Genomic DNA, 72,089 nt, shown 5'->3' on the forward strand with positions numbered 1-72,089 from the left:
ACTTATAAGTCTTGTTTTGACTTAAGGTACTTTAGCATTAATCATTGATGTCTTGGATAAATACAATATTTTCGGTATAATAGGACAGACTGAGTCAGGAACCATACAGTAATTATTCATGTTTCTGTTTATACATAAAGGACAACATAATTTCACGAACAATCAGAAAATAGTATAAAAAACTTTAATAAGAAATGGACAAGATCATAAAATATTACATATGATTTTAACGCAACTACCTCAATATTTCAATACTTGTTTGCTAAACAAATCACAAACACAAAATGCTAAATAATTCTATTAATATTTGACTAGGACATCTAAATAAATTAATGAAAATTCAAATTGTCTAGTAAGGTATGTTTAACCTTATTTATTAATACTATGTAAAGATGATCATGGTGAATACAACTTAAGCATTTACAGAATACTATTTATGTCCAATATTGACATATTAAATCAAAGCATCCCAGAGAACTCAGTATCAGGTTATAAAGAAGCTTTATTTAGCTCGGTGTGGTGGCACATGCCTGTAATTTCAGCGACTCAGAAGGCTGAGGCATGAGGATTGCAAGTTCAAAGCCAGCCTCAGAGATTTAGCAAGGCTCTGATCAACTTATCAAGACCTTATATCAAAAGTTAAAAAAAAAAAAAAGGTGGAAGGGAGCTGGGGATGTGTCTTGACAGTTAACTGCCCCTGGATTCAATCCTTAGTATCAAAAAAGAAAACAAAAACAGCTTTATTTATCACTCTATTAACAAATGCTTTAGTAATTAAGTAGAATATTAAGGCCATAGATCAAGTTTCATATAAAAGGACTATTACTGTTCACTTAGTGAGAAAATTCATTTTCATGCTGTGTCTTAGGAGGCTGAAGGTACCTTATAGACACAAAATAGGTAAATAAAAAAACTGCTTTTTTCCTCGTCAGGTTTCATTTTTTTACTGGAACGAGATTTGGGGATGGAGTACTGAATTTGGTTGGAGTTAACATATTTACACTAAAATTAAAAAATTTTGAAGAACAAAATGAGGCATATAATTTTACTCTATAGCACAAATCTTTGCTAAACTAAAAATAATGCTTTAAACAAAAATTTTGAAATACATCAACGACCAATAAGTTTCAAACAAAATGTAGTTATCAAAATATTTAACTGTCCTTTATCAAGCTTCAACAAATACATTCAGTTTTCACTGTCTGAGCAAATCAATTTTAGTTTCTTCATAGTCCTCCATCTGTCTTTTAACATGACACTTGTTCGGTTGTTGAATTTATAATGTGATAGTATTTTAGACCAGTTTCCCTCTCCATACTTCCTCACACCAGATCTCAAATTCTTGTCTTCTTCCCAAAGCCATGCCTTTTAAAAAAAGTAGAAGAGTTATTTCTAAATGATTCTGTAAGAACAGCATACTGTTTAAAAAAGAACAACTGTTTTTTGTTAAAATAATACTTACAGTCTCTTAAAGATGGAAGAATTTCTCTATATATTTCTTACAAAACTTATCTTCATCATTAAACATTTTAAGGGTAATTATTATTGTTGCTCATTCTATATAAGCTCTAGGACAGCTAGAAAGCAACAGAGCTACTTGGTTTCTAGCCAAACCAATCTGTCCAACTTAAGGTACATTATTTCTTATGATGTTTTTATATATTATTCCACAGCTCTAAACAGAGTTTATAAATGTTTAGTAATTCATTAACAAACTCAGTAAAAATCCTATTCTTCCAACATTGAGGGAAGTATATGTGTGTGTATGTGTGTGTATATAATAAATTTTCAAAGATACAATTTAGGGCTGGGGTTGTGGTTCAGTGGTAGAGCACTTGCCTAGCACGTGTGAGGCCCTGGGTTCGATTCTCAGCACTGTATATAAATAAGCAAAATAAAGGTCTATTGAAGAAAAAAAAAATTAAAAAAAAAATACAGTTTACCTGGGCACAATGGCACATAGCTATAATCCAAGCAATATGGAGGCTGGGGTAGAAGGATCCCAAATTGGGGGGCCAGCTTCAGAAAATGAAGGAGGCCCACAGCAATTTAGTAAGACCCTGTCTCAAAAAATAAAAAGGGCTGGGGATGTTGTTCAGTAGTAAAGTGCTCTTGGGTTCAACAACTGCCATAAACCCAAGACAAAACAAAATTTAAAACATTTAGGGCATTTTGGAAGAAAATGATAACATTTTAAAAACAAAACTGAATACCATACATACAAAAATCACTGACATTTGGCATTTGCTACAGGTGACTAATTAATTACTCCTTGTGGTGGCAAGGAGAGTTTGATCATCTGTTATTATTTAATTTTACCAGACTATGTGGGAAATGTCCAAGAAGACTTCTGCATTTTTAGACTTACTTTTTGGGGGAAGGGGAGTGGCGTGGGGGTATGGGGCTAACTGGGGATTGAACCCAGGGGCGCTTAAACCCTGTGTTACATTTCCAGCCCTTTTATTATTTATTTTGAGACAGGGCCTAGTTGCTAAGGCTGACCCTGAATTTGTAATCCTCCTGCCTCAGCCTCCAGAGCCACTGGGATTACAGGTGTGTACACTACACCTGGTTAGACTTCCACATTTTTAAAGAAAATCTAGTTTATCATCTTGACTTACTTGGATGAGGAAAAAAAAAGTGAACTCATGTGCATTATTGATTGGAATATAAAATGATGCAGCCACTGTAAAAAACAATATGGTAGTTCCTAAAAAAATTTACAAATAGATCTACCATATGATCCAATGAATGATTCTAATTCTAGGCATATACTCAAAAGAAACGAAAGGAAGGACTCAGAAGAGATATTCATGGATTCATGTTCATAGAAGCATTATTCATAACAAGTAAAATGTGGAAGCAACTTAAGTGCCTATCAATGGACAAATGGATAAAAGATGTGGTGTATAGATATAATAGAATATTACTCATTCTTAAAAAGGAAGGAAATTCTAATGTATGCTACAACATGAATGAACATGGAACAACATACCAAGTGAAGTAATTTAGACACAAAAGGCTGAGTATTACATGATTCCACTGATATGAGGTGCCTAGAACAGTCAAATTCAAATATAGTTGAATGATAGTCGCTGGCAGAGGATTAATGGAGAGTTACTATTTAATGAGTAGTACAGTTTTAGTACACTTTGAAAGTCACAGCCTAGGACATAGGCTCACTAAAGAATGAGACCTATACACAGAACTTTTGAATGCTTCTCCCTGTCTCACAACATTTAATCAGGAGCCTATATAACACAGGATTTCAACTAAAAGAGGTGCCTTAGATCTCTATTAAGGAGCCTCAAGAGAAATCCAAAAATAAGGACACTGGAGGAAAATTTAGCCTCCACACCAATAGCTACAGCAAACTTAGTAAAGCACAGCTTAGCTCCAAGCCAGACAAACATAAAACCTCATAATAAGCTAGGCGTGGTGGCACACACCTGTAATCCCAGCATCTCAGGAGGCCAAGACAGGAGGAGGATCAGGAGTTCAAAGCCAACTTCAGCAAAAACAAGGTGCTAAGTAAATCAGTAAGACCCTGTCCCTAAATAAAATACAAAATAGAACTGGGAATGTGGCTCAGTGGTGTGGAGTGCCCCTGAGCTCAATCCCCAGTACCAAAAAAATAAAAAAAAACCAAAACCTCACACCAAAGGCAACATGCAATAAATATCCAGCTATCAACAAAAATTGCAAGCATGTTAAAAGGCAAAACAGTTTCTGAAGAGATGAAGCAAGCATCAGAACACTCTCAAGCAGATAATCACAGAAATTGTCAGGCTTGGAATTTATAATGATTATGATTAATACATCAAGGCCTCTGAGAGAAAACCAGACCACATGGAAGTACAGAGGGGCAAATGTAAGCAGAGATAGGACACCTATGAAAGAATCAAAGGAAAATGCTAAAACCAACAACACAGTAACAAAATGAATTGTCTTTTGTGAATTCTTTAATAGACTAGACAGAGCTGAGGAATCAGTGAAGAGAAACTTCTCAAATCAAAAAGCAAAGAGGGAAAAAAAGAAAGAATAAAAAAACGGGAAAAATTTTCCAAGAACTTCAGAAAAATCACAAAAGATGTAACATATTTATAACGAGAACATCAGAAAAAAAGAGGAATAGGAGATTTGATGTAAAAGTGGCTGAGATTTCTCAAAAACTAATGACAAAGAACAAAATACAGACTGAGGAATCTTAGAGAACACCAAGCAGGGTGAAGGACAAAATATCGATATCTATATACATCAATTTCAAAATATCAAAATATCAATATTTATATACATTAATTTTTTTCTTACTGCAAAAAGAAAATCAAGCATTAAATTACTTATGACTTGTGGTCATATACAGTGGTATAAAGTCCGTATTTCTCCCTTTGAAAATTCACCCAAAGTAACAAGGAAATAAACAAAATCCCAAATTCTGAAGAACAGAATCTAAAACAAAGTGTGTATGTGTGTGTGGGGGGGGGGGTGATTTTTTTTTTTTACAACAAACCTTAACAGGGATATGAGGAAGTAGGGCACAGTTACTTTGCCTTCAGATCTCAGAAGGTCTGTGGTGTATAATTTCCCAAAGTAAGGAACACACCATGAAGTGCACACCCTATATCCCTGGTGTGCAAACAGCAGAAGCTTCCCTCAACCAAATATCACTCCAAATGGTAAAGAGAGCAGGTTAAAAAAAAAAAAAAAAGGAATCAAAGAGAAGTAGTATGAGTAGCAAACAAGCTGAAATAAAGTAAAAAGTTCCAGAAACAATAGAGTAACAAGCACCAGATTTATTTACCTGCTGTAAAAAAAACAATAGAAAAATTAGATAAAATAAATAAAAAATAGTCTGATATTGGACAGATGGTACAGGACTATACCAAGTGAGGAAACAAATAAGTTAAACCCTAAAATTGACTTGCCTTAATAAAATTTTCTGATCAAACAATATAATTCTTTGTTTTTACACATAGAAAAATCTTACACTGAATCTGTTGGAAGAATGAAATATAAAAGCTTTTAATGTGGATATAAGTCTCATCTTACCTGTAATAAACTGGCTTTATGTTATAGCTTTGTTTTTTTTTTTTTTTAAATATTTATTTATTTATTTAGTTCTTGGCAGACACAACATCTTTGTTGGTATGTGGTGCGGAGGATAGAACCTGGGCCACACGCATGCCAGGCGAACGCACTACCGCTTGAGCCACATCCCCAGCCCTAGCTTTGTTCATAAGTATTATAATTTAAGATACCTGTTTTTTCCTAGGTCGCTGTTTTTTAGGAGTTTGGGGTTGTTTGTTTGAAACATATACTCTCTTGCTTTCAGTGACTCTTCTCTTTTCTTCTTTTTCCTTTCCACCTAAAATTAAAAATATTGCCATCAAAAATTATTTTCACATAAATGCAAATCAAAACTACACTGAAATTATTTAATCTCATGCCAGTCAGAATGGCAGTTATTAAGAATACAAACCATAGTAAATGCTGGAGAGGATATGGAACAAAGAAACACTTTTACACTTCTGGTGGGATTATAATCTATATCACCACTATGGAAATCAGTACAGAGGTTTCTCAAAAGACTAGGCATAGAGGCACATGCCTGTAATCCCAGTGGCTCAGGAGGCTGAGGCAGGAGGTTTGTGAATTCAAAGCCAGCCTTAGCAACTTAGCGAGGCTCTAAGCAACTCAGAGAGACCCTGTCTCCAAATAAAATATTTAAAAAGGGCTGGGTTAAGTGCCCCTAGGTTCATCTCTGGTACCAAAAAAAAAAAAAAAAGAGAGAGAGAGAGAGAAAGAAAATCATCATGCATACACACTTGCATACCCATGTTTACAGCAGCATAGCCAAACTATGGTATCAGCTTAGGTGTCTATCAGTGGATGAATGGATAAAGAAAATGTGGTATATATACATAACAGTTTTTTTATTCAGCCATAAAGAAAAATGACATTATGTTATTTGCAGGAAAATGGATAGAACTTGAGACCATTATGTTAAGCAAAATAAGCCAAGCTCAGAAGGTCAAGAGTCATAATTTCTCTCACATGTGGAAACTAGAGAGCAAAAAGGAAAAGAAAGGTGATGGTAGTGGGGGTTCCCATGAAAATCAAAGGGAGATCAGTAGAATAGGGGAAAGGAATCAGGGGGAGGGGAGAGGAGAGAAATGGAAAATACTAGGGAACATTATTAGTCAAATAATATTGTTATATCGTGTGCATGTATAAATATGTATCAACAAATCGCACCATTGTGTACAACTGTAATACACCAATTTAAAAAAAATGTTGGAAAACTGTTCACATTAGAGGAAAAAGAGGAATTACAATTTTTAAAGCTATTACAAAGTTTCATCTCTTCTTAGCTATTTAAAAAAAGAACTCTGCATGTTTAATTTTTTCTTTCAAATCTGGAAGCAGTAAGGTACAAGAATCACAGTTGTTTAAGGTCAGAGGGAAGGGTGTTTTGAGTTAGGGTTAGGGTTAGTGCACTTGACTGGCATGTGTGAGGCACTGAGTTTGATTCTCAGCACCATGTATGAATAAATAAAATAAAGATCTATCAACAACTAAGGAAAAAAATTAAAAACAAAACAAAACAACAACAACAACAACAAAAAAAAAAAAACAAAGAAAGTCTTCTTTCCCTGAGCCTGTCTGTTCATCATCTGTTAAAGAAAGGAAACATATTTATCACAAGCGATCTTTGAAATTTTCTTATGATAATGTTTAGGGGTACTTGACATATGAAGTATATATAACCTTTCCCTCAGTCAGTACAGTAAAACAAGAAATAAATGTATACATATTACAGAAAAGAAACAGAACTGTAAATATTGAAAGATGATTATTTAGATAGAAAACCTAAAAGAATCTACAAATAAGTAAAAGGAATTAGCAGGATGGTAGGCTATAAAATCAATACATAAAAAACAATGGGATTTCTATACACTAATAATTAGCAAACAGTTAAAAAACAGGAGTCAGGTGAGTGGAGCATGCCTAGAATCTTAGCATCTTGGGAGGTTGAGGCAGGAGGATTTCGAGTTCAAGACGTGCCTCATCAACTTAAACAAGACCCCTAAAGGGTCTATCAGTGGATGAATGGATAAAGAAAATGTGGTATATACATAATAGTTTTTTAAAAACAGCAATAACAACAAAAAACCCACAGGCTGGCACAGGCTAGGGATTTGCTAAATGGTTAAGTACCCCTAAGTTCAATCCTCAGTACCAAAACCAAAATCAAAACCAAACAAACAAAAAACACACCAAGAAAAAAAATCAAGACCATTTACATTAGCAAGAAATGAATTCTTAGACACCGGGTGCGGTGGAACATGCCTGTAATCCCAGCATCTCAGGAGGCCGAAGCAGAAGGATCACAAGTTCAAAACCAGCCTCAGTAATGGTGAGGCACTAAGCAACTCAGTGAGACCCTGCCTCTAAATAAAATAGAAAAAATGGCTGGGGATGTGGCTCAGTGCCCAATTCAATCTCTGGTACCAAAAAAAAAAAAAAAAAAAGAAAAAGAAAGTGAATTCTTAGAAATAACTCTATCAAAGTGGTACAAAAACAGTGTGTGTAATAAGTTATAAAGCATATACACACATAATACACACTTATGTATATATAAGTAAATATAGTTCTCCAACATGATTTTATTTTTCGTACTAGGAATCAAACCAGGAGTCTGCATCCATACTGCAGAGTCACATCCCCAGCCTCCCCTTTTTAAAAAATATTTATTTTTTAGTTATAGTGGACACAGTATCTTTATTTTTATGTGATGCTGAGGATAGAACCCAGTGCCTCACGCATAGTAGGCGAGCGGTCTACCTCTGAGCCACAACCCCAGCCCTTTTTATTTTTGATTTTGAAACAGGGTCTCCCTATGTTGCCTAAGCTGACCTTGAACTTGGGATCCTCCTGCCTCAGACTTCCAAGCTGCTAGTAGGATTGTAGGCATGCACCACTGCACTTGGCTAAAGAAACTTATTTATACATAGGAAGAAATAATATAATTGTTAGATCTCACTAAAATGATCTGTTTTTCAATGTAATTTCAAATAAAAATTTTAAAAAGGTTCTTTGAGAGGTAGTCCACCATAGTCCCTGAGCATCCCTGTAGTTCTGCTAAAAGTACACCGTTATTCATACCCTGGTACCATGTAGTTTCTAAAGCTAGGCAGATAAGTCATGGAAATCACTATGCAACTGTTCTCTCCTGAAGGAGGATACTGGCTTGTTTGCTATTCACAACAATGTCATGTGGCGTACTCAAAAAGTGCTAAGCATTTGACACTGAGTTCCTCAGGTGAAATACAACCTGCTGCTTTCATATCATCAATCTGGGTTCACTGCATTGCCCATAAGACTTAGGGTTAGTGAATAAACACAACTATAGTGATTATCATGCAATTATACTGTAATAGACTGTCTTACTCTTGAATTGGCACACCTATGGAGTGAAAGGTTTATTGCTTATAATCTCTATGGTTGGGATTGTTTTTTTTTTTTTTTTTTTTAACTGACAATATGGAAGACCAAATTACTTTAGAATAGAAAAACAATCCTGAAGAAGAATACTATCTACCACATATTTGGTTATTACAAAACTACAGTAATTGAAACAATAGTGACCAAGAAGGTCCTGGGTTCAATTCCAAACACTGCAAAAATAAATAAAATAAAATAATGAGACTAGTATAGCATCGTTGCAAGAATGGACCAAGGTACTGGAAATGTGATGTATGTATTCATTTATTTATTTTGGTACCAGGGATTGAACCCATGGGTGCTTAACCACTAAACTGTATCCCTAGCCCTTTTCATGTTTTACTTTGAGACAGGTTCTTGCTAAGTTGCTGAGGCTGGCTTTGAACTTTTGCTTCCTCCTGCCTTGGTCTCTGGAGACACTGGAATTATAGGTGTGTGCCACTATGCCTGGTTGGAAAAATTGTTTAAGCAGATACTAGAAGGCTAAAAAAAGTAAAAAAGGAATTAAAAGTTAACAGATAAATATGTATTAACAGACAAATTCAGGATTATACTTCTTGTGCTTTAAGAGACTTGAAGAATTCAGTTCCTACACTGACAAGAGAGATTTGGGCCTACATTTTCTTCTAGTAAATGTAGGCAAATCTTTTAAGCAAAAAAGAGTAGACGTTCTTGGGCATGCATGAATTTAGAAATTATACTGTCTATAAGCCATTTTTTAAAAATCCTGCCCAAAAATAAATAAAACGAAGAGCTGAGGATTAAGGGAATCTTGGTAGAAGGATTTCGTAAATAGATCAATTTAAATACGATCAAACTTTTACAGGATGGGCTGGGGATGTGGCTCAAGCGGTAGCGCGCTCGACTGGCATGCGTGCAGCCTGGGTTCGAGCCTCAGCACCACATACCAACAAAGATGTTGTGTCCGCCGAGAACTAAAAAATAAATATTAAAAATTCCCCCCCCCCCCTCTCCTCTCTCACTCTCTCTTAAAAAAAAAAAAACTTTTACAGGAATTATGGCTACAAAACAGGTTACAAATCTTGATTACATAAAATGTTAAGAAAAATGGGCATTGGTGGGACAGATTTTTGCTAAAAACCAATCAACAGCCAAGGCTTAAATTTATATTTGTAGATGCAACTGGACCCAGCCTTTCAAAGCATTTCATATTTATTCTTGATTTTGGAGAGCTCATATAGTGATGCTTCTTGTGAAACAATATTTGAAATTCAATGAATCCTTCAGATCTACTTAAAAAAATTATATATAAACATATTTGTAGATAACATGTAACCTGGTAATATTTTTCTAACCTTTAAGGACATGGGTCTGCCTAAAGTCTGAAAGACTAATTTCAGACTCTGGTTAGGGTAGGTTCTGCTCACATACGATATAGCCAAGGGAATTTTAATTAACCTCTTTTTATCTCAACTTCTACCTTGATAAAAAAGGTAGATTTAAATATTAAATGAATTCTACACAAAGAACTTTTAACACAAATAGTAATGATTACTTGCCAAATGCTGGTGAAGTTTTTCTGCATAGAAGGTATTTGGATGATTCTTTTCTTTCAACTTTTCTGAAATATTTGTTTTTATATCTGTGCTATCAAAGACGGCACCCAAAATTCATTTAAAAAAAATGAAAACCTTTTCACAACCAAACTAATATCCTCTAATTGAGAGGACACTTGGTACTATTTAAGTAAACTAGATTTTTAAAATGTTAAAAATCACAAGACCTTATAGATTCAATATCCACAGTCACTGTAAACCCCTCTGAAACGAGATTATAGTCTTCAGAGTTTAACTACTGATGAGCTATGTTGAGCATCAACAAGTGTATGTTTACTGTTACTTGAATTTTGTATTATGATATTAAAAGCCCAAGAAAAGGCTCACATTATTCTAGTATATAATTATAATTTTGAGACATTCTGTAGTAATAGATGAAGAAACTCGATTTTGGAATTTACCAACATTAGGAAAATAATGGAGTTTCAGTTTTTTCATCTTTAAAATGAGAGTGATGACAGTACTTACAAATGTGTTTTAGCACTATATTCACAAATATTAGCTAATAATGGCCATGTCACCAGGTATCAGATCTGAATACATTTATTTAATAATATTTATTGCAGGCCTACTTACTGTGCCGAGTACTCAGTTGGTAACTTATGAGCATGGAAAAGAAGCCTAATTTTCTTAAATCTCTTATTTTTTATTCTGATCAATAAAGGTGTAGACCTAATATTTAGGTTTACACCTAAATAATTTACATTAATTTCTCCATTAATACAGTGCCTAGAATAAAATATTGGTCAATGCATTTTTGTTAAATGAATACATACCAAGAAGGAACTGATAATCAAATTACAATTGAAAATAATTTCAGACCGGTTTTCAGAAGCTATCCAAGCCAGGTATGACAGCACACACCTGTAATTCCATCAACTCAGGAGGCTGAGAGGAGGATTGCAAGTTCAAGATCAACCTCAACAACTTACCAAGACCCTGTTTCAAAATAAAAAAGAGCTGGGGAAGTAGCTCAGTGGTAAAGTTCCCCTGGGTTTAATCCTTGGCATCAAAAAAAAAAAAAAAAAAAAGTAGTAGTAAGGAAAGTATATGGGATATATAGGTTCTTCATATGGTCAATCCTCAGATTCTATTTCTAAATTTATCTATTCTCTAAAATTTGTCTAACTCCAAAATCAATACTCATGGAAGTTTCCAGATCCATTGGTAGACGTGTCTTTTTTGTGGTTGATTTAGTGACATATTTTTAAATCTGTAAATGCTGTCTAGTGTTTCTCAGAGCAAGAAGGCTGTGATGCACCTTATAGAAAAATAGATGTTACACAAAGTTCATCAAGGCTTGCATTGTAGTGCTGGTGGCGGTAACTCAATGTTAATCAACAATAAAGTACCTTTCTTAACAGCTAATAGTGTTTAATAGTGTTTTCTAACAACTGATCAATACATAAAACAAGGTTATGTATTAATCAGTTGGTTAAAAAAAAAAAGTTGTGGTGAAAGGCTCAGAGGAATCTAACTTTGTATTTCTCCTAGGGATAATGATTCAGTATCTGCTAATTCAGTGCTCTAAAGACTTATAATTATCTGTGAATAATGAAATCTGAGTGTATTTGTGTCTCAAGAAAGTAATTACTTGAAGGTGAAGATGATGAATACACTGAAGGTAGAAAACAAGTTTTACTATGTTACTATGTTACAAGCAAAAGAACTTTAAGCATTCAGAACTTTCTAAATTAAGTATCATCTCAAGTAACCATCATATTCTTTGTTCTCTTGTTTTCTGAAGTGTTTTGTATATTGCAGGGTCACCTCAACTTTGAGGATCATTTCTGAGAACACAGCATCTTTCCAAATCTAAAACTACAGTAATAGTACTTACTTTGAAGAGTTCCTACTCTCTCCTCTTTCTCATTAAAGTTTTGCTGCCAGCTTCCTTGTTTCAATTTGGATATGAAGAGATTCTTGTGAGACCTAAACAAAAAGTGAAAGCATGTAATTCCTAGTAAAGATAGGGAGGAAAAGGTACATGATTTATCACTATGTCTGTTCTAGGATCTTCTACTTTGGCCTGCTTCCTTCCATTCTCTCCTTGTTTAGTGCTCCATGTTAACTTTTGGTTTCTTAAGACTTCTGTTGTCAGACTTCCCTCTTTCATCTCTTTTCTCGGAAATCAAGATTCTACTGGCAAAGGCATCGGGCTCCGTTGCCAAAAAATTGACAGGGGGCCCCAAACCACAAATATACGGAGCACTGGAGGAACCCAGCAACCCCATCAGGCTAGTGCCCAGGACATCAGAACCCTCATCAGACAAACCAGAGGGAGCGCAGGGTTGGACATCTGCGCCTCCGCCAGATCAGTACTAACTCCAGAGATGGGAGTTCAAATCATTCCCACAAGTGTGAAAGGACCTCTTCCCAAAGGAACAGTAGGCTTATTATTGGGACACAGCTCTTCTACTATAAAAGGACTTTTGATAAGTCCTGGGGTAATTGATCCCGATTATGAAGGTGAAATAAAAATTATAGCCAGTTCTCCAAAGGGTATATCAGTAATTTCACCAGGAGATAGAATAGCACAGTTATTAATAATACCAAGCCTACATGATAAATTTTCCAGTCATGCTGTAGAAAGAGGTTCCAAGGGATTAGGCTCCACAGGTGTAGATTGCGCTATGCTTTCTTTAAATTTAGATTCTCGCCCCATGCTAAAACTAAATATTCAAGGACATGAATTTAATGGGCTACTAGATACAGGTGCATACCTTAGCATCATCTCTAGTCAAGAATGGCCAAAACATTGGCCATTACAACAAGCCACTCAAACGCTTCGAGGCCTAGGAGTGGCGACTAATCCCGATAGAAGTGCAATGGTATTAGATTGGAAGGATCCTGAAGGATGTGAAGGAACTATACAGCCATATGTATTGGATCATCTTCCTGTAAGTTTATGGGGACGAGATGTCTTAGATCAATTAGGTTTGACATTAACAAATAACATCAATCCAAATGTGTCCACTATTAGGGCTAGACAAGGTTTTAGGAAAGGAAAAAGATTAGAAAAACAAGAACAAGGTATAGCAGCACCAATACAAATAAATCAAGGAACAGACAGACATGGGTTGGATTTTCACAAAGGCCCACTGAGACAATAAAAATTACATGGAAATCAGAAAGACCAGTATGGGTTCCTCAGTGGCCCTTGACTAAAGAAAAGATACAAGTAGCCCATGATCTGGTCAAACAACAATTAGCGGAAGGACATATACAACCTTCTGTATCTCCCCATAATACTCCCATTTTTGTCATCAAAAAGAAATCTGGTAAATGGAGATTATTGCAAGATTTAAGAGCCATTAATAATGAAATGGTCATTATGGGACCTGCTCAATCGGGGATTCCTCAATTGTCTGCTTTGCCAAAAACTTGGTATGTTTTAGTTATAGATATTAAAGATTGTTTTTTTTCAATTCCAATTCATCCTGAGGATAGTCCACATTTTGCATTTACTATCCCTGCACTAAATCATGAAGGTCCTGATCAGAGATATGAATGGAAAGTACTCCCTCAAGGGATGGCTAACAGCCCAACTATGTGTCAAATTTATGTTAACAAAGTAATCCAGCCACTTAGAAATCAAAATCCTGAGCTACAAATATTTTACTATATGGATGATATATTATTAGCACACAAAGCTAAAAACACATTGCTAGAATGTTATGCCACACTTACAAACTTATTAAAAAATTATAATCTAGAGATAGCAATAGATAAAGTACAATTAAATTTTCCAATTAATTATTTGGGAGTTCTATTATCCTCAACCATGGTCCGTCCACCAAAAATTCAAATACGAGTAGATCAACTCAAAACACTTAACGACTTTCAAAAGTTATTAGGAGACATAAATTGGATAAGGCCTTATCTAGGTATTCCAACAGGAGAATTGGGACCTTTATTTGATATCCTAAAAGGTCCATCAGATCCAAATTCACCCCGAATGTTAACGCCTGAAGCAAGAAAGGCATTAAAAATCATTGAAACGTATATGGAAAATATGCATTTGGATAGAATTGATATAAGTTTGCCTTTATTATTTATTGTACTACCAACAAAAAATATTCCTACAGGAGTATTTTGGCAAGAAGGTCCATTACAGAACTTGCCTAAACTATGTGTCACTTGTATGCATTGTGAACTATCTGTTGGTGCAGTGACTTGTGGTAGTGTTGGGGTATTTTTGCTGATGATGTCATCAGTGCTACAATTTTCCCAAAAGGAGCCGTCAATTGGCTTGGTATATCTTCCTCCCTTCTGCTTGTCATGATCGTTCAGCTAAAATTTGGGGGCCAACAGAGGTGAGGCAAAGAACCTCACCCCCCCTGCTGGTACCTCTCCACAGGTGTGGCTGTATACTGGACCGGTAGTCAATGACGGGTAAGATCTAATTACAATGGTACCAACCTAAGACAGGAGGCTGACACCCTGAGGTCAGCTCATCCAAAGACAGGTAAGGACCATATGTAGTACTGGACAACCTAAGGCAGGCACGGTCCCTAAGCCACATGCTTGTTGTTTAAACAGAGACGGGGAGATGTTGAGAGCCACAGCCAAAGGGGCCCCAGCAAACTTCCAGCTGCTGGCTGATGATTGGCTCACAGTGGCCCCAGCAACATCTAGCTGATTGGCTCCTCTGCGATGATGTTCATTGGGCTGTTTCCCTGCCCTTCAGACTGCCAGCTGATGATTGGCTCACAGCGGCCCCAGCAACATCTAGCTGATTGGCTCCTCCACGGAGCTGCTCATTGGGCTGTTTCCCTGCCCTTTCAGACCACGGAGCTGCTCATTGGGGGACTTCTTTGGCTCCGCCCACACGACCCAGCCAATTGGCCTCAAGAGCAGGAGGATTGTGGGAGGTGGTGAGGTTTGTGTGGAAGGTTTGTGAGGTTTGAGGTAGGTGTGGAAGCCGGTGGTGGCAGTTGGGCTCTGAGGGTTTTTTTTCCTGAGCGTTTGTAGTTCTAAAAATAAAGTTAGTTTCTTTTGACAAGTGGCTCCTGAATTGTGCCCAGCCAGACTGCGGCAAGACGTACGCTGTCTGAAATTATAGGATGTGATTGATATATATATATAAATATTTACATGTTTATATATTTATATATATTTTTAACAACCCTGCAAAGTTGGTATTACTCATTTAATAAAGGATTTAAAAAGCAGAGTGCCTGAGCTTAGACAGCTATATTATCTACACCTAACTAAAACGTAGGCTCTGCTACATTGCTATCCCTACAAATACTCTATTCCAGTTAATGATACTTCCCCTCTTTCTCTCTCCCAAAAGTTTTTCTTGTGCTCTCTGGAATGCCATTCTCAATGGCTTCACTAGTTTCTCTATCTCTGCCTTATCTAAAATCTAGCTCTTCTTTTGGGACATTTCTCTTCTTTGTGGCTTTCTCAAGTGGAGACTGGCTTAATCTTCCACTCTCTATAAGCCACAGGTTCCTAGAGGTGGATCTTCATAGTATTTTAGTATTTTTATTGTTCTTTTGTTTCCTGTGCTGGGGATCAAACTCAAAGCATCACACATGCTAGACAAGCAATTCCTCACTGAATTACATCCATAACCCCAATACAGTTTTCATTTACCAATGGGTACCATGTTCAGGAGCCTGTTTCCCCAGAAGTCTCAGTTCTTGAGGAATCAAGCTCCTGATATATATCACCTTTTATCAATTCTCTATAGCCACTCACTATCCCTCAAAGAACTTCCTATCATTCATGGACCATTTTCTACACCTAAGTGCTGCCATTATGAATAATTTCAGTGTTTGTGGACAAATCATAGAACATCCTGGCTTCTCAAATCCTCATCTTCAACAATCTCTTCCACACCATATTAGCCACCCTCTCCCATGGTTTCATCATGCATCCCAACTACTTTATTCTGAAACCGTTCATGCAGACTCTCATATTTATCGTCTGTCACAGCATTTCTAGATCAAAACCAGTTTTTCAAGTAACTTCGTTAAATTGGAATATGGGACATTTATCAGATATGTTTCCCCTATTCCCTTCCTGCCCCAGTATCACATCTTTGTTTCTATGACAAAATAAGTTTACTGAACACCTGATTTAAGCTCAAGTACTCCCTATATATTATTCCAATAATGGCCTTGTTGAAACAATGTAAAACAACCCAGATTCCAGAAGTAGGTCTCTAATTTGAAATTTTAAGACATATCAGGGTCTTGAGGATTTGTTGAGGTAAGCAGAACCCCGAGATACTTTTAATCATACCATTTACATGGCAGTTATAATAACATATTTAAGTCTGCATGAATTGTTTCAAAGACTTTTAAAGACAGAGAAGAAAAACATCAATTTACTTCACCTCAATAAGGATATTGTACCCTCTGAGGATTCAGTTACCGCAGACTGTTTGTCACTAACACTTTAAAAGAAGAAAATATTTGTAAGAATGTAAATAAAAGCAATTTTGCCTAAAGATAGCACTTTCCACAGAGTAAAGTCACATTTCAAATTATAGAAATATCTTTGGAAAGAAAGCCTGGTAACATTAAGACATACATAGTCCGTTACAAAATGGTTAATTTTTGCCCAGATGTGGTTATCCAGATGTGCTTATAAGAGGCATAAGGCATATATCAAGCTTCAAACATTAAGCATTTAATGCTTTCATCAAATATTCATAATATCATTCTTAAAAAATTTTCCATGGCCCTTATTTCCATGAATTCAAGTTTTTAAAAAAAGTTTTATTGAGGTATGATCAATTTACAAAAAATACCGCTTTGTGTTTAATGTATACAATTCGAATAATTCAATTTTAATTTCTGATCCTGCCAAGTCTCCAATTGAACTTTTAAATAAATACCCCTTTGTTATAGTTGAAATAGCTTCCAAAATATAGCATGACCATTTTCTTCTCCATGCCTTCACTGCTTCTACTCCTCTTTTCTGAGGTAACATTTCCATCTACTCATGAAAAATCTCAACCGTCCTTCAAGTCCTGCTCAAAACTAATACCTCTTCAAAGCAGTCTATCTCAATTCCTTCAGCACTGAGGTCTATATAAAGACTTTAGCAACAAATTATAGATTTTCTGCTGTTTCCTGCCAATAACTGTTGATGCCTCAAATAAAAGCTTTACCATAGCAAAACATTTATTCCATCTAGTCTTAAGGAGAGTTTTTTTTTCTTTTTAGAATTAATCTTTTATTAACAGTGTACATTTTAAATGTAAAGCACTCAGTTCTTTCAAATATAAGAGTTACTAATAAGTTATAAAATGTCACAAGGCACTTCTGGGTCTTCAAGGAAGGTAGTTAAGAATATTCATTTGATTTTATTTTTAAGAACATTTATTTGATTTTTCTAACATTTGTCTGACCTCACAATCATACTTCTGATGCTATGCTTATTTCATTTGCATCCCGTTGACTGCTGTTCTGAAACTTGTGGTTTAATGCTTTATTTGTCCTGTTTCTGCTTACAAGATAATATTGATGTTTGCTTGGTTACTGATCTTTATCCTGTCTCTAATTTTTATTTTAATCCCTATAACTAGTGGACTAATAGTTCTAATATAACCTTGGTAACCAAGGTTACCAAGCCAATTAAGATGCTTCAAGACATTAATAAGAACCTTCAGAAGGGGAGCAACGGATTTAACTCGGTTGGTTCAATCCCAAGCATTTCCCAGAATTAGCCTCAATCTTAGCACACTGCCTAGAACCAGCCTCCATCCTAGCCTCTGCCACAAAAGAACCTTCAAAGAATTCTAAAGACTAATGAGAGATGCAAACAGGTAAACAAATAAGTTACAATCTAAGGTAAGTGCTTTTTATAGATGTGACTTGGTACCATTGGAGCCCAGAAGTAATAACTCTGATCAGAGCTAGGCAAGACTTTGTATAGGTGATCTGTAAAGTAGACTTTGAACAACAAATAACAGCCTGCCTTAGAGAGAATAAAAAGAAGGGAATCCAAAATGGAAGAAACTAAGCAAGGAAACAGGGTAGCATTTTAAGATCAGTGATAAGTTCTGTGCTTCTAGAAAGTTTCAAGCATGTGGGCACAAAGGGGGATAACACTTAAGAATGAGATTATGTAGTGGCCCCCTTTTTTCCATCTAAGGTATATTCCAAGGTCTCCAATGAATATTTGAAACCATATACCATAGTTGAGCCATTAGTTCTCTCTTATCCGATACTACCGGTGTACAGCAGTCCAAAAATATTAAGTAGAAAACTGCTGAATGTATATTAAGATTTCAATTACATGCCTTTCTGAGTAGTATGTTGAAATCTCACATTCTCCCTGCTGTTCTGCATGGGACATGAACTAGCCTATTGCCCAGTATATCCATGCTATATATGCTACTTACCCGTCAGTCACTTATCAAAGCAGTATATAAATACCCCCTGCCAACCCCCACCTTTTTTGGTGTGTGTTATTGGGGATTGAGCCCAGGGGAGCTCTACTGCTGAGTTACATCCCCCGTTCCTTTTTATTTTTTGAGACAGGGTCTTGATAAGTTGCCAAAGCTGGTCTCAAACTTGTGATCCTCCTTCCTCAGCCTCCCAAGTAGCTGGGAGTTTAGGTATGCATCATCACACCCATTTCTTTTAAATGCAGCTTTATTTTATTTGTGGTGTTAAAGATCTAAACCAGGGCCTTGTAGATGCTAGGCAGGAACTCCACAACTGAGCTACACCCACAGCCCCTCAAGTAACCCTTTTTCCTTAATAATGAACCTGAAGCACAAAACGTAGTGATTTGGCATTTTGAATGTGCCAAAGAGAAGCCATACAGCATCTAGCCTTTCAATAAAAAAAGCAAAAGCTCTCAACTTGGCAAGAAAAACATCATATGCCAACACTATTGAGTTCTAATGTAAAAACAAATATTCTAGCTGTCAAATTGTACAGCAAGACCAAAACATTCATGTTAGTCTTTCTATTGTACCTCAAACTGCTCATGACGACCTTTAAGGTAAGAACAAATCTATCCATGAAATAGTGCAAGAAAAAAAAAAAAAAAGAACTTTATGCTAGTTTTGCTGTCTTACCTCAAACTTTAAATTTGTGGGCAAAGAAATATGATTTGTTTGAAGGTTAACATGTTGTAAGCCAAAGTACAGTACACAGCACATCCCCCCTTTCTTTACCCACCAGGGTTAATTTTAAGTTCCAAGGCCTCCAAGCAGATGACTGAAAGTAGACAGTACTGAACCTTATAAAGTAAGAATCTACCAGGCACTGTAGCAGTAACGTTTATAGTCTGAGGTAAGACAGCAAAACTAGTATAACATTCTTTTTTTTCCTGCACTATTTCATGGATAGATTTGTTCTTACTTTAAAGCTTAGTAAGGTCAACATACAGTGTTTCTTTTCCTTATTAGGTCAATAGCTTTCATTTAAGCTGACATTTAAAGAAAGCACTTAATGGGTTCTTTGTGGGATATCTAAATTGGGACATCATTATTTTTGCCCTTTGGGGCTATTATTAAGTAAAATAAGGGTTACCTGAATACAAATACTGCAATATTACAAATGTCAATTGATAATTGAGATGGCTACTAAATGAGTGATGGGTAGGTAGTGAATATAGCATGGATACATTGGACAAAAGGATGATTCATGTCCTGCCTGGGAGAGAGGAGAAGGGTGCAGTAGGAAGATGCAAGATCTCATCATGCTACTCATTATTTCATTTCTAAACAAAATGAAATAATGTATCCAATAAAAATACAATCTCTACTTTTCAAAAAAGACACACAATTTAAGACTTCTGAATTGTTCCTGGAATTTTCCATTTAATATTTATAGATCATGGTTGACAACCTGTAAGTGAAACTATGGATAGAAGGGGACTTCTGAAAAACAAAACAAAACAAAAGCAAAAAACAAGGCCATATAAAGCTTTGTAAGCCATGCCAATAAATTCTGACACATTTAGTAGGAAACACGAGCCCAAAGGTTTTTAACCTGGGAAATGATTTAAACATCTGATTTTGTGAAAGCTAATTCTGGGAATTATGTCAAGGTTGGATTTATGTGATAGAATTCTATGTAATAATCTATGATAAAAATGATGAAGGCTGGGGTTGTGGCTCAGCAGTAGAGTGCTTGCCTAACATGTGCCAGGCCCTGGGTTCAATCCTCAGTACTACATGAAAATAAAATAAAATAAAGGTATTGTGTCCAACTTCAACTAAAAAATAAATATTAAAAAAAAAAAAAAAAAGGGGAGATGAGAGGCCGGACACTGTGGCGCACGCCTGTAATCCCAGCAGCTCAAGGAAGGAGGATCACAAGTTCAAAGCCAGCCTCAGCAAAAAGCAAGGCGCTAAGCACTTAGTGAGACCCTGTCTCTAAATAAAGTACAAAAAGGGCTGGGATTGTGACTCAGTGGTTGAGTGTTGAGTGCCCCTGAGTTCAATCCCCAGTACAAAAAAAAAAGAGAAAGAACACATTAGAGAAATATTTCTGAGATGAGATTCTTAATACAAGAGACACCTGGATTTATGAGGTGGAGGACAGGATGCAGCAGAAAGGTAGATGAGAACATGCATTCAGTCTAGGAGAACATCAGAAATAAGTGAATGGTACTATATAAGGAAAGAATATAGGAAATGTGCTCATTATCTGCAAGAACCATGGAATAAGTTTTTATTTTATTTTGTGATAGTATTATATCATACAATAAGGAAGGCCTGGCTTCAAGGATGTTTGGGGTTTTAGAATCATTAAACCTTGATTTTTCTAAACAAAATGAAATAATGTATCCAATAAAAATACAATCTCTACTTTTCAAAATGGATCACAGAAAAAAGTCAAATGATAAATAAGACCTCGAGATGAACCAATGAGGGATAGGCCATTCTCTGATGGGCAGGAACAATAAAAGGAAACACTATAAGAAGACTAAGCCTCAGTCCTGAGGTGTTACCAATGCAGTATATATCCAACTAGAATCCCAATACCTATCTCTAATAATTAAACACTCAAGTTGTGGTCCCAAGAAGAAATAATATTATTTCTGTTGCCAAATATATTCATCCAGAAATCACAGAGACTCTGAATGAGACTATCTGGCCTTGAATTAAGGTTGGAAGCACAAAGGGAACAAACACTGAGTGCTTGTTTATTTTGTGGTATTGGAACACAACCCAGGGGTGCTTCACTGATGAATCTCATTCTTAGCTCTTTATAAAAATGTTTATTTTGTGGGTCTTCTAAGTTGCCTAGGCTGGCCCCAAACTCATCATCACCTGCCCTAGCCTCAGCCTCCTGAGTTTCTGGGATTAAATGGAGTGCATCATTGTGCCAGGTAGACTATAGATTTAACAGAAAAGATCTTTTTAATGATTTGAGTTGCATTTTCTTCAATAGGGTTAGCTTATAATGCAAAAAGTAAAAATTTACCTTTGGACTGGGGATGTAATTCAGTGGTGGTAAAGCACTTGCCTAGCATGTATAAGGCCCTGGTTTTGATCCATGGCACCACAAAAAACAAAAGCTAAAAGAAAAACCCACCCTTAAAAATTCCCAATTTTGCAGACGAAATCGAACTACTGTCTCTCAATACTTAGGACTAATACAACCTATTTCTCTTCAGTGAGAGAGCAAATTACTCGCTCTTTAGCTGAACATCATCTGAACTATCAGCTTACCCTTGAGAATATGAACAATATTTAAAAATACTAGAATAATTCTTAGTGCATAATTGAGTCACATAATGAAGGTATGTGGGTTATGAATAGAACTAAGGGGCACAAATGATTCAACTTTCCAACCTCAATCTAGTTTTCTCAGCACATCTTTGCTGAGAATAATAAATGAAATTACCTACATTATTTAAGCCATAGTATTTTCTCATTCCCTATTTTTGCTTAGAATATATAATCTGTGTATGTCATGCTATAACTCTATGGTACTTCAAAAAGCCAATGTTAATCATTAGTAAGATTACACACTTAGAACTTATTATTCTTAATAATAATGGCTCAATGGCATCACTTTTACATAAAGAAGGATCGTTTATAAGACAAAAAAAATCAGTGACTTTACAAACCTTTTTACTTTATCCAAATTGACTTCAGTTTGCATTTCAATATCATTACCATTAAGTTTATCTTGAGAAGTTATTTTTCTCGATTTTTCACTTTCCACTACTTTTGCTGCTGCCTTAGAGGGTTGTGTAGAAGAAAGGAAGAGGAAAGAACACATTAGGTTATTTAAAACAAATAACATATTTTTAAATAACTCTGTTAATTCTTTGCCAATAATCATGGGCAAATACCTGTTCACAGAACAATAAAGGGTATCATGTTACTATTTTCACCAATAGGGTTTTTTTTTTTGTGGGGGGAGGGTACTGGGAATTGAGCTGGAGCACTTTACCACTGAGCTATATCCCCTGAGTTGCTGGAATTACAGGCCATGCCCCACTGTGCAAGGCTCTCACCAATAATTATAGTAATGCTGGCAGCTATTTTAGCTACCTGCTTGGTAAAGCATTATGGAGGGGATCTTTCATTGTAAATATATTTGACAGACATACTGATCTCTAGGCAATTTTTTTTTTAAAGGAGAGAGAGAGAGAGAGAGAGGGAGGGAGAGAGGGAATTTTAATATTTATTTTTTAGTTTTCAGCGGACATAACATCTTTGTTTGTATGTGGTGCTGAGGATCGAACCCGGGCTGCACACATGCCAGGAGGGCACGCTACCGCTTGAGCCACATCCCCAGCCCTCTCTAGGCAATTTTAAGACCAAAAGCTACTAAAAAAAAAAAAAAAAAAAAAAAAAAAAAAAATCCGTTATTTTGAAATAAAATTCCCTCAAATTAATCCAGCAACAAATTAATGCTGGATGCACAATAAATAACTTAAAATGTTTTGTGGCCAAAATAGAATAAAACTGTTACTTAATATTTTTTAAAAATGTTACTTAATATTTTTTTAAAAATGTTACTTTATATTTTTTAAAAATGTTACTTAATATTTTAAAGGCAAAATGCTTGCTAGCATGTGTGAGGCCCTGATTGATCCCCATCACTGGGGGAGTGGGGTAGGAAGGGTGGGGGCTGGGAATCCCTATTCAATCCAATTTTGCTTTTCCCAAAATGTTTAAAATTTACTGGCAATAAAACTAAATATGTGCTTTCACTTTTCTTAATTCATTTTAAGTTTTCCTCTTAATAACACAGTTTTAAAATTTCCCCCAACTCTTATTCTGATCTTTCAAAATTTTTTTATTTTAAAGATCTCACTACGTTTCCCAGGCTGGCCATGAACTTGTGTTCCTCCTGCCTCACAGAGCAACTGGTATTACAGGCATAAGTTATAATGCCTGGATGCAACTCTGATTTTGAAAAGTTGCAAAAATACTACAAAGACCACCTATAAAACCCTTTTAGTAGGTTCATAAATTATAACACTTTACCACATTCTTCTACAAAACCACTACACAAAATTCTGATTCAATTTTTAGGTACTGGGGATTGAAATCAGGGCTACTTAATCACTGAGCCACACCCCCTCAACCCCTTTTATATTTTATTTAGAGACAGGGTCTTGCTATGTTGCTTTGGCCCTGCTAAATTGCTGAGGCTATCCTTGAACATCCAAAACTCCAGCCTCAGGCTCTTGAGTTGCTGGTATTACAGACATATACCACCATGCCCAGCAAAATTCTGATTGTTTTTTTAAGGCTATTTCAACTATTCTTTATCTTAAGAATTTCTCTTAAGTCTATTGTTAAGACTCTCTGAGTACGCATACCTTCATTAGAAAAGTTGATGATTTTTCATTAAGCACATAATTCACATAACTCTTAATTTTCTTCATCATGTGGTTGTAGCTGAACTGTTGAAAAATAGAATGGAATGTATTTTTCTGAGAGATTATCATAAGCAATTTCCTTTCTAAAGGCTAAAGGAAATAGAAAAAAAATGTATTAATAATATGCCACACAAATTCCAAATACAAAAGAATTCATCATATTATTTAATTGGAAACAAGCACTTTATAATAATATATAATTCAAAGAACAATTAAAAGTTAAATAATGTTTATGTGTCTAAAACATCAAATACTGAAAAACTGAGAAGGAAAGGGGATGGTAAAAAGGAAAAAATATATCAGTGTTTTATCTAAAACGGGATTTTTCAACTTTTATTGTCTCTTTTAATTTCTAATGATTAGAATTTTAGCGCATCTCATTCTCATTGCTTCCATGTCTTTAGCAACATGATTTTACAATTTATCAAACTTTTTTCCTAGTTGTAATGGGAATGTTTGATGTTTGTAGAACTACTTATTTCACAGTTGTATAGTACTATTTGATCAAAAATATCAATTGTTCACCCACTCTTCCAGCATGTTGAGGATTTAGGCTATTGGCCATTATTGCAATGCTTCTAAACATTTTTCTTCATATCTTCTTGAGGATATTACAAGTTTTTCTTCAGTAGTAATTCTTTCAATGCTGGATGCACCATAAAAAACTCCAGAACTTTTTCCAAGCGCTGTGGTGCATGCCTGAAATCCCAGTGACCCATAGCTGAGATGGGAAGATCTCAAGTTCAAGGCCAGCCTCAGCAACTTAGTGAGGCCCTAAGCAACTTAGTGAGACCCTATCTCAAAAATTTTTTAACAATTAAAAATTGCTGAGAATGTAACTCAGCAGTAAAGCACTCCTGGGTTTAATTCCCAGTACTTAAAAAAAAAAAAAAACCCAAAAAGTATGCTACAACCAAAAATTGGAAATAATTTAAATGTTCAACAGTAGAATGAATAAATTATAGCATATTTATATGATGAAACAATGAGAGTGAACAAACTATTATTATAAGCAACAACATGGATCAATCTTGCAAATATAAACTTGCTATATAATTCCATCATAAGTTCAGAAAAAGTAAAGCCAATCTTTGGTGGTACAAGCCAGGGTAGTAGTTATACCCGAGAAGGTAACTACTTCGTCAAGTGACTGGAAGATGCTGTTAAGGTTCTGTTTTTTGATCTAGAGGCTCCTCACATAAACATATTCCTTTTGTAAAATCACAGCTGCTTATATACATGTACTCTTCTAGAGATATGCCCTGTTCAGGAAAAATTTTACTAAAAACATATAAAACCATTTTTCTTTGAATGTTAATTCACTCCAAAAATACTATGCTTTTAATATTTAAAAAAAATTCTATTGACTTTAACATTACCCACAGGCAAATTACTAATAATCACAAAAATAACTGTGGAAAAATAAGCAAGTTAAAATGCATTCTTTATGGGGCAGGGGATGTGGCTCAAGCGGTATCGCGCTCTCCTGGCATGCGTGCGGCCCGGGTTCGATCCTCAGCACCACATACAAAGAAAGATGTTGTGTCTGCCGAAAACTGAAAAATAAATATTGGAATTCTCTCTCTCTCTCTTAAAAAAAAAAAAAAAAAAAAAAAAAAAAAAAAAAATGCATTCTTTATACCTGGGTTGCCTAATATGGTAGCTACTAGCCACACATAAATGCTGATTCCCTGAAATGTGACTAGTTTGAATTTAGACATATTAAACATATAAAGTACACAACAGATTTAGAAGACTTGATTTTTAAAAAGGGGAATATAAAATATCAATACTTCGATTTAACGTGAAAATGACAATTTTTTTCTAAAATTCTATGATTTCAGTTTAGACAATTACCGTGTGAGAATTTGCGTCAAATATTCTTTCAAAGACTTCTTTTGCTTCCTTAAAACTGCCATTTTCCATACAAACAGCTATAGCCTAGAGATAAAATGACAAATACACACCTTAAACTACTATATATCCAGAATTTTTTCTAATTACTGAAATCTATCAAGTGAATCTGAAATACATTTAAAACTTTTATGCAGTTCAATAAGTTTTATTTGACAAATAACAGAACAATTTACAATAGGGTATGAAAAAATGAAAAAAAAAATTTTCATTGGTCCTGCACATATTCAAAAACAAATACTCAACATTCTATCCCATACTTAAGCCAAATGTAAAGCAGGCATTAATAGATAAGAAGCTAAATGATGTACATTTAGGACCTATCTAAATATTAATTTTGAGCTACAGGAAAATGAGACAGGAGGTAGATGTTATTTTTGATAATTAAAATATAAAAAAATTGGCTAGTAGTCAGGATCCCTGGAAGATCTCTACTAGAAACCTAGCAAGTCAGCTGCTTTTGAATGATCATTTACACATTAGCCTTTCTGATACAACATGTGAGAAGATATTAGACCACCATTATCATCTGGGTAACTATAAACTTGGCAGGATACTTCTTATTGCCTTATAAATATGTAAAATGATGAAAAGAACAATATACAAATGTGAAACAACAATAAACAAATGTGAAAGGGTTTAGAATGTCTGGCAAGTATTATATTAAATGTTTACTATGTACTTATTGTCAACCCCTCAATCTTACAGTGTAGTAACAAAGGTTAGCTTTTTTCTAGAGCCCCTAAAGTCTGGAATAACATGAAAAATCTCTTCAACTTGAGTTCAAGTCTTAAAGTAATTAGGCCTTTTTCTGCCCAATCTTTTCATGTCCTAATTCTACTTGACTGTCATCACACTAATTCCTGGGAATGGGAAAAACCACTTAAATTCTCTACCTTCACCATGTTAAAAAAAAACAACTTTAATTTTATAAGAATGAGGAAAAGTTTATTTAACTATTGGCTTCAATGCTAGCAAAACATATTTTACCAATTATATCTCTGAATGACTTTTGGCTTCTGACTCTTAAATGGTCTATGAAAATTCTCAACATGTTTAAAATTTTATATACTCTTGCTTGCAAAAATCCATAATCTATTCTTAATCAAAAATACTGGTTTGGGGTTTAGCTTAGTGGTAGAGCATGTGCTTATTACTAGCATATATGAGGCCCTATGTTCAATCTTCAGCACAAAAACCCCACCAAAAAAAAAAAAAAAAAAAAATTAAAATTGCCTACTTAAAAAAAAATACTCCTTAAATAGAAATTGGGAGGGTACAACTCCTCAATTTTGAAGACTGCTTGATAATCTTTAAGTTCCAGTGCTGGTGTGTATATCAAGACTACAAAACAAAGGTCAAAATTTCTAAAAGATTCTAAATTTTATTCTGGGTATCCTATCCAATTTCTATATATATATGCTAGTAATAAGCACATGCTCTACCACTAAGCTAAACCCTAAACCAATTGCTTATTTTAGATATCATATGCTTTCATTTTCTTTCACAATAACAACTTTAAGTACAAAGTAATATTCATACCTGAATTTTAATTAAATTCTCTATTTCTTCATGAAGTTTGTCATGTTCTTTTTCAATTGAAGCCCAAATCATCAGGGCTGATTCCAAGGGTGTAATTCGCTCATCATTTTCAAACTGTGCGTCTTTAAAAAAAAAACAGAAGAAAAATAAGTAATTTAGAAGACTTAAGTAGAACCTTACTTTGTCAGCTTTTTAAAGATGCATTGCTTGTAAATATTTGAGTATATATTATATATTTATATGAGTATATATTATGTGCCAGGCACTGTTCTCACACACACCAATTTAGGGAAGTGATTTTCTAAGTTAATTTGCTAAGATTTTAAAACTGAAAAAATTCTGATAAAATTATAAAACAACTGAAACTTTTCTTTACTACAATAATGAATTTCTTTTGGCTGGATGTAGTTATATATGCCTTAATCCCAGGAATATAGGAGGCTGAGGCAGGAAGATTACAAATTTGAGGCCAATCTTGGCAATTTGATGAAATCCTATCTCAGAATAAAAAAGGGTTGAAGATATAGCTCACTGGAAAAGCACCCCTGGGTTCAATCCTCAGTACCAAAAAAGGAGAAGGAAGAGTCACCTACCTAAGATCAGAATAATGGAAAAGGCAAGCAGTTGTCCAATTTGGAACTTATTTTGAAAATAGAACAAGACTTGACTAATGGATTAGATATGCAGAATGAAAAATCAACAGAGGAAGGCCTCTCAGGTTTTAATTAATGGATAAAGGCTGGGGATGTGGCTCAAGCGGTAGCTCGCTCGCCTGGCATGTGTGTGGCCTGGCTTCCATCCTCAGCACCACATACAAACAAAGATGTTGTGTCCGCCGATAACTAAAAAATAAATATTAAAAAATTCTCTTTCTCACTCTCACTCTCTTTAAAAAAAAAAAAAAAGGTATTGTGTCCAACTACAACTAAAAATAAATATTTTTTTAAAAAAATTAATGGATAAATGTGCTGATATTTACTAACTTAAGAGGCCTGGGTGAGGACCAAGTTTAGGAAGATCAGCATGAAGATATCAAGACAGCAACTATAGCTTATTTTCTAAATAATGCTAAATTTTTTTTCCTTTTTTTGGGGGGGGGGGTACTGGGGATCCAGAGGCACTCTACTACTTTTTTTTTTTTTTTTGGTGGTGCTAGGGATTGAACCCAGGGCGGCCTTGTGCATGTGAGGCAAGCACTCTATCAACTGAGCTATATCCCCAGCTCTGTGTCACACATAATATCTGGATCTCCCTTCCTTTTTTGCTGGGAGGTTTCTGAGAAGAAACTAAGATATATTGAACAAATGCTATATGTAAAGAACTTCTGGACACTTTAGTATATTTTCTCACATTTAATTTTCCAAACAACCCTGAATAGCAATGTTAACTTGTGGTCTGAAAATTTCCAATTGTGTCCAGTTTGTTTTCCACAGTAATAGGTCCTATCTTCATCCTTTCTCTTCCACATCTACTCTACCTCTAGTTCTTCCACTTGTGCTTCAGCATCAACTCCAGATCTAACCTCAGTTGCCAAACAAAGCAGGATACATGAGCAAGAGCTGGATTCATGTGGTAATCCTCTGTGATTTTATGTAATACATGTTTAAGTAAGCAGTGCATGTAAGTACTGCCCACCACCCAGAATGGAAGAGAAAGTATTTTTATAAGTGGTAAAAACCCAACATAAGTATGTAATTATTTGCACAAAACAGTCATTTAAATGACCATGTTGTAAATAGTCATTATTGATAAAACTGAACTAAACCTCCCTATTCCAATCTTAATTGAACTTCAAAGGAAATTAAATATAAACCACGTTTCCTTAAAATAAACAAGTACTAACATCAAGTTTGTGAAAGGTTTCAAATATCATAGTTGCCAGTAAAAACAGTATGTATGACAGGCATCATTACAAAGTTATTGTGTATAAAATTTAAAGTGAAATCCCCAGGAATCGATAAGGCATAATTCTTCCACTGCAACACCAAAATTATCTGGGAACTTATTAGAAATGTAAATTCCAAGGCTCCATACCCATCCTACAGAATCTGAAACTCATGAGGGGCAGAAGGACTCAGCACTCTTATGTTTTTTAAAAAGTACTATAAGCAATTCTGAAGCAGGCTAAAGTTTGAAAACCACTGTGTTAAGAAGACAGAGAATATACTTTTACTTGCTTTAGATATACTTACGTGAAAATATATGTGTTTATGTGTATGTGTTTATATGCTGTATACCTGTATGTAAACTTAAATAAAAAGGGGAAGATAGCTCCCATCTGTTTCTTCTCATTCTCTTATATTTAGACATAAATCAAAATACTTCTACTATAAGATAAAAACATATTTACCAAGGGATTTTCCTGCTGCAATTCTTGTCAAAAACTGACATATGTATACAGTTTTCAATTGATAAGTTGTAAGACTGGATAATCCATGAATTATGGCTAGAAAAGAAAAAAATGAATTTTATTAAAAACAATCCAGCAGTGCCACTATGTGGTTTATTAATAGGTTACAAATATCTTGTAAAAATTCGCAGAGCTGGGAGTGGTGGTGCATGCCTGTAATCCCAGTGGCTCAGGAGGCTGAGGCAGGAGGGTAACAAGTTCAAAGCTAGCCTCAGCAACCCTGAGGCACTAAGCAAGTCAGAAAGACCCTGTCTCTTAATAAAATACAAAATTAGGCTGGAGATGTGGCTCAGTGATTGAATGCCCCCAAGTTCAATCCCTGGTACCCACCCCCCAAAAAAAAATTTAGCAGAAATTTAGAGGTGTATGTTTTACTTAAGTCAACTTTTAAAAAAATCTAAACAAAAAAGAGAACCTTTCAGAATTAATGTTTTTCTTGCAAAATATAACTGACTAATATGCAGAATAACAAACACTTAAAACTACTTTCATCAAGCAGCATTCGTCAGGCGTGTTGGTGCACACCTGTGACCCCAGCAACTTGGGAGGCTAAGGAAGAAAGATGACAAGTTCTAGGCCAGCCTCACTAATTTAATGAGACTCTGTCTTAAAAAAAAAAAAAGTAGTTGGAAAGCAGTTTAGTGGTAAAGCACCCCTGGCTTCAATCCCCAGTACCAAAAAATAAAAAATAAAAAAAAATCAAAAGCAACACTCTATAATAACGAAAGCTTAGTGGTAGAATGCTTGTCTGGTATGCAGGAGCCCCTGAGTCTGAGGTCCAGCACTGCAAAACAAAGCCAAAAAGAATTCCTTCTATATTACCTCAGTCAGAAGGGTTATCATCAAGTATACAAAAAAAAGTTGGGGAGGAGGCACATGCCTGTAATCCCAGGTAAGGCGGAGGCTGAGGCAGAATGATGGAAAGTTAAAGGCTAGTTTGGGCAATCTAGCAAGACCCTGTCTCATAATACAAGGACTGGCTCTAGTAGGTCAAAGTCACAGATGCTGCTAAACATCCTGGCATAGGAGATATGACCAACCTCATCCTCCAACAAAGAATTACATGGTCCAAAACTTCAAGAGTTGCCATTCAGAAAACTTCCTTTACACGTATCAATTCATTTGCTTAATAGTCCTTGACACTATTGTTACCAAAATTTTACAGATGAAAAAACTGAGAAACCAAAAGAATAGTATTGCTACTGCTTCTTTTTTTTTTTTTCTTTTTGTAGCAGGGATTGAATCCAGGGGTGCTTTATCACTGAGCTATATCCCCAGCTCCCTTTTTAAAATTTTGAGACAGGGCCTTGCTAAACTCCTGAGGTTGCCACAGCCTCCCAAGTTGCTGGGATTACAGGCATAGACCAGATGCCCGGCTGCTTTAGGTCTTATCTCCAATAACCTAAAATGGAAACACTTGACATTTTGGACCATGCAATTCTTTGTTGGAGAATGGGGTTGGGGATATCTCCTGTGCCCTATAGAATGTTTAGCAGCATCCATGGCCTTTTTAAAATTTCTATTTTGAGACAAGGTCTTGTTAAGTTTTAGCCTTGAACTTTCAATCCTCCTGCCCAAAGACAACCTTTTTCTTTTTTTTCTTTTTTTTTTTTTTTGTCGTGCTGGGGATCTTGTGCATGCGAGGTACGCATTCTACCAACTGAGCTATATCCCCAGCCCCAAAGACAACTTTTTAATAATTCTAATTATTACTAAATGACTTCATTCTAGGATTTAATTTTCTAATTAGTGGTAATTATGGCTCCAGTGTATCCACGTGTGGACACTTAGAAGAAAGGTCCTTGAATTGGAACATTAAAACATGGGTTCAGAACACCCCTTTTAACCTACCAGTACCTTAGGTTAACTAATTCAGTCTTCTATAAGATTATATGCCTCCTCGGGAAGATGCATCGATATGGCTGGCTGAGAAATCTTGTATTAAATACTAGCCATATTATAGATACACAATTAATTCAATGGCAACGCTAAATGAAGTCCCGGGATATCATTTCGTTGCCCTTCAAAATGCTAACTCTCGTCTTCTCGTTGGGTCTTACCTTTTCCCATCACTTAAAGGCTAGCTAGACAATAGATTTCATAGTTATTTTTATTCCAGGGGCTATAGTCAGCAAGTAGGCCAAATGAGACTTAAATAATTCACAAGTTAACATTACTACAGGAATACCTAAGCAGAAGAGCAACAAATATAGGCAAAGGAGACGAGGAATTGGGCTGTGGGTCGGGTGCAATCTTATTCAATTCAGCTCAATTTTTTTAATCAGCCCTAGCCGCGGGTCTTAGTTTCATTTTTCCGAAGTGCAAAACAGAAGCTTGATGGGAAGAGGCGGAACCGCCGCAAGAGCCCTGCTCGCGACCCCGCTGGAAACCCAGCCTCTGCCGTCCGTCCCCGCGCAGCCACCAGCCCCTCACCTTCGGCGCTGTCGCGGGTCCGGTGGAAGTCCTCCGAGCGGCCGTCGCGGAAGGCCCGGCAAAGAGAAAGGCAGAGGAAATCGAGCATCCAGCCAGCAGCCACTGCCTCGGCCTCCGCCACCAGGTCCGCGTCTTCCCCCTCTTCTTCCTCCTCCTCCTCCGCCTCCCCCCCCTCTTCCTCAGGGGCCCCCAACTGCATCTGACAGTCGGTCAGTTCCTGGTACTCAAACTGTTCTAGTTCCTCTCTGGCCCTCTCCATCCCTTCTCGATGGGAGAACTCTTCATCCTCCCCGTCCGCACGGCCCCGTGGGCTCGGAGCCGCTGAGGAAGCGGACTCCGCCATGTTGTGTCCTCGCGCGGGTCGTGCCTTTTCGAGCGGCGAGCCACGATTGGCTCGCGCTAGAGGGCATGGAGCATGACCAAGGCGGGTCTCTTCCGTCGGCGAGAAACCACCCAATCACACCGCCGGGATGGGCGAGCAACTCGAACCTGGCTTCTGATTGGTCGGTTCCTGCTCCAGTCTCTGGACTTTGAATTCCCCGCCAGTCGGTGGCCAGCGCTCTGCTGGTAAACCTGCGTCTATAGTAATGACAGGCTGGGCTGATGCGGAAGCGGGAGTCTGCCTTTTCCCTTCTTTTAAAATGTAACCTTGACTAGAAACAAGGTCCGTGGAAATGTATTTTACCTACAACGTAGTTAAAAAGGAGATAGATCCTAGTGTTTATCTAACGCAGTACATGATCATAAACCAAAACTGATACCCGTGTTTTCCAATTTTTAGGTACATAATGTTCAGCTCTGGGGCTGGTTAAAAAGTAATTCATGGGCTTTCGAGTTTCTGTTCTCTAGTTCTGGCTTGGGGAATCCTTGAATTTTGCACGTTTAATAAGCTTTCCAGGTGATGCTGAGGCCCTTGTTTGAGGACCACATTTTGAGAACCACTGTTTTAGAAAGAGTACATTGTTAGGCTGGGCCGTGCAGCAGCACTCCTGCAATCTCAAGGGAGCCTGGGGCAGGAGGATTGCCAGCCTCAGTAATTTGGAGAGACTGTCTCAAAAAAGAGAGAACATCTGGCTATGTAGGTCAGTGGTGAAGCACCCCTTTACCGAGTTCACGCTACAGTACCAAAAACAACAAAACCCTTCATTAATAACTCCTTAATATCCAGACTACATATGTATTTTTGAAATGTTCTTTTCCTGTTGTGTGCCTTTTATACTGTTAGAATGGTAAACATAATACTATTCCTTTCCATGAAGAATTAAGGTCCTGTTGAGGAAACAAGAAAGATACAAAGTACACAAATTCATGGGTATTGCTAACCATACCCTAATAGTGTTACCAGAATCCTAGGCCAGAGGCCTGATTCTGGGGATCCAATAAATCAGAGCCAGCTGTAACAGAGGTTCACTTGATGCTTTGACTATATCCCTTGTCGCTTTTTTTTTCTTTTTTCCCAATCTTCTCCCTGATCTTCTTTTCCCTAACATCCTTCTTGATCTACTTTTCCCTAATGTTCCTGACCTTCTCCTCCCTAATCTCATTTTCTCTGGATCACCCCTAGAAGCCCCCTATTCTTGCTAATGGGCAGAATCACAGCCTTTGGGACAGGGGGTCCCCCCCCCTCCACCCCATATTTCTCCTTTGCCAGCAAAACAATAAATCATTTTCCTTTTTCTTAAAACCGTGTCCTCATTATTTGATTGGCATTCAGGGGGCAAGGACCCAGCTTTTGATAACATAGCTACTCACCCCCAAAATCAAACAGAAATGGTAATGGTGAAAAGCATGAAAGGAACTTCCTGAAATAGCTACACCAGGAAGACAAAGGGACCCAAGTTTTTAATCCTGTCTTTGAGGAACAGACACCTACCTTGTAGTTTTATAGGAAAAGGAAGGAGGGCAAGGATTTGCACAACTGAAGCCTTTTTACAACTGCCTGAGTAGGTAATCTTGATCAGGTGTGATCTGTCCACCATTTCAGAATTGGTCAGACTGGGTCCCAGATAAGAAAGTTGCTGTTGCCTGGGTCTGACTTCTCCTCACAAGATGTTTATCAGATCAGATCTCATTCCTGGAATCCAAAGTGATTCAGAGCAAAGGAGACTGATGCAAAATGGAGGCAGAAATGCCAAATCTTTAATCATCTTTTAGCCACCCATCATATGTATAAATGAAGAGTCTAAGTCCTTATTACAATAGGAATTTGGTGGAGATGTCACTGGTGGAATTCCCAGACAGGCGGACCTTGACAGTGGACCAGAAGGGACTTTGATGGAAAAGAATTTCAGCACCTGTCACTACGTAGTGGCACAAATTTATTTAGGAAAAAAAGGAAATAGACATTCAAGGGAGAATGAGAGCCATCTTGAAAGTGAGAAAATTGCTTTTGAGATTCCTGGCTTCTCTTTTAAAGGGAACTGGAGAGGGGTAGATATGTGAGGCTGATGTCTGGTCATTCTCAGGATCCTTAAGCTGTTGTGCTTTCCATTCTAGGATTGATAAAAAATGTTGGAAAGCTCCCTCAGTTTCTTTTTTAAAAATATTTTTTAGTTGTAGTTGGATACAATATCTTTAATTAATTATTATTATTATTTTTTAAATGTGGTGCTGTTACCGCTGTTTACCGGTGACGAGTCCTTGCTTCCCCAATGCTGAAGTATAACACCAGAGGAACATGCCCAGGCAAGTTTAGAGTGGAAAGTAAAAGCTTTATTAAAGGACAGCAGAAAAGACTTCTGTCCTTTGTTCTGTTATCTTGCAGTGATAAAATGTAGGTGGGAAGGCCCAAAGGGTGGGGGACAGAGGGGCCCAAAGGAATAATCTGGGCAAGAAGGGCTTTTGGATTAGCATCTCTTTGTTTAGCATAGTTTTTGGATTAGCATCTCTTTGCTGGGAGCTGCTTTATTAACATTTCCTTGGGATGGGCTCCATCTTCACACCACTGGATATTAGACAGGATGTACCTAACTACAATAACTACCTGTCTTTAAATCTGGCTTCAGTGCTGGGGATGGAACTGTCCTTTGTTCTGTTATCTTGCAGTGATAGAATGTGGGTGGATAACAGAACAAAGGACAGTGAATTACAGAACAAAGGACAGTTGGATCCCCAGCACTGAAGCCAGATTTAAAGACAGGTAGTTATTGTAGTTAGGTACATCCGTTATATCCTACCTACATTCTATCGCTGCAAGATAACAGAACAAAGGACAGAAATGCAGGAAAATGCTAGATGGACACTCACTGCTGAGCCACAACCCCAGCCCCAGTTACAGTTTTCTTTCTTTCTTTTTTTTTTGTCATTTAGTTTTTATTCATAATCATAAACTTAACTCTGCAATCCAGCTAAACTTGGGAGGGGAATAAGGAAAACATGGAACCCAAAGAACTGCAGCGAGAGCACAAAGATTATGGGATATTGCAAGCAGATGGGGTGGAGGGGTGCTCTCCTGAGCTACAGGAATGGTATGGTGGTTAAGATAAACACAAGTCAAATGTATTAGAGTTGTCCATAGTCGGAAATGGTGATCTTCTTGCTGGTCTTGCCATTCCTGGACCCAAAGCGTTCCATGGCTTCCACAATGTTCAAGCCCTCTTTCATCCTTCCTTGACCACCTGCTTGCCATCCAACCACTCAGTCTTGGCAGTGCAGATGAAAAACTGGGAACCGTTTGTGTTTGGCCCAGCATTTGCCATAGACAAGATACCAGGGCCAGTTACAGGTTTCTTAAAGTGTTCTCTCTATTGTTGTATCTCTCTTAATTTATCTCTTGGGTTAATGAACAATGCACCTGGTGATTTTCATAAGTGGGTGAATTTACAGTGACTTTAAAGTTTACAAAGCAGCCTTGGTGGTGAAGCCAGATTTACAGATAGGTAGTTAGTGTAGTTAGGTAAATCAGGTCTAATATCAAGTAAAATCAAGAATGAAGGCCATATTGAGAATGGAGTCCAGGAAAAGGGGAATTGAAAAAGTCCCCAAGGCCTGGAGCCCATCCCAAGGAAATATTAATGAAGCAGCTCCCAGCAAACAAAGAGATGCTAATCCAAAAGCCCTTCCTGCCCAGATTACTCCTCAGGCCTATCTGTCTCTCAGCTTTTGGACCTTCCCACCTACATTTCAACACTGCAAGATAACAGAACAAAGGACAAGAATGCATATGGCAGGAATGCAGGAAATCTGAAAGTAAACCTTAGCTATAAAAGAGGGAAGACCTCCCCCTTCCAAGGATTCCACCTCTTGGGTCCCCTTCTTCCTCCGGGGAGAAGTCTTTTCTGCTGTTCTTTAGTAAAGCTTCTACTTCCTACTCTAAACTTGCCTGGGCATGCTTCTCTGGTGTTATACTTCAGCATTGGGGAAGCAAGGACTCATCACCGGTAAACAGCGGTAACAATACCACAGGTTTCTTTTGAAAGTCTATGGATAACCACTGCAGGAGGGTGGGGAGGTTAGGGCAGGGGTTGACTGCCAGGGAAACCAACCCCATGCTCAAGAGCTTTGTAATTTACTGCCCCAGTCCCCAAGTCCAGGGAAGGGGAAAGGGATCGAAAGGATGAGTTGATCCCAATGGCTGATGATTTAGTCAATCATGCCTGAAGGATATGAAAAATGACAGCCCCCAATGTAACAGTGGTCTACTTATGCTTTGAATATAACCCTTGCTGCTCTGCCACTGCAACTTATTTCCATTTAAGGACACTGTTTTTCCTCTTACTCTCTCCTTGTTCCTCCCTAATCTCACCCCATCCCTAATCTCAGGGAAAACAGAATTGCCTTTCTTCCCCATTCTAGGCAGAGTTGTCTGTTCCTGAGTACACACCCACCATAGGAACCACGTCATTCAGAAGATCTCAGAAATAACTACCTTTGAAATTAAAAACAAGTGAATTGCAAATCCAGACAGAGAACATGTGGAATGTAGCCTTTGAGTCACCTCTTTAAAAGCCCCCCATTCCTGCTGATGGGCAGAATCACTGGCTTTTAGACAGGAATCCCCTGTGTTTCTAGCAATAAACCTTCTTTTTCCTTTTTCTCAAAACCATGTTATTGGATTGGCATCAGGGATAAAGACCAAGCTTTTGGCAACACCAAGATAGTGTGACCTGGGAAGAGGGAGGGAGGAAGAAGACAAAACATTGATCCCTGCCTAGTTACAATGGTTTGGAAGTGAGAAGGCAGATACTAAGTGCTGGGGCCCAGTACTTTCACCCTTTCCCATTGCTAATGAATCCCGGAAGGAGATATGCAAAACCATAGACCCTAGAGGAAGAGGCCAAACACTAATCCTTTCTCAGTGACAGTATAGTGACCCCTGGAGGAAAAGGATAAACTAGGATCCTCCATCCTTGCCCAGTAAATACAAGTCTCAAATTTTTACACTCTCTTTCTTGATTGCCCAAACTGACCCAGTCTGTTGAAGTCATCTCTCATTGTAACATAAAAACCCAGATCCCTTCTGTAACCAGGGGCCATTTTCTACCCAGAAAGTGATGCCTAACTCCGCTGCTCAATAAAAGACATTGCTGGTCCATGAAGTCTGCTCTTAGTTATTTATGTTTTCATTATGGTGTCAAAAATGTTTTGCCTACAAAAGCATCCATAAACCCCCCAAAGAAACGAGCACAGTGGGCTTAGAAGAACACATCTACGTGCCAGAGGGAGGGGTGGGCCACCCTAACTCCATGAGGAATAGAGTTCCTGCCCTTGGGACCAGTCCAGACCCCATCACCCGGTTATTGGTGACAAGTTCTGCTCCTTCACATGTTGAAGATTGAACATTAGAGAAGCACGCTGGGGCCAGCACATAAAGCAGAGTTTACTTCTTCTGGGAGGGAGAAGGGGGCCATCATTGGTATCCCAAGAAGCAAGACATTCTGCTTTTTTTTTTTTTCCCTGGTGGTGTTGGGGACTGAACCCAGGGCCTTGTGCATGCAAGCAAGCACCCTACCAACTGAGCTATAGAGACCTCTGGCTTTTTTTTTTTAATGTCCTAGGCTTTCCTTGTTCTCCTGCTCTCTTCCCCTATTCTCTCCTTCCTGTGCACATGACTAGGTCCAGGAAATGCTCAATGGGATGGCCAAAATGTGGGCTGAAGGAGGAAGAGCAGGATGGAGCAGTTTCATGGGAACCCCAATTTATAGCTATCAGTCTGAAGCATAGTTAAAACAAGAAAGCAAAACCTGGAGTTTGTGATTGGCTTCAGAAAGGAAGGAGCAGTTTTATGGGACTGAACCCTCTGCCTGTGGAACCTGTTACTAGCTCCAGATAGATAGTATGAGGATTGAATTAGAGGACGCCCACCTGGTGTCCACTGTAGCATTTCTTGCTTAGTGTTTGGGCATAGAAGTGTTCTGTGCTGGTAAAGTATAACAGAAGTAACTAAGTTTGTTTTTTCTACTCATGGACACATTGTATAATATTGGTTATGAAGAACCTCTTACTTATGAAGACTTCTTTCCTTTTCAGAATCAGTAAATTACTACCAAGGACTGAAATGATGTTTAGAATGAAAATGGAGCAGGGATCAGGAAGGAAAACATTAGTTTAAACAGTGATCTTTCAGAGTTTTAAAATATTTAAAAGAAGATCTTTGTAGCCCCTCGAGAGACTTTCGGTGGTTCTTTCTTTTTAATATTTGTTTTAGTTGTAGATGGACACAATATCTTTATTTTTGTTTATTTTTTTAATGTGGTGCTGAGGATCAAACCCAGGGCCTCACACGTCGAGGCAAGCACTCTACTGCTGAGCCACAACCCCAGCCCTTTGTGGTTATTTCATGCTTGGTAGCATCAGTGTGCGCTGAGTGATTCTTGACAGAGTACAGGCACTGTGGTGCTGTGGATGGCCCTGTAAGAAAACTCAATGACAGGTACACATCACTTAATGACACGATACAGGTCTTGGAAATCAGAAACCTTCTTCCCTTGGTGTTGAAGATGAAACACCCAAGAAGCGTAGAAAGCAAGTTTTATTTAAGAAAGAGACAGAACAGAGGTAGCAGACTTCTGTGGAGAGAATTCGGGGCTCCAGAGCTGGGTACTCTTGGGAGGGTCTTTTCTCCTTGATAGATCCCAGATTCCCCCTCCCCACCTTCTCTTTCTTCCCTGCCTAAGGTGCCTAAGGAGCATCCCAGAGGGTAATCACTTGTGTTATGAAGTGCAGATCTTGGAGATGTTAGCAGCCCATTAAGTGAAGTGTTATTGGAAGGATTAGCAACCCATTTCCTTTTTTTTTTTTTTTTGATAATCAGTCCTCATCTTTCCAACCAGATCACTTACTATCTCTGCTGACTACCTGTCCTTTGCCTATTTCTCAACACGGATATGTGTATTAAATGTGACATGAGGATATCTTGATGACGTGCAAACATCACAGAGTGTGCTTATACAAACCTGGACAGTATAGGTCAATCACTTGACACAGCTCCTTCCTGCAGTCAAGAGACAAGGTGTACTCAGGAGGCTGAGACAGGAGGACCCAAGTTCTAGCCCAGCCTGGGCAACTTAGATCCTGTCTCAAAAAAAAAAGAGGCTGGAGATGTAGCTCAGTAGTAGAGCACTTGCCTAGCATGCCCAAGGTCCTGGGTTTGAGAGAGGGAGAGAGAGAGAGAGAGAGAGAGAGAGAGAGAGAGAGAGATGGTAAAAGCCAAGTATATGCTTCTACTGCCATACTATTTTACAGTCAATTTTTTTTTTATGAGTAGATAAACCATGCTCTAAAGTAAAATATGAAGTATAGCATACCAGGGCTGGGGATATAGCTCAGTTGGTAGAGGCTTGCCTAGCATGATTGAGGCTCTGGGTTCAATCCTCAGGACCAAAAAAAAAAAAAAAAAAAAAAAAAGTAGTATAGCATAGTAAGTACATAAACCAGTAATATAGTAACTTAAATTATTATTAAGTATCATCTACTGTATATAATTGTATATGCTATACTTTTTTATATAACTGACATAAATTTGTTTATATCAGCATTGCCACAAACCTGTGAATGATGCCTACCACTCTGACATTACCACAACCATGATGGCACAAAGCAATAGGAAATTTTCAGCTTCCTTATAACCTTAGCAGGACTATTTTTCTATTCTAGGTTCTTCTTCCTTGGTCCTGAGGATTGAACCCAGAGCCTCAATCATGCTAGGCAAGCCTCTACCACTGAGCTACATCCCCAGCCTCTAGGGGTCTGTCCTTGATTGAAATATTGTTTGGCAGTGCACTACTGTAATTGAAAGAATCTCAGCACTCATTCTCCATGACCCTTTTATTTTATTGCTTTAAGAAAAATACCTTCTGGTGTATGCCTTTAACAAGCACTGATTAGCCAATATTTTTAATAAAATGCATCTGCCAGAAGTGAAAGTGATAACATTTGTGTGGGAGTAAAAGAATATGAGCAACAGTTGGGACCTAGGGAGAGAATCCTATTTCTAACTTTTTATCCCTGAAAGTAAACCCACCCTGGATAAAACAAAACAGTATATTCTGGTGATGATTTTTAACCTTGAATACAAAAAATAATTTGAACTGTAAAAACCACAACTGCACTAAGAAATAAAACCATGGACAGCCTCTACTTAATAAAGCACCATATAAGAGATAGATAGATAGATAGATAGATAGATAGATAGATAGATAGATAGATATTGTTCTAAGGATTGAACTCCAGGGTGCTTTATCATTAAGTCACATCTCTAGTCTTTTTGAGTGGAGAGGGTCTTGCCGAGTTGCTGAGGCCTCAAATCTGTGATCCTCTCAGACTCTGGAATCACTGGGCTTACTGGTGTGTGCCACCCTCCCTGGCTGTAATTTTTAATTTTCTAGGAGCCATATTTTATAAAGTTAAAAGGAATAAATGAAATTAATTTTAATATCATAGTTTATTTAACTCAGTATATCTAAATATTATCATTTCAACAGGTAATCAAATAATTAATTATTAAGAATATTTTACATTTAAAAATGTTTTCAAGCTGAGGCTGGTGTAATCTCAGCAACTCAGGATGTTGAGTCAGGAAGATGGCAAATTTGAGGTCATCCTTGGCAATTTAGCAAGACCATGTCTCAAAATAAAAAATAAAAAGGATAGGGGATGTACTTCTGTGGTAGAGCATCCCTGGGTTCAATCTGTAGTCTCTCTCTCTCTCTCTCTCACACACACACACACACATCTTCAAGATACCTACACTCATGTTAATTGCAACATTATTCAAAATAATCAAGATAAGGAAACAACCTAACTGTTCATCAATGAATGAATGGATTTTATTATTATTATTATTTTGTACTGAAAATTGAATCCGGGGGCCTTTTACCACTGAACTACATCCCCAGTCCTTTTTATTTTTTATTTTTGAGGCACGGTCTTGCTAAGTTCCTTAAGGCCTTGCTAGGTTGCTGAGGATAGCCTCAAACTTGCAATCCCCCTGCCTCAACCTCCCAACTCGATAGAATTACAGGTGTGTACCACTACACCTGGCAAATGAATAGATCTTAAAACATTTTTTTTGTTGTTTTGTATTAGTTGTAGTTAGACATAATACATTTATTTATTTATATATTTATTTATTTATTTATTTTTATGTGGTGCTGAGGATCAGTGCCTTGCATGTACAAGGCAAGCACTCTACCACTGAGCTACAACCCCAGCCCCAAATGAGTAGATTTTTAAAATGTGTTATTTATACATGATGGAAGATAATCCAGCCTTTACAAAACAAAACATAACAAAAACTAGGAAATTCTGCCATCTGTGACTTGGGTGAGCTTAGAAGACACTATGTTGCATAAAATAAGCAAGACGCAGAGAAATCCCATGTGATCTCACTTATGTCTAGAGAAAGTCAAAATCTAGAGAAAGTGAAATCTAGAGAAGATGAACTCATAGAAGTAGAGAGGAAAATAGTGGTTACCAAAGGCTGGGGTGGAAGGTTGGGGAAAGGAAAGGAGAGATGTGGTTAATAGGAAGAAAGTTTCAGATCATAGGAGGAACAAATTCTGGAGTTTTATGTATAGCATAATGACTATAGTTAACTATATTGCATATTTCAATACTAATGCTAATATGGATTATGAATTTCTTAGTGTTCCATAATGGATCATTATACTCTTTTTTCATTGGATGTCATGAACAATTATTATATCAACAAACACAGTCTGGAAAATGATTCTGTAAACTACTATTGAAGTATATGCATATACCAGTTATTAAGTATATTCTATAATTGCTAAAATTGTAGAAAACTCAGATCACTTGCACCTGTTCCCCAACTTTTTTTTGCACTGCTGGGGATTGAACCCAGGTTTGGTGTTTTTTGGTACCAGGGATTTAACACAGGGGCACTTAACCACTGACTCACACCTCCACAGTCTTTTTAAAAAAATTTATTTAAGTAGAGATAGGGTCTCAATAAGTTGCTTAGAGGCCTGGGGTCCTAGCTCAGTGGTAGAGCACTCTCCTAGCACGTGCGAGACCCTGGGTTCAATCCTTAGTACCACATAAAAATAAATAAATAAAATAAAAAGGTATTGTATTCATTTACAACCAATGATGATGATGATGATGATGATGATGATGATAATTTGCTTAGTGCTGCAGTCTGGCTGGGCACAAATCATGAGCCACTCAAGCAGGAACACGCTTTGTTTCTGAACTCCACCAGCACACTCCACACATGCTCCCCTGGAACTCTCCTGAATGCAACCCACGCGGCTCCTCCAGGAACACCACACACCAACTGGAACTCCCACCACCAGAACTTCCCCAACCAACGAGAACTCTTCAGGAAACCCCATGAGAGCTCAACCAGAACTCAACAGGAACTCCGCGAGAACTCAAAAGTCATCATCTTAATGGCTTGCTGGCGTCACCTTTCAACCACTACACCTGGCAAAAATGCCATGCCTCATCCCTACTCGGCTGAGGCCCTCAACATCTCTCCCCTTCTATTTAATTAAACAACAAGCAATGTGGCTTAGGGACCATGCCTGTCTTAGGATGTCCAATTCTACATATGGTTCTTACCCGTCATTGGATGAGCTGACCTCAAGGCGTCAGCCTCCTGTCTTAGGTTGGTACCATTGCAATTGGATCTTACCTGTCAAAATTGACTACTGGTCCAGCATTCAGCCATACTTGTATATAGGCCTTTGCACCAGTGGGGGGGTGAGGTTCTTTGCCTCACCTCTGTTGGCCCCCAAATTTGGCCTTGGTGCCAGTGGGGAGTGAGGTTCTTTGCCTCACCTCTTTTGGCCCCCAAATTTGGCCTTGGTGCCAGAGGGGGGGGTGAGGTTCTTTGCCTCATCTCTGTTGGCCCCCAAATTTTAGACCATCACTAGCAGAAGGGAGGAGAATGCAAAATGCCATGTCACCAAGCCAAATGACGGCTCTTTTTGGAAAAAATTGTACCACCCATGACACCATCTGCAAAGCACTACCACAATTCGCTGCACCAACAGATAGTTCACAATGCATACAAGTGATACATAGTCCAGGCAAGTTCTGCAAGCAGTTCAAAGCACAGGAATCCATCAATATGTCCATTTCCTTCCAAAGTAAATCCACTCCTTGATTGAGCATTACTTGTTGAGTTATTATTCATTGATGCATCAGTTTATACAATTTGTTGTAATAGCTATCATAGAAGCTGTAGTTTGGTTTTATCTTTGTCTTCACTGGCACTGGGATGAAGATAGGAATTCTGGCAATGATGGCTAAAAAAAAATTATGTAACATTCCAACAGGTACTAAGAAAACAATTTTCTGAACAATTTACATTATCCTGAACAGAATTATTAAATATAATGAAAAGGAAAGGTGAAAGTAAACAAACAGATCTGTTAACCTCCTTTTTTGTTCACATATTAAAACAATCCTCAACAGCTGTTTACCCAATTTAAATTAAACCATTTAAATCATGTGAATAAAAAAATATATTTGGATCCATTTTTTCATGAGCGCTTCTTATATATGATATATGGACATACACAATACAGACATACAACATAAAACACAAGTGTGCACACATAACATACAACACATAAGACGATAGTAAAGGCCATGTAGCTTTACACAGGTGAAATCTCCATTGCAATGTTTAAAAACTCCACAGACAAAAAATAGAACTGATCAGAAAAACATTAACTTAGGTCTGTATGAGCTCAAAAAATAAAATAGAACTTCATGATGTGGGAAAAGGCAATAATAAAATAGATATTGAAAAAAAACATCCTGGTTTCATTAGCCTCCAGGTGTGGAAGAACACTGTTGCAGATGTAAGGATAGCCAAACTGGAGTTCTGGATATCAGCTGTTATGGATTTGAGCCAAGTCATCTTCTTTTTGGTCTGTAGAAATCGTTTTAGTTAGTCTCTCTGGAATCCAAATCGGCTGCTGTTCTCCCTGTGGAAACACACAGAGAGAACCTCTACTCCAGACAATCACTGGGTCAGGACCTTTCCATTGTCCTGTTAAAATATCCTTCCAAAGTACCTTAGGCTTATGTACATTTTTTTGGATACATATGCCTTTCCATAGCACTAAGCCCTGATGAATCCAAATTTAAAAAGTTTAGAGTAAAAAGGGTTATTTTAAGTTTATCTTTGGGGGATATATACCCCTTCCCAATTCCCACTTTTTGCTTTAATAAGTACATTTTAATAGTTTGATGAGCTCTATGACTATGACTATGCCTTGTCCCTGTGGATTGTATGGGATTCCTGTTATATGAGTAATGCCAAATGATGAACAAAATTGTTTAAAAGAGGTAGAAGTATAACCAGGGCCATTATCTGTTTTTAACTGTTTTGGAATGCCCACAATGGCAAAATTTTGTAAGCAATGAGCTATAATATCTTTAGTTTTTTCTCCGGCATGAAGGGAGCCCATCAAAATTCCAGAACAAGTATTAACTGTAACATGCAAATATTTTAATTTTCGAAATTCTGGCAAGTGTGTGATGTCCATCTGCCAAATATGGTTAGATATCAGTCCTCTAGGATTGACTCCAAGATTAACTTGTGGCAAAAAGGTCATACAATTTTTTTTAAAGAAAGAGTGAGAGAGAGGGAGAGAGAGAGAGAATTTTAATATTTATTTTTTAGTATTTGGCGGACACAACATCTTTGTTTGTATGTGGTGCTGAGGATCGAACCCGGGCTGCACGCATGCCAGGCGAGCGCGCCTACTGCTTGAGCCACATCCCCAGCCCCAAGGTCATACAATTTTGACATTGTTTTATTATTTGTCTAGCTTGTTCCTTAGTTATTTAAAAACGCTTTTGTAAAGTATTAGCATTGACATGGAACTTTTAATGAAAATTTGTAGCTTCTTCTAGTGTAGAAAAAATATGTATGACATGTGTAGTTTTATCTGCTAAATCATTGCCCAAACTAAGGGCTCCAGGCAATCCTGTATGTGCCCTGATATGTCCTATAAAGAATGGATCTTTTCTGTCCCAGATTAGACTTTGAATAGTGGAAAACAGAGAGAAAACAGTAGAGGAAGGGGAAATCCTACCAGCATCTTCAAGGGATACTATAGCATTAACTATATACTGACTATCAGAAAATAAATTAAATACAGAATCTTTAAACATCACAAAAGCTTGTAAAACTGCATTAAGCTCTACCTTTTGAACTGATTGTTTGGGTACTAAAAATGTAAAAGTTTGATCAGGGATAACTACTGCTGCTGTACCATTATTTGACCCATCAGTGAATATATTTAGAGCATTCATGATAGGTGTTTTTCCTGTCATTTTTGGAAAAACTACAGGATGAGAAGACCAAAAAGACAACAAAGTTTAGATGGTAAGTGATTATCAAATGAAACATTAGATTTGCACATGATTATTGCCCAAGTATTTAACTCATTAGCTAACTCATCAATTTGATCCATAGTATATGGAGTAATCATTTTATTGGGAGAAATTCCAAACACTCCCTTTGCTGCTTTTATTCCTTTGAGTATTAATTGTCCTACAGCCTCAGGATACCTAGTAAGAATAGTGTTAGGAGAATAAGACAAATGTATCCACAATAATAGACCTTCTTGCCAAAATACTCCTGTAGGAATATTTTTTGTTGGTATTACAATAAATAATAAAGGCAAACTTATATCAATTCTATCCAAATGCATATTTTCCATATATGTTTCAATAATTTTTAATGCCTTTCTTGCTTCAGGCGTTAACATGCGGGGTGAATTTGGATCTGATGGACCTTTTAGGATATCAAATAAAGGTCCCAACTCTCCTGTTGGAATACCTAGATAAGGCCTTATCCAATTTATGTCTCCTAAAAACTTTCGAAAGTTGTTAAGTGATTTGAGTTGATCTACTCGTATTTGAATTTTTGGTGGACAGACCATGGTTAAGGATAATAGAACTCCTAAATAATTAATTGGAAAATTTAATTGTACTTTATCTATTGCTATCTCTAGATTATAATTTTTTAATAAGTTTGTAAGTGTGGCATAACATTCTAGCAATGTTTTTATCTTTATGTGCTAATAATACATCATCCATATAGTGAAATATTTGTAGTTTAGGATTTTGATTTCTAAGTGGCTGGATTGCTTTGTTAACATAAATTTGACACATAATTGGGCTGTTAGCCATCCCTTGAGGGAGTACTTTCCATTCATATCTCTGATCAGGACCTTCATGATTCATTGCAGGGATAGTAAATGCAAAATGTGGACTATCCTCAGGATGAATTGGAATTGAAAAAAAAAAACATTCTTTAATATCTGTAGCTAAAACATACCAGGTTTTTGGCAAAGCAGACAATTGGGGAATCCCTGATTGAGCAGGTCCCATAATAACATCTCATTATTAATGGCTCTTAAATCTTGTAATAATCTCCATTTACCAGATTTCTTTTTAATGACAAAAATGGGAGTATTATGGGGAGATATGGAAGGTTGTATATGTCCCTCCGCTAATTGTTGTTTGACCAGGTCATGGGATACTTGTATCTTTTCTTTAGTCAGGGGCCACTGAGGAACCCACACTGGTCTTTCTGATTTCCAAGTAATTTTTATTGTCTCAGTGAGCCCTTCTGAAAACCTAATCCATGTCTATTTATTCCTTGATCTATTTGTATTGGTGCTGCTATACCTTGTTCTTGTTCTCTTAAACTTTTTTCTTTCCTAAAACCTTGTCTAGCCCTAATAGTGGACACATTTGGATTGATGTTATTTGTTAATGTCAAACCTAATTGATCTAGGACATCTCGTCCCCATAAACTTACAGGAAAATGATCCAATACATATGGCTGTATAGTTCCTTCACATCCTTCAGGATCCTTCCAATCTAATATCATTGAACTTCTATGGGGATTAGTTGCCACTCCTAGGCCTTGAAGCATTTGAGTGGTCTGTTGTAATGGCCAATGTTTCGGCCATTCTTGATGAGATATGATGCTAAGGTCAGCACCTGTGTCCAGTAGCCCATTAAATTCATATCCTTGAATGTTTAGTTTTAGCATTGGGCGAGAATCTAAATTTAAAGAAAGCATAGCGCAATCTACACCTGTGGAGCCTAATCCCCTGGAACATCTTTCTACAGTACGGCTGGAAAATTTATCATGTAGGCTGGGTATTATTAATAACTGTGCTATTATATCTCCTGGTGAACTTACTGATATACCTCTTGGAGAACTAGCTATAATTTTTATTTCACCTTCATAATCGGGATCAATTACTCCAGGACTTATCATAAGTCCTTTTAGAGTAGAAGAGCTGTGTCCAATAATAAGCCTACTGTTCCTTTGGGAAGAGGTCCTTTTACCCCTGTGGGAATGATTTGAACTCCCATCTCTGGAGTTAGTACTGCTCTGGCGGAGGCACAGATGTCCAACCCTGCGCTCCCTCTGGTTTGTCTGATGAGAGATCTAATGGACAATGTGTCCTGGGCACTACCCTGATGGTGTCGCTGGGTTCCTCCAGTGCCCCATATATTTGTGGTCGTGGGCCCCAGAGCATTGGGCCCCCTGTCTGTTTTTAGGCCATGGAGCCCTATGCTTTTCTCCACGATATTGTGGGTAAACACCTGGTCCTTGTCCGTTTTTTGATAACGGAGTACCCTCTATGGTGGTTTGAGAACAGCATTCATTAGCCCAATATAAATTTTCTTCCTCTGTCTGACTAGCTCGAGAGACCTTCTCTTTTACTTGATCTAAAATGTCTTTCTCCATGGTCTGAACCTCTAACAATTTACTTAACACTCTTTCGGTTTGTTTTTTACTAATTTCTAATCTACTATAAAGATAACGCAACCCAACAAGATAACACAAAACAAAACTGAAACAGAATGAAACAAAAATGGAACAAAAAATCATTGTATCAATTTTTCCTATTTTCTTGAAATGTATTTTTGTGGTCTATCTCTATCTCTTCCTCAGGGCTGAACAACTTCAAACCTTGAGCCAACCATTTTTCCCAGTTTGCCTGAGAAAGTTCTAGGGATAGGCAGCTTGAAACAAAAAAAAAACAAATCAAAACAAGAACACATTTTTTTTTGAAATGGTTACCCATTCTCTTGCCTTCCCTCAGGGGTGAGCAATTTCACTTACCTCCGAGCTTCAGGCGTTCCCCACACAGGGCACCAAATGCCGAGGTCTGGCTGGGCACAAATCATGAGCCACTCAAGCAGGAAGAAACTTTATTTCTGAACTCCACCAGCACACTCCACACACGCTCCCCGGGAACTCTCCCGAACAAAACCCACGCAGCTCCTCCAGGAACACCACACACCAACCGGAACTCCCACCACCAGAACTTCCCCCACCAACGAGAACTCTTCAGGAATCCCCACGAGAGCTCAACAGGAACTCAACAGGAACTCCGCGAGAACTCAAAAGTCATCATCTTAATGGCTCGCTGGCGTCACCTCTCAACCACTACATCTGGCAAAAATGCCATGTGTCATCCCTACTCGGCTGAGGCCCTCAACATCTCCCCCCTTCTGTTTAATTAAACAACAAGCAATGTGGCTTAGGGACCATGCCTGTCTTAGGTTGTCCAATACTACATATGGTTCTTACCCGTCATTGGATGAGCTGACCTCAAGGTGTCAGCCTCCTGTCTTAGGCTGTGGCCCTCAACAGCTTAGGGCCTCACTCAGTTGCTGTGGCTGGCCTTGAATTTGCAATCCTCCTGTCTCAGCCTCAAAACTCATCATTCAACTGGGTGTAGTGGTGCATACCTGTTATCCTAGCTACTTGTAAGGTTGTGGCAAGTGGATCACAAATTCAAGTCTAGACTGGGAAATTTAGTGAGAGCCTGTTTCAAAGCAACAATAACAACAACAATAACAACAAAACTAAAAATAAAAGGGCAAGAGATACAGCTTAGTTGTAGAGTGTTTGATTACCATGTATGAGGTCCTGTGTTCAATCCCAATCACTGTGAAAAAAAAGCCATAAAACAAAAAATAATTTCCCTCCTCAACACCCATAATGCTTTCTGATCATCCTTATAATAAAATCCCAAGCAGGGCACAGTGATGCATTTGTGTAATCCCAGCAAACCAGGAGGCTAAGGCAGGAAGATCACAAGTTCAAGACCGCCTGGGCAACTTAGACCCTGACTCAAAATAAAAGCAAAAGGGCTAGGGGTATAGCCCTGGTATAATCCCTAGTACCAAAGAAAAAATAACAATAAAAATGGAAAAAAATTCCTTTTTTTTTTTTTTTGGTGCTCTATCACTAAGCTACACTCTCAGTCCACCAGTGAAACTTTTTATAGAATTTGAGAACTCAGTAGTACTCTTAAGATTTGCTGTTTATACACACACACACACACACACACACACACACACAATTCTTCAGTTTCTATTTTTGCGTTTTTCTCTTTAGAAGGTCAGGATGAGTTTCTGGAGCTGGATACTAACAAGAATCATATGAATCACTTAGTCCATTTGGGCTGCTATAACAAAATATCGCAAATGGATCATTTATAAACAATATAAATTTATTACTTACAGCTGGGTGTGGTGGCCATGCCTATAATCTCAGCCACTTGAGAGGCTGAGGCAGAAGGATCATAGGTTTGAGGCCAAACTTAGCAACTTAGTGAAACCCTGTCAAACAAAAAAATAAAAAGGACTGGAAATAGAGCTCAATGGTAAAGTGTTCCTGGGTTCAACAACAACAACAAAAAGAAAAATTTATTCCCTATCATTCTGGAGTCTGGGAATTCTACAATTGAGGGACCCGCAGAGCAGGTGTCTGGGAAGGGCTGAGTCTCTGCTTCAAGATGGCACTTCTTTCCTGTATACTTCATATAAGGAAGAGACAAGGCAACTTCCTGAAGGCAACTTCTTTTATAAAGGAACAAATCCCATTCATTGTTGTTGTTGATTTTACTGAGGCTGGCTTTGAACCCCTGATCCTCCTGTCTCATGACTTAGTCACTTCCCCCAGAGACCCCATCTCTGAATATGACATGAAGTATTAGATTCCAACATAGGAATTTGCATGGGGCAGAGACATCATTCAGACCATAGCATATACCTAATATTTCTGCATGTATACTATGTGCCTGCAACTTTCTTAAATGAATAATATATATTAACTTCTTCAATCTTCCCAGCCAGTTTAATATTTGGATACTATTATTTTAGAGGTTTCTTTAGAGGACCAATCTGCAGCACAGTGAGAGTTTTTAACATGAGGCAAGTTATGAGTTATTTACCTGAGGCAAGTAATGAGTTAGCAAGTTAGTGAGTTAGGGATCCAGGACCTGAAACCAGGCACTGTGTCTCCACATTATTCCCTTTTCTCCCTGTCAGGTCCTGAGGGAGCAGACCCAAGCTAGAGTTTATTTTTCTTGTCTCTCTTGGGCAGGCCCAAGATGGCTGTAATTAGGCTCCCTCTCTGAGCCTTCCAGCGGGCTATGTTTTGTTTTGTTTTTTTGTTTTGGGGTACCAAGGATTAAACTCAGGGGCACTCAATCACTGAGCCACATCCCCAGCCCTATTTTGTATTTTATTTACAGACAGGCTCTCACTGAGTTGCTTAGCACCTTGATTTTACTGAGGCCGGCTTTGAACCCTTGATCCTCCTGTCTCATCCTCCTGAGCTGCTGGGATTACAAGCACACGCAACTGTGCCCTGCAAGCAGGCTATGTTTTTAGTGACCAAGGTCATGAATGCCCTGATTCACAGTATGTACTCAAGGTCATAATATATTTGCTTGTGAGCATGCGCCCAATTATGTAACCTGTTGGAGATGTGCCTTCGTTGTCTGGCCTACATATGAGTAAGACTTACGGAAATGGCTCAGGGGGCTAAATGGAACTGTCTGGGGCAAAATGGGGCTGGAACTGGAGGCTGGGGGCTGCTATCACCTCTGAATAAAGAATGTCTTCTATCCCAACTGTGTCTTGCATCTTTTTCACCTGCCAGAATCCCAAATCTGTTTCAGGGTCTGAACTTCTGCCTGACACTCTCTTCTTTAGATCTGGAGATCTACCTCCCCTTTCATTCTGTGAAAGAATTAAAGCCAAAAATATTTCCATGTGTACCAACTTTTGCCAATAAGTGCATGGGTGTATGCAGCAGGGCTGCCAGAACCTCCCATTTAATAATTCAGAATATCACAGACCATTAAATTATTTTTCCTCATGACAAAATTATTTCAGATGGAAAAGAATACTCTTTTGTCTTAAGTGCAGATCAACTGATCCAGAGAAGTTTTTTTCCATGGTATTGGGAAACCAAACTCAGAACTGCTCTACTGTTGAGCTACATCCTCAGAATGCCGTTGACTTTCACTGCGGTTATAGGCATGTGATACCATGCCAGCTGCTTAGAACTCTTGGTGGGACCTCATCTGCACATCACTGATCTGAGCAACAGAGTCAGAATGCATTTGCCTGCAGGTTCTGTTATTCACTAACTGACTTAAGGCAAACTAGGAAAATACTTTGTGCCTTGGTTTTCTTCTATTTAAAATAGAGATCATGATAAAAGTTTAGGGTTGCTATGGATTAAGTGACTTAAAGAAAACACTTAGAACAGTAACTGGCATAAGTTAGTGCTCAATACCATCAGCTAATACTGATTTTCCCCTTTATTTTTGGTTTTAAACATTTCGGTATCCTTTTTGGAAACTTTATTTAAACTTTCTTATGAAGGGTTATGTTTTTCTCATTTTAATTGATTATTTATTTAACTTTGTTTTTTGTGGTATTGGGGATTGAACATAGGCATGCTCTACCACTGAGCTACACTCCCAGCCCTTTTTATTTTTAATTTTTAGAAAGAGTTTCCCTGAGTTGCTGAGGCTATCCTCAAGCTTGCAACCCTCCTGCCTTAGCCTCCCAAAATCTCTGGAATTATAGACATCAGTTTAAATCTTACTGCCCCCCACCCCCTGGCCTTGGGATGTATTACATTGAGGACGCTTGTGCTCAGCATGCCAGAGGTCCTGAGTTCAATCTCCAGTGCCACACATACACAAAAAAGTAAACCTCGGGTTTTCATTTTCTTTCCCAAGTGAGGGAGGAATTATTTCAGTAATAGGTCCATTTAACCAGCAGAAAAGTATAAAATTCATAAAGTCATACACATTTTATTCCACCATTTTCCAATTTGAATCTTGCAACACTTGCTGTATTCTATGTGAAGACATGCATATGAAGTAGAAACATGAAGGCATTCATGGGAAAGAACACCAAGCAGTACCCTTTAGAGAGGCAACGATGGGGCAGTTTTCAGGAAGGGGGAACATAGGGGACTTCACATGTATATACTTGTCGTTAAAAAGAAAAATCTAAAAGCCAAATGTGGTGCAGCTGTTCTGTAATCCCAGCTACTTGGGAGGCTGAGGCAGGAGTATAGAAAATTGGAGTCCATCCTAAGCAATTTAACAAGATCCTGTCTCCAAATAAAACTTTAAAAGGACTAGAGCTGAGCACACAGTGATGAACACCTGTAATCCCAGTGACATTGACACTGTAGGCTGAGGCAGGAGGATCCATAGTTCTAAAACAGCCTCAGCAATTAAGCAAGGTTCTAAGCAACTTAGTGATACACTGTCTCAAAATAATAATAATAATAGGGTTTGGGATGTAGCACAGTGGTAAAGCACCCCTGCAGTCAGTCCTCAATTTCTCCCAACCCCCAAAACGGCTGGGGCTATAGTGCTAGTCCTTTAACACACACACACACACACACACACACACACACACACACACACACACACACACATCCCTGAGCTAAACAGGCAAAATATTAAAATGTGATAATATTAGATGGCAGGTATGTGTTCATTATTTTCTATACTTCGTAAGTTCAACATTTTTCACAAAATCTTTTTAAAGATAAAAATTTGATAGAACATTGTACAAATAACATTTAGCTACTATTGTCTTTCCATATTAACAAATTCCTTGAAGAGTCAGACCAAATCAACTAATATTTTGTCAGCCCTGGTGTTACATTTTTTGGCCAGTAGAGGTCACCACACAATGAAACATTTGGTTAGCAGACTACATGGTATAATTCCCCTAATGCAAAGATTTTTTCCTTTAATCTGTAATTTTTTTTTGTGTGTGTGTGTGTGGTGCTTGGGTTCAAACCCAGAACCTTGTGCATGTGAGGCAAGCACTCTACTAGTTTAGCTATATCTCCAGTCCTGTCTGAGAAATTCTTGCAAGGTGGAGGTGGAGTCAGAGATCCCAGAAGCTGGTCTGAGAGCTACTTTTGTGTATGCGGCTTTTTGCATTTGTTCTCCTAGTCTTGGGAATTTCTTCTGATGTTAAAATCTGAATTTCCTCTCCGCTCTCTGCAGAGCACCAATGTGGTAACTTTTGGAACTAAGATCATGAGAGGGAGCTGAAGAGCATGGCACCTGTTAATCAAGGTGCCTCTGGAAAGTGTCAGGTAGTGTCCATTAGCACCATTCCCACATCCCCAAGTTGTAGTGCTAGAAGAATCCTTGGAATGCCCACTCAGCATAAGGACTGTTCTCCTCCCCCACTCCCAGGTCTTTCTTTTTGCCAGAACCATAGTTGACTGCTCTCTCTTGAATCACTTAGCATGGTTTTGATTGCCAGTAACAGAAAACTCCCGCTTAAATAACTTAAATCACAAGAAGAATTTATTATTTCCTATAACAAGAAGGTTGAGTGTGGGTCAGAGCCAAGGTGGGTCAATCACTGGCTCAACAATATTATCAAGGACCCAGATTCTTTTCATCTCTGTCCGGTTCATTTATCTATCTATTTCTCTATCTATTTATTTATTTATATTTGTTTTAATTAGTTACACATGACACTACAATGACCTTGATATAGCATACATTTGAATCAGATGGGATATACTTTCTCATTTTTCTGAGTGTACAGATTGCAGAATCTCATTGGTCATGCAGTCACATATATACACACAGTAATAATAATGTCTGTTTCATTCTACTATCCTTCCCATGTCCCCATCCCCTCCCCTCCCCTCCCATCACTTCTCTCTACCTAATCTAGGGTAACACTATTCTTTTTTTTTTCTCACATCTTCATACATGTATTTTGTATAACAATGAGGGTCCTCTTCCACCATCCATGAAATTCCCCTTCTCCCTCCCTGTCCCTCCCACCCCTCTTCCCTATGTAGAGGTAATCTTCTTCCCATGTTCTTCCTCTCTTCCCCATTTTGAGTCACCCCCTTATATCAGAGAAGACATTCGGCATTTGTTTTTTTGGGGATTGGCTAACTTCATTTAGCATAATCTGATTTAATGCCATCCATTTCCCTGCAAATGCCATGATCTTATTATTTTTTAGTGCTGAGTAATATTCCATTGTGTAGATATGCCACATTTTTTTATCCATTCATCCATTGAAGGGCATCTAGGTTGGCTCCACAGTTTAGCTATTATGAATTGTGCTGCTGTAAACATTGATGTGGCTGTGTCCCTGTAGTATGCTGTTTTTAGGTCCTTTGAGTATAGTCCGAGTGAATGGTTCCCCTTAAGTGTGTTACAGACAGTATTGGCCAGGGAGACCCGGTGTTACATTCTGTAGAAGATGGTGCTCCAACTGGATCCCCTAGAGTCTCTTCCTTCCCTTCCCTTTTACCAGGCCTCCTGCATGCTTTTCAGGCACTCTACCACTGAGCTACACCCTCAGTCCAGCCTTCCCACACCCCTGCTCCTTTAAAAAAATTTTTAAAAGTTCTTTCCTTTTTTTGTATGTGTGTGTGCGCACGCGCGCGTGTATGTGTATGTGTGTGTGTTGTTCTTTTTAGCCCCCCCCCATGTCTTTGACCATTTGTATGCCTGTACTTTTGCTTTTTTCTTTTAGAATTTTTAAAAAAATTATTAGTGCCTTATGGTTTTACATAACATCAGAGTCCATTTTGACATATTATACAAGCATGAAATATAATCTACTCCAACTCAGTCCCCAGTACTTCCCCTTTCTCTCCTTTCTTCCCTCCTCCTGTTCCCTTTCCTCTGTTCTTCTATTTATAGTTTTTTTTTTTAAACTTTATCTTGTTTATTTATTTATTTTACGTGGTGCTGAGGATCGAACCCAGTGCTTCACACGTGTGAGGCTAGCGCTCTGCCACCGAGCCACAACCCCAGCTCAGTTTTTTTTTTTTTTAAATTAGTGCATTATAAATATCCATAGAGGTGAAATTCACTGTGGCATATTCGTATATGTGCATAGGCTAGTTAAGCACAAGTAGCTCTCCTTAGGAGGCCCTTGGACTACTGGAATGGCTTTGCCAGCCAAGAGATGGTGGTGTTTGGTCAGTCCTCTTGGGAGGCCCTTGCCCACTGACTGGTGGTACAGTAGCATAAAACCAGCTCCCATACCCAGTGTGACCATTCTGTAGTGAACTGACATTCCAGAGTTCTGCAGGCTCAGGTTAACAGATCCTTCCTTGTCTCCTCTCCTTTCCTATCCTGCCTCCTCCTCTTTCTGGTCACCCACTCCCATGAAAAATTATTTGCACATGAATTTCCAACGTAATGGTAAATCCTGCCTAAGTCATATTTCTCTTCCTCCTCCTCCTTCTCATTCTCCTTATTTGCAGTGATGGACTTCTAGACTAGGACTCTAGAACTGAGCTACACCCCCAGTTCCTGAAACACATATATATATTTTTTTAATTTAAGAATTTTTTATTTGTTCTTTTTAGTTATACATGACTAGAATACATTTGCATTTTGACATATCATAGATACATGGAGTATAACTTCCCATTTTTGTGGTTGTAATGATGTGGAGTTATACTAGTCATGTATCCTGCAGTCTGTATATAACATAGGAGAGTTGTCTGATTCATTCTACTGTCTTTCCTATTCCATCCCCACTCCCTTCCCTTTATTCCCCTTTGTCTAGTCCAGTGAACTTCTCTTCTTCCCCGCCAACCCCTGCTTATTGTGAATTAACACCCACATATCAGAAAGAACATTCAGCCTTTGGTTTTTTAGGATTGGCTTATTTCACTTAGCAAGATAGTCTCCAATCCATCTATTTACCAGAAAATGCCATAATTTCATTCTTCTTTATGGCTGAGTAACGTTCCATTGTGCATATACACCACATTTTCTTTATTCCTTCATCTGTTGAAGGACACCTAGGTTGGTTCCATAGCTTAGCTATTGTGAATTGAGCTGCAATAAACATTGATGTCACAGCTGTGTCACTATAATAGGCTGATTTAAAGCCCTTTTGGGTATATGTTGAAGAGTGGGATAACTGGGTCAAATGGTGGTTCCATTCCAAGTAAAACACATGTCTTTAATCTGACCCCCCTCCTAGCTCCCAAAGAAAGAAACTCACAGAATGAGTATGTGCGTGCGGCTTTGTCCCCCAAGAGAACTGAAGAGAAAGCAGGTAACCTACGGTATCTTTTTCTCCAGGGTCTATTCATATCTGGAAGAGCTTAGCTTACTCTATGTATGGGAAGTAACAATTGCCTAAAAATACAGTATTTCTTCTTTCCCACTGAAAATATAGTTTGAATGAGTATTGGATATACAATTAGAAATTGCTGGCAGATATTACTTCATTTTTTTTTTTTTTTTTTAGTTTCCAGGAATACTATAGAGACATCTGATGCAATTACATTTTAAAAAAAATTCTATGTTTGGAAACTGCTTTTCTTCCCTCCTGTCTGGAAGCTTTTACAATTTTCTCTTTATCACTTCATCTGAAATTTCATGATACTGTTGTTTGATAAAGCTTTATTGTTATTTATTGTGCTGGACCCTTGGAGATTATTTTTAATTGGGGAAGTCATGTTCTTTAGTCCTATCTTATATGTCTGATAAATTGTATTTTTTCTGGTAATTTCTTCCTTTCTCTACCCACTCCCATTTTCTGGAACTACCAGTCAGAAAGGGAAAGGCTTTCTGGGTAATCATCTAAGTTTTAAAAATCCCCTCTTCTCATAAAATAGTCCCTTTGCTTGTTTTCACCTTCTTGGAGATAGTCTCAATTTAAAATTTTTTTGAAAAAAATTTTTTTTTTCTGTTAACCTGTTTCTTTTATATCCAAGAGCTTTTTCTTTCCCCCTGACTCTTCCTGGAGAAAGGAACTCAGGTTATAGTCAAAATATTGATTTTTTAATACAGTTTCTGCACAGTAGTCTACCCAGCTTCAGCCTGTGAACCCAACTGTGTGACTGATTGATGGGGTCTTACATTTGATTCAGTGCTAGGGCTTGAATGTGTTGGAAACTTAAACTCCGAATTTATGTGTTAATGGTATTTAGAAGTGGGGCCTGTGGAGGTAATTAGGATTAGATGAGGTTATGAGGTGGACCCCCACTACCCCAAGGCATTGGTGGCTTTATAAAAAGAGGAAGAGAGGTCTGAGACAACATGCTTACTCCTTCTCTCTCCTCTCTCTCTCTCTTTGTGGTACTGCAGATTGAACTCAGCCATATCCCTAGCTCTTTTTATTTTTTTGAGACAAGGTCTCCCTAAGTTGCTTAGGGCCTCACTAAATTGCTGAGGCTGACCTCAAACTTGAGATACTCCTGCCTCAGCCTCCCAAACTCTTAGATTACAGGAGTGCGCCACCATGCCTGACTTCTTTCTTTCCATGTGATGCCCTCTGCATGTGAAGATAAAGCAAGAAGGCCCTCACCAGATGACTACCAGATGCTAGTATGGTGCTCTTGAACTTCCCAACTTCTAGAATCATAAGCCAAAATAATTTTCTTTTAGGCAGGATTTTTTTTATACTGAGAATTGTATCCACTACTGGGAATTATATCCAGGGGCACTTTACCACTGAGCTACATTCCCAGGCCTTTTAATTTTCCATTTTGAGACAGGGTTTCACTAAGTTGCTAAGGCTGGACTCAAACATGCAATCTTCCTGCCTCAGCCTTCCAAGTTGCTGAGATTATAGGCATGTGCCACCACATTTGGCTTGAGGCAGGATCTCGATATGTTGTCCAGGCTATTCTTAAACTTACTATCCTCCCACCTTAGCATCTGTAGTAGCTGATGTGTGCCACTGCACCTAGCCCCCAACAACTTTTTTTTTTTTTAATAAATTACCTGGTCTCAAGTATTTTGTTACAGAAACAGAAAATGGACTAGGATAGTGAGTCAAAGTGTCTGGAAAATATCTGCATATTTTGAGTCTTACACTGCACTTCTGTCTTCAGAGGCACTTAGTTTGTTTAATTTTTTAGGTTTTTCTAGAGCTCTGAAGATGAATCCCCTCATCCAAGACTTGAGTTTCAGATTTCTGTGCTATGCTGATTTACTGACCACTAGTCCATCTACTTTCAGAATTTTGTAGACGTATGTTGTCATTCCATCTCTTCTCAGGGTTGGGATGTAGCTCCGTGGTAGGATGCTTGCCCAGCAAGGAGTAGGGGAGGAAGTCATCTCCTTGTAGTTTTTCAGCTTTTTTAAAAAAAACATCAGTTAAGATATATAACAGGTTAATATTCCAAGTGGTGTGTCGCCAGAGTATAATAAATATGAAAGTGCCATTTTCATATTTTTTTTCAAAGGAAATAGCTATGAACCTGTTCTATTGCCCTTACCTGCTTTAAGGTTATAGAAGGGTCCAGAAAGAATGGACAGGATTTTGTGAAAAATGTTTTCATAGAGAGCTGTTATATTGTGAGATTGCATCTCTTCCTTGCAGGACGACTGGGAGGATAGTTTCTATTTCTTTCATATCAAGTCTAATGAAGCTTTCTCGGAGACCTGGAGAAGTTTCTCAGGTAGGAACCTTAGTTTGTGACCCAGGAGTGGGAAGGGTAGGAAGGAGGGGTTGATTCCTGTTCAAAAAATGTTGAGGGTAAAGGAAGAGCTTCTGGTCTGGGGGAAAGGCGCTGCTGTGTTGGGAGTTTGCTGCACAAAGGAGGCGAGTGCTTCCCATGGACCGGATGTCAGCAGCACCCAAAAGAGTTACTGTGGGGTGGCCTGGGTCCAGCCACCAGGCTGCCTTGACTGGTGGAGGCACTTTAGCGGAAGAAGCTGAAGAAGCTACCACTGGCGGTAGAAACTCCTATAATTTTCATTAAGGGACCAGGGAAGCACTGTTGGAGCCTTAACCAGTGTGTATTACCACACGGTTCTGATACTAACCACCTGGACTTAGTGTCAGGGACTCTACAAGTTTAAGGGCATGGTTTCTAGCAAAACTGACCTTTACAGACCAGCCACCCTTTGGCAGTCCCAGGCCTGTACTTCTGACTGGCTATAAATTTAAGATTCCCACAACCCCCTCCGTCAATAATTTGCTACAATGACTCAGGAAAATGCTATACTTATAAATACAATTTTATTAGAAGTGACACATACAGGGTGAAGGCTGGGGGAGAATGCAGGTTTTCGTTAAGTCACGATTGGTGCTTATTTAACAAACCAATTTTTAAAAATGTACTAAAAATCCTGTTTAAAGCAGGTTTCTTAACTTTGGTACTATTGACATTTGTGGTCAAAAAATTCTTTTTTGGTGGGAGGCTGCCCTGTGTGTTACAGAGTGTTTGGTAGAACCCCTAACCTCTATCCAGCAAATACCAGTAGCAATTCCCTCTGCAGTGACAACGGAAAATATATACCAAATATCCCCTGGTGGTGGGAACAGGGAGGACTGCCCCAACTGACAACCACTGACATAAAGTAATGCTTTTCTAAAAATTTTTATGATTCAAATATTGTCCTTTAATTTATTTGCTTTGTAGGTCCAGATGGTTGTACATAGCTTTTTAAAGCTGAGTGTAGTTGCAATTCTACCTTTGTGGTTGTTCTTATCCTGAAACAAGTTCAGAGATTTCCCATGGAAAATTTGTCTCACCCTAGTCAAAAACACTGACAGGTTTTTTTTTTTTTTTTTGTACCAGGAATTGAACTCAGGGGCACTCAACCCCTGAGCCACATCCCCAGCCCTATTTTGTATTTTATTTAGAGACAAGGTCTCACTGAGTTGCTTAGTGCCTCACCATCGCTGAGACTGGCTTGAACTCTCAATCCTCATATCTCTAGCCTCCTGAGCCGCTGGGATTACAGGCATGTGCCACTGAGCCCGGTAAAAAACACTGATAGTTTTTAATTGTCTTTGTTTCTTATTAGGTATTTTACTTTTACAATGTCTTTATTAAACAAAAATTTAAATAAAATCAATGCTGCATTTTATTTTGTGACATATCAAATGACTATATTATATCAATTTATTATTGTTATTAGATTTTTGTGCCAAAATATTAATACAGGCAAAACCCTGTTACAGTGTCTGATGCTAAGAAGAAAACTTAAATGTTATGTGTGCGTGTGTGTGTGCGTGTGTGTGTGTGTGTGTTTGTGTGTGTGTGGTACTGGGGATCAAGCCTAGGGCCTTGACCATGCTAGGCAAACGTTCTACCTCAGTTCTTTTTTTTAAAGAAGAAATTTGCTATGCTTTGGAGGCTTTGACAAACTGCTTTGGCCACTTAGATCCTGCCTTCCTCATGTCTCCACAATTGCAGAAAGTTAGAGAAGCTAATGGAGTGGAATGAACCTTCCACTGCCTCCTAATCCAGATGCTTGGATACAGAAAACCCCCTTCAACATTTCAGAAGCTAACATAGGAATGGATCTCTTAAAAGTTGCATATTGTTGAGAGTGTGAAACATTTTAGCACAAAATATGCAGCACATGATTTTTCAGATGAAGTCTGTTTGCATAGAAAATATTAAGATATATTCTCTCAGTTGTAGTCTGTCATTAATTTTTTAAAGGTCTTTCTACATTTGAGAAGAGACCCTTAACATAGTCTGCCTTAGTAAAAAAAAAAATCTCAAGTAATATTTCCTAAAGACACATTAAAGAATGTTTGTGTTGCAAATGTGAACTGAATATTTATTTCCTATAAATATTGCCAAAGGACTCAATTAAATTTAGAGATCTTAGTGCTGGGGATGGAACCCAGGGTCCCGCAAATGCCAGGTGAATGCTATGTTGCTAGTAGGGTGCTTTTTAATTGATCAGGGTTCTTGGATTGCTCGTGTAAAATAAGGGACTCGTTTTTTCTCACTTTGTAACTTGAGAAGAGGAAGAGAGAAAATTAATTGTGGAAATCAGAAGTGCTTGACATAATAGAGTTATGCTATTTTCTGATACTAAATGTCTCTTTCTCTTAAATAATTTTTATTAATAATTTTGTCCTTAATATAAAATAAATAGTAAAATAAATTTCTCAATATTTAAATATATTTTTAACTATTTATGTTCTGAATTTTTGTTCTAGACATCTTATCCGGAATTTTATTTGTCTATAAAATTAAGTTCCAGAGTGTCCCACTTGCTGTCTCTTGGAGACTTTGGATGGCTGGTTTTCTTCCTCCCTCCCTCCCTGCTTCTTCCCTCCTTTCTTCTTTCCTTGAAATTTAAGCCAGGGACACTTTACCAATGATATATATATATATATATATATATATATATATATATATATATATCCACAGTCCTTTCATCTTTTTTTTTTTTTTGAGAGAGGGTTTTGCTAGGTTGCTGAGGTTTGCCTTGAACTTGTGATCCTCCTGCCTACCCTCCCCAGAAGCTAGAATTACAGGTATGTGATACTGTGGCTGGCTGAGACTTCATTTCTATGAGCAAAAAATAACTCCATTTTTAGTAATGTAGTATTTCAGTCTATCTTTTTGTTTTTGTTTTGTTTTGGTACTGGGGACTGATCCCAGGGTTGTGCTTTACCACTGAGCTACATCCCCAACCCTTTTTTAATTTTTAATTTTCAGACAGGGTCTTGATAAGATGCTTAGGGTCTTGCTAAGTGCTGAAACTGGCCTCTAACTTGCAATCCTCCTATCTCAGCCTTCTGAGTTGCTCAATTACAGGTGTGTACCACCACACCCAGCTTTTGTATTTTTTTCTGGGGTTCAGAATGTAACTATATATATACTGGCTTTGAATTTGTGAGCCTTCTCTCTCAAACTCCCAAGTTGCTGGGATTATGGGTGTGTGCTATTGTGATTAGCCAGAAGAATCTTTTAAGAAAGAGTTACATGAGAGATAGAACTAGTTTTGTTTCAACATATTGTACCTCCTTACCCTGTTCATTGCTTTATTTCTGGTATATACATGCTTCAGTCTCTTGAGTAGTTGGGATTCTAGTCATTCATTACTGTGTTCAGCTATTTCTGGTCAATATTTTAGTTTATTATTGAAAAAAATCTATGAAGAGTTTCAGATTTTACACTTCTTGCAAGCAACCTATTTTATAAATTCTAGAAAAAGTAACAGTAATCTTGAATCAAAGAGAAAAGACTTTATTATTCCCAGAACAGCAAAACTTGGGCTCTATATTTTATATATTGCATTGTTTCTTCCTTCAAGTTCCACTGGGGTGACACAGATGGTCCAGGTGGGTACTATGCATGAAGGGGGTTGTCTCAGTATTTCTGAGCAGCTATGCAAGTTGAGGATCAATGAACTTGAGGAATCCACTGCTGTTATAGTGGGTAATAAGCAAGCTTTCTCTTTGTCTCAGAGGAGACATTATCTCAAGGATGTCCATTACAAACACAACCCTGAGAAATGGCCCGTGTAAAAAGCTGTTTTTTTTTTTTTTTTTTTATAAGGGGCTTTAAGTTTTTGATATTATCTTAAGGATCTCAGAACCAGTGGTGATCACCTCTCCTAACAATATGTATACGCAGGTCATATATTGATGTATTTTGAGCAAATCAAACAAAAAAGCAAAAACATACAGATGACTGATTGAGGCATTTTGACTTACAGTAATGTGATTTAAGTTTTCAGTAGCATGGCTCAACCATCCATAGTAACTTGGACTATCAATATTTTTCAGTCTTTTTTTTTCCCCAAATAAAAAAAGACAAATTCAGAAAGACATCTAGCAGTGTTTTGATCTGTGGGCCCAATTCCAACAATTTCTCTCTGTGTCTTTGCAAGAGGCTTGGAATGAAGAATGTAGACCTTTGATGCTTCCTAACCCCTTCCTTTAGGCTGTAGCTGACCCAGATCAGCCCTGATGTGGTTTTTTTTTTAAGAGAGAGAGAGAGAGAGAGAGAGAGAGAGAGAGAGAGAGAGAGAATTTTTTAATATTTATTTTTTAGTTATCAGCGGACACAACATCTTTGTTTGTATGTGGTGCTGAGGATCAAACCCGGGCCTCATGCATGCCAGGCGACTGCGCTACCGCTTGAGCCACATCCCCAGCCCCAGCCCTGATGTTCTTAGTGCGATTATTTGTTCTTGATTTAACTGAGATATATTTGGATTTCATGGATTCTTTGAGGTCATTTAATGCTGGAAAGAAATTGCTATATATATGTTAAAAGAAATTCCAGTATTTAGTTGCTGGGTTAATACTCAATATTTAAGATAACTATTTATATGCAGTTTGGAGACTTTAGTTAGATTTTATATATGTGTGTATATGTGTATACATATATATGTATCTATATGTTTAGGTATATCTATATGTATACACACACACACACACACACATATATTTTAACCAGGAATTGAACCCAGGGACACTTTACCACTGAGCCCCATCCTAAGCCATATTTATTTTTTATTTTGAGATAGGCTCTTGCTAAGTTGCATAAGGCCTTGTTAAGTTGCTGAGATTGGCTTTGATCCTTCTGCCTCAACCTCCCGAGGCTGGGATTACAGGTATTTGCCACCATGCCCAGCTCCCTGCTTTTTTTTAACTAAGAAGGAAAAACAATTTCAAGAAAGTCTTACTTAGGGCTGGGGATATAACTCAGTGGTAAAACTCTTGCTGAGCATGCACAAAGCCCTGTTCAATCTCCAGTACTGGAAAAGGGATAGAGAGTCGTACTTAAATAAAATGAGCTTATGAATTAGAAGACAATGTTAATATGAGGCAGCTCTGACAATTTAAAAGTAATGAAGCTGAGGGTGTAACTCAGTGATAGAGCAGGAGCTCAGCATGTGCAATGCTCTGGGTTCCATTCCCAGCACCAACAAAGCAAAACAAAATAAAAATTATGGAAATGGCAATGTGTTGTACATGAATACATTGTTGGCACTGTGTTAAATGCTTTATAACATCATTATGCTAAACCTCACATAATCCCTATTATATGTATTGCAGTGTTGGAAATTGAACTCAACACCTTGTGCATGCTAGGCATGTGTTCTACTGAGATACATCCCCAGCTCCAAGTCCTATAATATGCTATCCATGTATTCCAAATGAGGAAAACTCAGAAAGTTAAATAATGCTTCCCAAAGTCAAAGTTAAATAATGCTCCTCAAAGTCCCATTAGGTTAGAGCTAGGTTTAGAGACCATGTGCACCTATATCAAACTTTATCTTTTCATTTTTAAAATGACTCCTTGAAATTTAAAATATCCAAAAATAAAATGTTCTAGCAAGGAGACTCTAAATTTTTTACATTTATTATCTTTGTCAAGTGATACTCTCAGGAAAGAGGCATTATGGCTAATTGAATTTTCTAGCTCAGGCTACTCAGTGTGGCATGAACCTGGTGCCAGTCTGTGAACCACTGATTACTGGTCTACAAAGTACAAAACTGAGATTAAGTATTTAGAAATGTTTATAACAACAAAATATTGCTGGGATATCCAAGCATGTCATCAGTGAACTTGTCTTATTGAACAAAGGTCTACACATGTTCAAGTGTTGTTGAACTCAGTGTGGTGAATCTCATATGGGCATATGAGGAGAATTGCAAACTAGTCATGCCCAGCAGAGATTGGAAATAAAAAAGAAATGGATTCTTCACCCCAGATTGTTTGAATACTTTTCTGCGATGACTTAAACATACCAATTAAGCCAATTTAAAAATTAATCTGTGCTACTATTTTTGAAAGATTTCTCAAAGATTAGTATACATTTTCCTAGTTACAAGCCTTATATGAGGTCACTACAGAGTTTAAAACTTTGGGGTGGTCAAAAAACCAAAGGGGGAATGCTTTCTTTAATATGAGGATGCTGACTCATAATGGTGATTGTCAGGGAGAGTGGGAACATGGGAGGAATGGAGGAACTTTAGATAGGGCAAAGGGGAGGGAGGGGAAAGGAAGGGGCAAGGGGGTAAGAAATGATGGTGGAATGAGTTAGACATCATTACCCTAAGTATATGTATGAAGACACAATCGGGTGAAAATATTTGTATACAATCAGTGTCTTGAAAAATTGTGCTCTATATGTGTAATATGAAATGAATTGCATTCTGCCATCATGTATAACAAATTAGAATAAATTAAAAAAACTTCAGGGTGGTAAGGAGTGGAGAAAGTTATGGAGCCATTGTGTATGGGAAGGATGTGGATGGCCTAGACACAGAGTCAGAAATGTGTGTTTAGGTGACTTTGGAAGACTTTTCCAGGAGCAGTCAGAAAGCAGGAGAACACACACAGTCATAAGATTATAAATAGTGGAAGGGCCAGTGCCAAACAACAGGCAGGAAAGTATGTTGCTATAATTTGGATCTTAAGTGTCTCCCAAAAGTCCATGTGATAAAGGCATGGTCCTTGATAAATTTTACCTACAAAATTGGAATGACGAAAAATCTTAGTTGAATTAATTCTGTGTCAGAAAAGATCACATATATATATCTACCCATCTACCTATCTACCATATATAAATCAGTTCATCTATCCAATTACACATCTGTCCAATCTCGTTTCATAAAGTACTTACAACAAAAAATAAGACACTTATGCTTTTATAGGAATGAGGTGAAGAAAAAAATGGCATTTGTAACATAGATATTATGATTTTAAAATATTGACCATGTGAAACTGGCAACAAAAATATTAACCTCAAAAGATATATAAAATTTAAAACATAGTTCATGAGAATGTTGATTAGAAATACTGATAATTCTAAGATCCAACTAATGTTGAAAATGTTCCAACTGGGCATGATGGTACACGCTTTTAATCACAGGTACCTGGCAGATGGAGTTGGGAGGATTGCAAGTTCAAGGCCAGCCTGGGAAACTTAGTAGAACCCTGTCTCCAAGAAAAAATAAAGAGGGCTGGGTTCAATTCCTGTTATCTTAAAAAAAAGTTACAATTATCATCATTACTTTTTTAGTATGTCAATGGCCTGGTTAAAATTTCTTGGTATAAAGTAAAAGTAAATTATATTTCATGCATGTATGATTATGTAAAAAAGAAGTTATATTATGTATAACTATCACACACTAATAGAAACCAAAATTTCTTGGTATAATTTTTGAAATACTAGAATATAGAAATTCTGAATAGAAATAAAAGCCCCCCTCATTTAAGTTTCTTTCATTAAATTGTCTCGGGTAATTTTATACTATAAAATTTTTCCTATAAGGAATTATAGCTGTATATTATGCGTATTGATCCTTAAAAATAATATTCTTACCCTGCTGAATGCATCTGAACCTTATATTTGTTTCAGGAGGGTTATGAAAGGATCAATAATTATTCTCTTTTATGTTTTTGTTATATGTCTTAGAATTCCAATTTATTTTTACTATTTTTTTTAATTTGCTTAAGAACTATTGATTAACTACATGTCAAATTCAGAGGTATCTTGTAGGTGAACAATAATATACTAACAGGTCTCTAGGTAAGGCCCCTTGCTTCCTAAAGATCTCCCACCCTACTTACTCTCTTTACTATGTAATAAGGCATTTAAGAATAAGCTATAGAAACATTTGATGAACAGCACAATACCATTTATACAGGTACTTGTCACCACAACTCATGAGATTGAATGGATGGATAGGTAGATGGATGGATGACAGTTTTCTATGGCTGTATAACTAGCCATTTCTGATCTTAATGAATTAAAAAATAATAACCATCATAATCATTTTTTTCCATAAATATGTCAATTGAACTGGGTTCATAAAAGAATGGTTCATCCCTGTTTCATACAATGTAAGTTTGGGCGGCTTAACTGAGAGCTGAAGGATCTGACTGCGGGGTGATAACACTCATGTGGTTGGTTATGTTATTACTAGTGGTTGGCTGGGACCTTAGTGAGAGCTAAGAGCCAGGGCTTTGGTTTTTCTCCATATGGATCTTTCCATGTGGCCTGTGTTTTCCATTTCATGGAAGTTGTGTGAACAACCTCCAAAAGGGCATGCTGGGTGGAAGCCATATTGCCCGATTAACATATTCTAGAGAGTCATAAAGTCTCACTGCCACCATGCTCCATTATTGACATTGTCCATTGTAGGATGTTTAGAAGCAGCAGCACACACTCTACGAAGTGGAACAACCAAAAAATTGTCTCTAGATGTTGCCTGTTTCTTCTGAGGGGGAGAAGTACCATGAAAACCAATGTTCCTTAATTTTATACAATCACGAGGACCTTCTCAGCTTCAAGGAGAAGAGAAATAGCTTCCATTGAGTTATAGGAGAATGACAAGAAAATTTCTTTTTCATTTTTTTTAATTGGAACAAGAAATTTGGTTCTGGTCTGTTTTGGAAAATACAACTTGCTACAGTAGACTTTAACTAATGCTTTGGACTAAATGTTTGTGTTCTCCCAAATTCACATGTTGAAACACTAATTCTGAAATTGATGGTAATTGGAGATGGTGACTTTAGATCTTGAGGGTAGAGAGCTCATGATGGGTTTGCTGGCCTTATAAGAAGAGACACAAGAGAGACTTGCTACATATTGCTGTTTCTTTCTCAGTTTCTTTCTCTCCCATGCAAAGACTTAGCAAGAAAGCATCCATCTGCAAATCAGGAAGTGGGCCCTTACTGAGAAATAGATTTATTGGCACCTTGATCTTGGACTTCCCAGCTTCCAGAACTCTGAGAAGTGAATTTCTTTTATTTAAGCTACCCATTCTGTGGTATCTTGCTATAGCAGCTGGAACTGAATAAGACTAATGAAGAGTCTCATTACAATTGTGATGATATTTCTGGCCCTAGAGAATTCTCATCTTATTTGTTCTTATTGAAGAGAATGCTTCATTTAGAATCTACCATCTTGACAATTTTGATATCTTAATTATATGAAGCAGTTCTTGAGGTAAGATTCTCTAATTAACATATATTATTTGCATTATAATCCATGAAATTGGACCATTAACCTGCCTTTTACTCCCACTATACAAATTCATAATTTACAGAAATATAATAGAAATAACATCCTTTCACTAAATTTTTAATCTTCAGTGATTATTTTCTTATTTTCCTTCCAATGATTAGAGAAGCTGCTTCATTTCCTTTCTGTGTTTCTATGGCCTTATCACCTCAATGGATCCTTTCACTCTCATGAAAATACAATCATTAACACCAGTGCCATTTTCTGTGTACTTTCTCTAGTTTGTCAATGTTTCTGATGTGCCACTGCAATATAAAATAAATATTTAGGTGCCCATTTCATATTGACAGCAAGTCTGAAGTTTTAAGAATTCTAGTTTAAGAAGTGATTGAGAAGCTGGGGTGTAGCTCAGGGGTAGAATGCCTGACTAGCATGCACAAGGCCCTGGATTCAATCCCCAGCACTGTGAAGAAGTAATTGGAAATTGAAATTTTCTTTTTTAAAGCAGAGTTTAAAGCTTTGCCTAAAACTATTTTAAATTATCATTTAGAAGTATTCCCTCCTACAGATCTATGCCATAAAAATGCCCTTATACCATTTCCTCTATAATCCTTTCAGTACTACCATGACAACTCCCTGAAGGTTTGGAGGGCTATGAAATGTGGGCTTTTCATTCTCAGTTTCATTTTATAAAAAGATCTTTAAAGGATATGACTTCATTAAAAAACTTGCAAAGACTTTCCATAAAAAATCTTATCTCATGCCTTTGAAAAATAAGGTTGTCTAACATTTACTGAGTATATATTATGTAGATTATTTCATTGAATGCTCACAACCACCCCAGTAAAGTACTGACTGTTATTATCCCCATTGTACAAACAGGGAAACTCCTGTCAAAGTAGAGCCCTGAATAAACTCTAGGCTGTACATTCCTAGAACCTGTGCTCCTGACCATTGTTCTGTACATCTCACAGTCAAATGGAGTCAGAAGGTTGTCTACATTGTAAGACTTCATTGGTGCTTGGAATTACCGTTGGTATGGGTTAGGAAGGGAACCAGACCAAATGAACCAGCCAGGAGTCAGGTAGGTGAACTTTTTTCCCCCATTATCCATTGCTACACAAAATACTACCCCAAAAAGTTAGCAGCTTAAAGGAAGAATACTTATCGCTTATGGTCAGAAATCTGGGTATTTTTGCCTGGGTGCTTCAAGATGACCTCACTCACATGTCTATCAGTTGGAGTTCGCTGTCAGCTGGGGTATTTGACTCTCCATGTGGCGTCTTATCCATTACTAATTCAGACTGTGTTTCTAGCAAAGTGGTTTTCAGGTTCCAAAGTATGAGAACTAAAACTGCAAGGCCAGTTGTAGCTTGGTTCTAGGACTTGCACAAAGTTTTTCTTACCACATTCTTATGGTCAAAAGAAGCCAGAGGTCCCCACCATTTGATGGGAGGTATGGCAATATCACATTGTGAGGAGGCATATTGCCGGCTGGTATCAATTTTAGTTGTCATTATTACAGTGTTTTATCACAGTATTTCTGTCAGCCATATATTGCTATGTAATAAAACATCCCTAAATTTAGGAGCTTACAGTAACCATTTCTTTGCTCACAAATATGTAATTCAGGAATTCAGATGTATCTTGATGGAAATAGCTTCTCTCTGCTTCACATGATCCTGGCTGAAGCAATCATGTGGGAATGGAGGATGTAAGATGGCCTCAGTCATCTGTCTGGCACCTTAGCAAGGTAAACTAGCTGTGTCTCTCTCTGGTCACGGTGGTGACTAGGCTCATGCATATGTTGGAGTCCTTCGTTTTCTTCCTTTGGCCTCCACTCCCATGTGATGTCTTCTCTAAAACCTGTCTTCATGGCTCCTCTCTTAAGTAGGATAGAATGGATTTCTTTCCATTGTAGCAAAGCTCCAAGATAGAGAAGCACACATCCTCAGACCTCTGAAGACCCAGACCCAGAAAATCTCAGAATTGCATCCTCCCAGACCTTTTTTATCAAAGCAAGCTATAAGACTATCCCAGATTCCATGAGGCACAAACAGACTTCACATCTTGATAGGAGGGGAAACGTGTGTAGATAAGAGGAACCACTGAAGGCCATCTTTGTGGACATTGTACCAGTGTTTGACCAAATATGTAAAAATGAGAAGCTGGGTCAAAGAGTTAGTCTAGGCTTGTAGCTACCTAGACAGGATTATAGCCAAAATGACTCAATCTTAGAGAAGGCAGATACATATGGAGAAAATTACAAAGCTTTCTCTCAAATGACAAATCAAGTAGGAGACAATGTAAGCACAGGGGTTGAGAAAATGTTCTGCATAAGGCATCCTCATTGCTGACTATGAGACAGTCGAATAGGAAATCCCAGAACTTGTGCAGCCTGGGGGAATGTTTGGCTGTTACATAGGAAGCACTATGGGGTGGGGTGGGGGGACATGTGTCTTCTCCAAAGGCGTTTTGTCCTCATCGGACAAATGTGGAATTTATCCTCCCACAAATGGATGAGATCATAATATACCCCTTCCATTACCACAACTTGGGCAGGACCTAGAAGCAGATGGCCAGACAATATGGGGACTCTAATTAAGGAGATAAAGCTGCAGGGCCACCAAAATAGAAGGAGACATCTTCCTTCAGCAGTAACTAAGCGTTTGTAGGCATTTTTCAGTGTTTTGGAGAAAAATAAAACCTCATTTTTGTGTAACTATGCTGTACAAGGTCCAGGTGAAATTATACTGCTCCCAGTGCCTTTTATGATTATTTATTTATATATTTATTTTTGTTTTGTAGTGATGGAGATCAAATGCAGGGCCTTGCACCCTACGCCTAGCCTGTACCTCTGACTTTCTTCTTATTGTTTTAACCGTTTATTCCACTGAAAATATTTTTTAATTTTTATTTTTAAAGGCTTTGAATAAATTCTGATATTCATAACTCTGGTAGAACTGAAGGTGACAATAGTTTAAAATTTTATGCCTTTAATATTCTTGGCTTCACACAGAGTCACACTATTCTTAAGGGTTAGTATTATTATGACAACAGTAGCAATAATAGTAATAAACAACTGATGCTAAAAAGACATATTTACCTTTTTCATAGCATACTCACATTTATGATTTATTTTTATCTTATTCTGCCTCAGGGGTGAATCTGTGTCTCTATGGCTCATGGGACTCTGGATTGGCTGTGAAGAATCAGAAACTAAGATACAATATGTTGCCATTCTCGCATGCATCAAATTCCTCATACTTATTTAGGCATTTTATTATTTTCTTCTCTAGTTTAAATGTTAAATCTTTTTAGTGAAAGAAAAAAATATCATATCTGGAAGCCGAAGTTTAATTAGAAACCATAAATACTAATTTTATTCTT

At 37.7% G+C, this 72,089-nt stretch overlaps 1 protein-coding gene across 2 annotated transcripts; it reads right to left on the reverse strand.

The window, feature by feature from the left end:
* Window positions 1-317: 317 nt before the first annotated feature.
* Terf1 (telomeric repeat binding factor 1) lies at window positions 318-32,561 on the reverse strand. 2 transcript variants are annotated; one of them, XM_077800780.1, is made up of 10 exons: window positions 32,209-32,561; window positions 29,716-29,811; window positions 27,366-27,487; window positions 25,767-25,850; window positions 23,850-23,999; window positions 22,140-22,252; window positions 16,432-16,491; window positions 11,923-12,014; window positions 5,259-5,365; window positions 318-1,365 (listed from the first exon to the last, which is right to left on the reverse strand). In XM_077800780.1, exons 1-10 carry the CDS (start codon window positions 32,549-32,551, stop codon window positions 1,189-1,191), a joined length of 1,344 nt encoding a protein of 447 aa, XP_077656906.1. In that variant the 5' UTR covers window positions 32,552-32,561; the 3' UTR covers window positions 318-1,188. The 2 variants fall into 2 exon arrangements, with proteins under 2 accessions (XP_077656906.1, XP_077656907.1); XM_077800781.1 differs by lacking the exon at window positions 16,432-16,491.
* Window positions 32,562-72,089: the final 39,528 nt, after the last annotated feature.

This window comes from Urocitellus parryii, chromosome 7 (genome assembly GCF_045843805.1).
Source record: "Urocitellus parryii isolate mUroPar1 chromosome 7, mUroPar1.hap1, whole genome shotgun sequence".
Classification (NCBI taxonomy): domain Eukaryota; kingdom Metazoa; phylum Chordata; class Mammalia; order Rodentia; family Sciuridae; genus Urocitellus; species Urocitellus parryii.

What these genes read in the sequence shown, in the direction of transcription:
- Terf1 (XM_077800780.1), bottom strand. Translation starts at nt 32,551, where the DNA reads ATGGCGGAGTCCGCTTCCTCAGCGGCTCCGAGCCCACGGGGCCGTGCG. An exon ending in TTGACGCAAATTCTCACACG is followed by an intron (nt 24,000 to 25,766) that starts GTAATTGTCTAA and finishes TATTTCCTTTAG; the next exon opens with CCTTTAGAAAGGAAATTGCT. An exon ending in AATTTGGATAAAGTAAAAAG is followed by an intron (nt 16,492 to 22,139) that starts GTTTGTAAAGTC and finishes CTTCTTTTAAAG; the next exon opens with TGTTAGTGACAAACAGTCTG.